The 72089-nt window shown below is 37.2% G+C and overlaps 2 pseudogenes; both read left to right on the top strand.

Moving 5' to 3' along the window:
- The first annotated feature begins 31803 nt into the window (after positions 1-31803).
- LOC117711332 (heat shock cognate 71 kDa protein pseudogene) lies at positions 31804-33701 on the top strand (annotated as a pseudogene).
- Positions 33702-41389: 7688 nt separating this feature from the next.
- Positions 41390-42362, top strand: LOC117711309 (ATP synthase F(1) complex subunit gamma, mitochondrial pseudogene; annotated as a pseudogene).
- Positions 42363-72089: the final 29727 nt, after the last annotated feature.

Here is a 72089-nt window from a genome sequence, read left to right on the forward strand (position 1 = left end):
GTGCCCTGGAGATGACACTATGCCACGGCTGTCCATACTCAAATTCCTCCAGGAGACAACTGGTCTCCCAGAAGTGCTGACACACAGGCTTACAGGCGGGACAAGCCACAGAAATAGCAAGACCAGCTAACATCATAGATAACCAGATGGCAAGAGGCAAGGGCAAGAATTTAAGCAACAGAAACCAAGGCTAGTGGCATCATCAGAACCCAGTTCTCCCACCACAGTGAGCCCTGGATACCCCAACACATTAGAAAAGCAAAACTCTCATTTAAAATTACTTTCTCATGATGATGATAGAGGACTTTAAGAAGGACTTGAATAACTCCCTTAAAGAAATACAGGAAAACATAACAAACAGGTGAAGGAATTGAACAAAACCATCCAGGATCTAAAAATGGAAATAGAAACAATAAGGAATCACAAAGGGAGAGACAACCCTGGAGGTAGAAAACCTAGGAAAGAAATAAGGAGTCATCACCAACAGAAATAAGGAGTCATCACCAACAGAATACAAGAGATAGAAGAGAGAATCTCAGGTGCAGAAGATACCATAGAAAACATTGACACAACAGTCAAAGAAAATGCAAAATGAAGGCAAGGACTGAGATGTTTATAACAGACAAATTGTCATGTGTTCTGGTGGCTTACATGTGGCCCATAAGAGTGATGAAATGATTTTTTTTTAAAGTCCCAAGTGTCTTCTATAGAAAGAACACATCAAGGGATGCATTATCCCAAGAAAATATGCCCTTAAATGTATTAATCTCTTGAATGATGTATAAACAATATACTCGACATAAGGAAAATTTGACAGAAATGGTGATTTTTCTAAATAGGACCTGGATATTCAGGGAGCAACATAAAACCTACAGCTATACCACTCTGAATGTACCTATCTTGTCTGAAAAATAACATAAAGAATCCCCCTTACCCAATGATCATTTTATAAATAAAGTTTTGTTGGCATAAAAAAAGATATGCGCTATACATATACACACACAATAGGATGTGGATAGAGATTTACATTTGTGTATAACACATATTTATCATACTAAAACTGATCACTGTTAAAAAATAAAAAGTTTTAAACTTTGTTATTAGTATATTTTCTTCTGTGAATGAGAAATTCTGGAAGCTGTATCTGCAAAGGCTGATTGTCTGATTAGAACTGTAGTGATGTGATATGGTTGGTGTGGTGGTTTGAAAATTTTTGCCCATGCAAAGGGGTAATATTAGGGGGAGTGGCCTTATAGGATGAGGTATAGCCTTGTTAGAGAAAGTGTGTTATTGTATAGGAGGGCTTTGAGGGTTTCTGTGCTCATGCTCCAAACAGTGAAGAAGAGATCACCTCTCTGATGTTTGTAACAGTGTATTTGAAAAGTATCTTGGTTCATGATTTTTTTTTGTTCAGTTACTATAAACTCTTCATGAAAATTATAGCCTAGGGGTTTAAATAAGGTTCATTTTCTTTGCCAATTGAAGAATTACAAAGGAAGAAAACACCGTGAGCTCAGCAGGAAGCAGCAGAGAAGTCTAGAGCAGCAGAATCTGTTACTGTAGGTGAAGAAATGCAAATATGCAGCAGACACAGAGAAAAAAATAACCTCTGCAAAGCAGAAGGAGAACTCAAGAAGCCAAAAAAGAATCCAGTCTTTTCTAGAGAGTTTTACGTCTCTGAAGAGTTTTCTGTCTATAACTTAGGATTGGTCAGTTTCAAGAGAGACTGTCCCACAACTGTTGTGTAAACAAACATATTCTGATCTGGCCTCAAAATTGTTGAGCCAGTCTACCAGCAGAAGACTTTCTGGTGGGAGAAAACAAACAAACAAACAAACAAACAAACAACCCTGAAAAACCTTTGTTTTAAGTTGCCAGGACAGGAGAGTGAGGAAGAAACAGCCAGCCCTCTTGGAAGTCCACCATCTTTATTGCCTTATCATTGTTCCTCTTCCTTCTGTCTGTCTACCAGGGACTCTAACTCATAGTCACTCAAAACTGTATTCATGTTGGAACATAGAATTTGAGAAGCCCAAACTTGTGTTCCTTGGCTATGGTCACTCTTGACTTCAGAATAAACAATCTGTCAACTTTGAGATAAGAATTGTGTTTTACATTATATAAGAAATATTGAATATATTTCTTTTTATCAAATACTATAAAACTTGTATTTGAGATAAGGGATTAAAATCCTCTTTATGTTCCACGTCTTTATTCTTCCCTCACAGTAAGACATTTATTTCCATGAAGTCCCCTTAGAAATTTGATGACCTTTAACAGTTGACTTCCTTACCTTCTTCCTTCATTTCCTCTGGGACACTTCTTTTCAGACTAGCCAACTGGAAAAGTTGTTAGGCTGGAATCCAGTCAATGATAAAAACACAGTCACCACCCAAGTTAGAATAAATTAAAACACTCCTGTCTCAATTTGTTTGCTCTTCTGAGCTCAAGATAAAAGTATGCCTGGGTCAGATGGTTCCGTAGGCACGGTAGTCTCCTTCTTTCCAACCTTTAATTTATTTCTAACAACTGACACCCTGAAAAACAAGTTTGTTCCTAAATATTAAGCAGATGTAAATATTATGACAAAGTACTGTACAAGTACAGAAGAACAGAGATTTCTGTTTTGAGGACATGAGAAGGATAACTGGCTTTCATGTCAGTATACTTCCAGTATGTAAGAAGTAAAGAATTCTGCTCCTCTCAAAATATGCTTCTATTTCTTAGCTGATAGAATGTGCATTCGTTCACTATATGCCTCTTCTTATAAAAGCTTTGGGCTGATTATAATTCCCTTAAGGAATTTTTGTATACTGCTATTTTCAGAAAAATATTCTTAATACTCACTTCCTAGATCCTAGAAATATTTTAAATGAAGCTGTAGAACTAGTTTCCCTTAAACTTTACACCTTGTCATGAGAAGACATGCTAGAATGAGAAAAAGACAAATGAAAAGGTGCTTTGTTGTTAGTCAGTGATTTAGCTTTTTAAGCTAAGGGTTTAGATATAGGAAATGCTTAAGGTATATAGGTATTTGGTAGGGGTTCTTTACAAGAGTTAGACTGTAAAAATGTTTTATAAACTTAAAGATAGAATAATTTTATCCCACTGACTTAGAAAAAGAATAGATTAAAAAATAAACTCTGAATTTGCCTGAGTTGTTTTATTTTTATTATTATTATTATTATTATTATTATTATTATTATTATTATTATTACTGGAAATGAAGTAATCATCTTAGGCTATTGAATATTAAAGTACTGTGAGAATAAAATTTGAAAACAGCTTAAAACAACTAACAAAAATTCATGGTCAGCAAGACCACCAACAACATGATAAATATAGCCATAATAAAAATATCAAGTCCTTCCAGGGGCAGGGTGACCAAAGATGAAAAGGCATGCAAGGATGTGCCCAGACAGGTCTAAACAAGCACAAGTGAGTAATGGGCCATCTGATGTTTTTCTTTCCTCTTCCTCCCTTTCTGGGAGGTCCGAGGTTTCATGGTCAAAAATAACTGACTAGTCATTCTGCCAGCTCAAATGATCACTTACGCAAATCACTGATATTTTATATATCCAATCATACGTAACCACGCCAAATTGTTCTGCTCTCTCCAGCCTCAATCTATAAAAACCCCAAGCTTCCTGGGCTTGTCCCTCGATTCCTCTATCTCCTGTGTGAGATACATCTCAACCAGAGGACCCTCGCTATTAAACTGCCTCTTGCTGTTACATCAAGACAGTCTCGGTCTCTCGTGTGTCCTTGGGTGCGCACTAATCCGGACTTGAGTGAGGGTCTCTCTTCGGGGGTTTTTCAGTACCCATAGTCTTAATTTTGAAGCAATTGTAAAATGTATTCATTATATTCCTAGATTTTTTTTCTAATGAGTGTTTGTCTGTATATATGTGTTTGTGTTTTAGTTAGAATTTTAGTGCTGTGATAAAACACCAAAATTAAAAACAAAAAGGTTTATTTCAAGTTACAGTTTATGATCCTTTATGCAGAAAAGCCTAGGCAGGAATTTAAAGCTGGAACCTAAAGGAAGGAACTAAAGCAGAGCCTAAGAAGAGACACCACCTACTGGCTTTCCCTCTATGGTTTGCTTAGTCTTTTCCTAACTTTTCCTGACTATCTTCCCAGGGGTGGAATCACGCGAAGTAGGCTGGACCCATCCAGATAAGTCATCAATCAAGAAAGTGCCCCCCAGACTTGCCTTCAAGTAATTTGATGGAGACATTTTCTCAATTAAGATTGTTTTTACCAGATAACTCTAGCTTGTGTCAAGTTGACAAGACAGCAACATCAACAACAACTAATCAGGATACTGTCTGAGATAAACCAAATTCATTTGGGTGAACATTTTTCACTTCCAAATGAATGCTATATGGAAGCTCATTTTCTCTGTTAATGTTTAAAAAAGTTAGCAAAAGCAACTTTTTGTTTGTTTTCTAAAAGTCTTTCAGCCTCCCACAGTGATAATACAAAAATTTAGAGAAAGAGAAATGTAATGATTTTATTGTACTGCCACTGCTTATTGGAGAGGCTGTTGTGATTGTTAGTTTTCTAAAATTTGGGCCAAAACAAATCCTGTTTCCTGTTGTCCTTCCTTGCAGCCTGGTACTTCAGTATGCAGCAAATTTAGGGAAATATTTAACCTATTTCAGTTTCCAGACAGTACATTTTAAAGAGCTCTAGATCTTTGAAATAATTGAAAATGTTATGACAATGACACTTTTGGGGTTGAAAGACAGACATTCCAAGGTGCTCCCATGCCCCCCTCTTTTTTCACTTTTCTACATTTAGCTAGGCCTACTTAGAGGCAGTAATACAGGGATATTTTTACCTTTTTCCTCTAACAACTATTGAGTCAAATTGTGTCAGGTTAACAAAACAAAAACAAGTTAGGACACTCTGAGAATCCCTTTGAAAGAGACTGTGATCTCTGCTCTGCAAGCTTTATGTCTAAGCAGGAAATGGTGGGCAGTGATTTATTTGTGAATAGGTGAGAAGAAGGAAAAGACATGATGAGAGAACTAGTAAAGGCCTGAGAAAGTAGAAAGTACTTGCTATACTACCAGTTGTTTGTATGTTTGTTTTTCCATATATAACAAAAGGCACTCTATAATGAAAATATTCATTTTTAAAAATTGGATATTTTATTTATTTACATTTCACATGTTATCTATCCCCTTTCCCAGTTTCCCCTCTGCAAACCTCCTATCCCATCACCCCTTACCCTGCTTCTATGAGGGTGGTCATCCACCCACCTACCCACTCCTGCCTCACCGCCCTAGCATTCCTCTACACTGGAGCATCAAGCCTTCACAGTACCAAGTGCCTCCCCTCTCACTGATGCCAGATAAGGCCCCTTCAGTTCCTTCAGTCCTTACCCTAACTTCTCCATTGGGGTCCTTGTGCTCAGTCTGATGGTTGGCTGTGAGTATCCACATCTGTATTGGTCAGGATCTGGCACAGCCTCTCAGGAGACAGCTGTATCAGGCTCCTGTCAGCAAGCACTTTTTAGTATCCCCAATAGTGTCTGGGTTTGGTATCTGCAGGTGTTGCAGTCTCTGGATGGCCTTTCCTTCAGTCTCTGCTCTACTCTTTGTCCCTGTATTTCCTTCAGACAGGAGCAATTCTGGGTTAAAATTTTGGAGATGGGTGGATGGCCTCATCTGCCAACTGGGGGTGGGGGCATGCCTAACCTCTGTATATGGTCTCTACAGGTTCTCCCTCCTCTTAGTCTGGTATTTCAGCTAATGTCATCCCCGTGGAGTCCTGGGAGGCTCTTGCTTTCTTGACATCTGAGACTTTCTGGTTGCTACCCCCAGTTCCCTATCCCCTATTGTTACACACCTTTGTTCAATTTCCTGACCCTCTGTACATCTCCTCCAAATCCTCCCATGCCTGATTCTTCCCCTCTTTTTCCTCTCCCCCTCTTCTCTTCCTCTAAAATCCATCCCACCCTCTACTTCCCTTGATTATTTTGTTTCCCCCTCCAAGTAGGACTGAGACATCCACCCTTTGGTCTTCCTTTCTCTTGAGCTTCATGTGGTCCATGAGTTGTATCATGGGTATTTCACACTCTTTGCCTAATTTCTACTTATCAGTGAGTACATATTATGTATGTTCTTTTGTGACTGAGTTACCTCACTCAGGATGGTATGTTCTACGTCTATCCATTTGCCTGTGAATTTCATGAAGTGATTGTTGTTAAAAGCTGAGTAGTATTCCACTGTGTAAATGCATCACATTTTCTGTATCCATTCCTCTGTTGAGGGACATCTGGGTTGTTTCCAGCTTCTGGATACTATAAATACGGCTGTTATAAACATAGTAGAGCATGTGTCTTCTGGGTATGTGCCCAGGAGTGGTATAGCTGGGTCCACTTTTCTGAGGAACAACCAGACTGATTTCCACAGTGGTTGTACCAGCTTGCAATCCCACCAGCTTTTGGCTCATCATTTCTGAGGTTTGAGGTCCAAATGTCATGGTACAGGCTCTTGTAAGAGTCCTTGGAGCTACATCACATAATAATAAAAGTAGATATTTTTTATATATCTTGTTATCTTTCTTTTAAAGCCAACAGCATTTAATTTGGGGCTAAAACCTAATGGTGATGGCTAAAACAACTCCATTCTTTACCAGGCACACCATTACCATCACCATCACCATCACCATCACCATCACCATCACCATCACCATCACCATCACCATCACCATCACCATCACCATCCTCACCCACCCATCCCCCTCCCATACCCATCCATCCTTGTCCACCTTTTTTCTGAATTCCTAAAAGTTGGGCTTCTAGCAGCCTTCATCCTTCTAAGAATGGTCTTTCTACTGTGAGATCAGAATGAATGAATCATGTGCCTGCTGGAAGGCAATTGACTACTTGCTCTGGTTTTTGTAAAGCTGATTATTGCAGTGTAACTGGTAGTGAAAGTTGAGGGGAGCAAAACTAACTTCTTTTTTTTTTGTTTGTTTTTTTTTTTTTTTTTTGTTTTGTTTTGTTTTTGTTTGTTTTTTGTTTTTCTTTTTTTCTTTTCTTTTCTTTTTTTTTTATTAGATATTTTATTTACACTTTAGATGCCATCCCCTTTCCCCATTTCCCCCCACCCCCCTTAGAAAACCCCTATCACATGCCCCCTTTTCCTTTTTGCATTTATACATTTTTTTTAAAATAATGTTAATCATAAGCGTTATAAGTTTGGAATTGTTCAATCAGAGGTGTAACCCACTGACCGACCTAGATATAACAACTATCTTTGACTGGTGGAGATACATGAATATCTGCCTCCCTGTCTCCCCCCTCTTTCTCTCTTTCATCACCTAGCTTCTCCTATCCTTCTTCTCCTCCTCTTCTTACTCCTTTTCTTCCTCTCAGTACTCCTCCTACCTTAGCTTTTCCTACACATCACCCTTCCTGTTAAAATGAAACTTTTCTCTCAAAATACAATTAGAGCATAATTATGCCAATTTGTATCAGTGAGGTACAAGATAGTCCTAATACCCAGTCCATCATTTTGTTGACTAACCAGCACCTCTGTCATCTATCCTAACTAAAACATTTAGTTCTGAACCTGGCTTTAGGATGAATGTCAGCTGACTACCATCCACTCAAATCTTTTCTCTTACGGTAAATAGCTGTAAGTTTTCAACCCCGTCAGAAATCCAGAATGACTGAGTTAACTATAATTGTGAGAAGCACAAAGCATAGCTTCTAAAACTTAGCCAATTTATAGAGACCTCTGAACACCTGAAAAGCCCCTATACTACCGAACGTTGGAGCATCAAATCTTCAGCCTTCTGGCCCAGAATCATCTGACAGACCTTGGTGATGCAGGATTATTAAGGACTGATTACTCTGTCTAGGCAGATATAATCAGTCGACTATTCTGCATGTGTGTCCTTCTCTGGACAGTAATTTGTCTGTAGATGGAGAGAGGCAACTCTTTCCTAGTGGCTGTTACCACACAACTGGAGTAACTCCAAGGATGCTCAATTTCTTCTTAGAATCCATGACAGGAAGCTGTCAGGAGCAGACAGGTCTCTAATCAATATGAACATTAATATATAAATATTTGTAGCATCAGTTCTATGGACTTCTGATGTTTTGAAAACCAACTATCCATGTAAGGTAACCTCGACTGTTTTCTGTTAACTCCTCTCAGCTATTTCTAAGTAAAATATGGAAAGCACCCTAACAATAAACTCAAAAATATGAATTCGCTATAGTCCCTTAACTCATAGGTTAACCATCCCAAATCAGTTAAAAAAGTTAAAAAAGGGCTGGGTCTAGGCATTGTATTCCTAAATGTGTTATACAGGCACAATGCCCATGAGTGTATCAATATTCATCTCATTTTTATATTAATAAGAGGCTCATACCAATGAAAACCTTAAATTTGAGATCAAAGTAAATTTTGTACCATTTAAGAATTTATAACTTCATCTTGATAATAATTATACAGATTTCTACCAGTAGGTTATGGCTATGCAATAAGTCCTAGCTAATCCCCCCTGTTCCAACAAAACCACTACTTGTCCCTAGAAAGACAGACCATTATTAACCACATTAGTCCCCAAGCTCAGGGAATAGGGGCGCTGACTCTTCTTTAACTTCTTCAAGCTGATTAAGGGCGTTGAGATTTTAGAAGAGGGGTGGGGGGGGGAGAGTAAGTTGATAAGCCTCTGATGCTGTGTCTTCACTGAATCCAGATGGAATTCCAGGACAACAGAGGTTTGGGCAGGTCTGCTCAGTATGCTTGATGAGTAGATACACCAAGGCTGTGTATTCTGCAATATACAATTCTCAGAACAAGTTTTAGTATCAAGAAAAAAAAAAATTTCCACCCCCAGGGCGCTGACATTTTTTTTTTTAAAGATGTTGGTTCTGAAGACTTCTTTTTTTTCCCCCCGCTTCTTAAAATTGGTTGTAGTATTTACGTTTCAGATTTTATCCCCTTAGCCTACTTCCTCCCACCACCCATAAACCTATCCCATCCCCCTCCTCATGCTTCTATGAGGCAGTGACCCCACCTATCCCCCTCACTATCCCCTCCCCGCCCTCACATCCCCCCCCCCACTGTGTGTTCATTCATTTTTCATTCATTTTTTTTATGGGACCAAGAAACTCCTCTCCCACCTATGTCTGACAGGGCCATCCTCCCCTACATATACCTCTGGAGTCTTGGGTCCCTCCCTATGTGTTCCCAGGCTGGTGGTTTAGACCCTGGGGGGCTCTGGTTGTTTGGTATTGTTGCTTTCCACCTGGGGTCAATAACCCTTTCTGCTCCTTCAGTCCTCTCACTAAGTTCTCCATTGGGAAACCCCTGATCATATCAGTGGTTAATTGTGAACATTGTCCTCTGAGTGTTTTAGTCTTTGGCTGACCTCTAAGGAGTCAGCTATATCATGTTCCTCACATTATGCACTTCCAGCCATCCACAATAGTGTTTAGATTAGGTGGCTGTACATGGGGTGAATACCCACGTGGAAAGATCTCCTGATGGCCCCTCCTTCAGTTTCTGTTGCATGTTTTGTTTCCCTATTTGCTCCCTTGAGCATTTTTATTTCTCGTTCTAAGTAGAACTGAGGCATCCCCTCTTGGTCTTCCTTCTTCATGAGCTTCATGTGGTCTGTGGGTTGAGTCTTCGATAATCTAAGCTTTTGGGCTAACATCTGTGGAGATATGTTTGTGTAACTCTCTTCTTTTGGGGTTTTTGGAAGATTACTTTCTTGCTTTTTCTAGGTTGTAGTTTCCCTCCTTGTGTTGGAGTTTTCCACCAATTATTCTTTGAAGTGCTGGATTTGTGTTGAGATACTGTGTAAATTTGGATTCGTCATGGAATATTTTGGTTTCTCCATCAATAATGATTGAGAGTTTTGCTGGGTATAGTAGTCTGGGCTGGCATTTGTGTTCTCTTAGGGTCTGTATGATATCGGTCCAGGATCTTCTGGCTTTTATGGTCTCTGGTGAGAAGTCTGGTGTAATTCTTATAGGTCTGCCTTTATATGTTACTTTGCCTTTTTCCCTTACTGCTTTTAGTATTTTTTCTTTGTTTTGTACATTTGATGTTTTCACTATTATATGGCGGGAAGTATTTCTTTTCTGGTCTAAACTATTTGGAGTTCTGTAAGCTTCTTGTATATTTATGGACATCTCTTTCTTTAGGTTAGGGAAGTTTTCCTCTATAATTTTGTTGAGGATATTTACTGGTCCTTTTAGTTGGGAGTCTTCCCCCTCATCTATACCTATTATCCTTAGGTTTGGCCTTCTCATTGTGTCTTGGATTTCTTGTATATTTTGGGTTAGTAGCTTTTTGTATTTTGCATTTTCTTTGACAGTTGTGTCAATGTTTTCCATGGCATCTTCTGCACATGAGATTCTCTCTTCCATCTCTTGTATTCTGTTGGTGATACTTGTGTCTATGACTCCTGATCGTTTTTTTAGGTTTTCTATCTCCAGGGTATTGTCCCTTTGTGATTTCTTTATTGTTTCTACTTCCATTTTTAGATCCTGCATGGTTCTGTTTAATTCCTTTTCCCGTTTGGTTGCATTTTCTTGCAATTCCTTAAGGGATTTTTGTGTTTCCACTTTAAGGGTTTCTATCTGTCTACCAGTGCTCTCCTTAAGTTCTTTGAGAGTGTTATTTATGTCTTTCTTAAAGCCCTCTATCATCATCATGAGAAGTGATTTTAATTCTGATTCCTGCTTTTCTGGTGTGATGGGGTGTTCAGGGCTTGCTCTGATGGGGGAGCTGGGTTCTGATGATGCCATGTAACTTTGGTTTCTGTTGCTTACATTCTTGCTCTTGCCTTTTGCCATCTGGTTAACTCTAGTGCTGCCTGTACTTGCTGTCTCTGACTGAAGCCTGTCTTTCTAGTTATCTAGCTTGTGTCTGATCTCCTAGGGGTCCAGATGTCTCTGTGATCTTTTCCAGCTGCACTGATTATAGTGGTACCTCTAGGATGCCTCAGGATATGGTGCCTCCAAGGTAGTAGTCCAGCTAGGTGTCTGCTGTTCTGGGTGCAGTGTCTCCTCTAGAATATCTCAGGAAACGTTGTCTGAAGCTCTGAGTTCATTTGTTCCTCTGTGGATCTGGATTGAGTGGACCTTCCAGTATGTCTCAGGTGGAATCCGGGGTCCACACAACAGCAGACCTGGCAGAGGTCTGATCTAGGCCTCAGATCTGAGAACTAGTTTCTAAGACACTGTCCAAATTAGAGCGCCTGGGATCCCTGCTTCCTCTGGGTTCTTGGAGGTTGGGGGCAGAGCTGCCACCCAAGATCTGCTCAGTGCTCTGGCCCAGACTGGAAGGAACCAGTGTTCCAGGCCGGGAGTGACTTCCTGGGTCCTTTTGGTTCCCTGTTACTCCCTGTTTAGGGCGGGCCCTGCTGTCTGCTTACCTAAGATACTGCCTGAGTTCGAGCACCTGGGATCCCTGCTTCCTCTGGTTTCTTGGATGTTGGGGGCAGAGCTGCCACCCAAGGTCTGCTCAGTGCTCTGGCCCAGACCGGAAGGAACCAGTCCAAAACTAACTTCTTAAGCAGCTGTCAATTCCACAGAAATGAGATAATGCTGTGTTGAACAGAGAGCCATAGTCAGACTTCTGAGCTCCTAGTTTAGTTAAGTTCTCCCGCTGGGGTGCGTTATTCTTAGGATCACCTTTCTCAGACTCTCACCAGTTAATTGACCTGTTTTAATATCTTTGGACATCAATAAAGACAATAGAGACTGGCCATCAACTTAATGGGTTTTTTTTCTCTACTTGTCATGTTTCATAATTATAATCACAAAGACAAATTATTAACCTGATATAGGTCTTATTTGGGAAGCGGTGAATGAATTCCATGAGTATATAAATGTTTACTCCCTGAGCCTGTTCTATACCCTATGACACCAAACATTAGAGGGTTTTGACTGAGTTAATGTATGCAGTTAAGAAAGTATGATTAGCAAGAGTAAGTTCACTCACAGGAAGAAAGATCTATGGCAAGAATCTAGAAGGCAGAATGAGTAGTGACAACAAATTGTAATTTATATATAATATGCATATTATATATAATATATAACATATATTACTTTATTATATATGTATTTATATTATATTGAGAGTAATTATAAATCATAAGGGAAAAAGCCATCTAAAAATTGGGTACAATCTATAATCTATTTTCTTTGCCTGTCTTTCCCCAAGACTTAATGATTCACTTTCTAATTACTTAAACTTTGTTACAAAAAATGAGAATTTTTTTTGTGATTTTTTAAAAGCTATGCTATTAATGAATTATTTTTTAATATACTAGCTGTAACCTAGAGAAATATTAGAACACAGCTCCCATACCAAATAATTTCTCCTATAAGAACACACTGAATATTTCTTGCATTATTGAAATTATAAGTTTTTAAATCAGGGATGATTGATAAAGAAGTTAATATATTGTACTATGGAATAAAGAGTGAACATGATCCTGGAACTAAATATATACTCAGAATACTGTTCTAAACTCTTGACTTATGGGTAGAAAACAAACAGAAGTAGACTGTATGCAGCAGACCAAGGTGTCAAAAAGCATTACCCCTGTGGCTGGTAGTAGGCTTCTCAATAGGCAGCTGGGAGGAATTATAGTTATTCAGTATTTTCTTAGATGATAAATTTGAGGCCAGGGAAGAAGACCCCAGATTCAGTGGCTCAGGGAAGGGCAACTATAATAAACATGTTTAGACAGAAAAGTTCTGAGGAGAATTAGAAAGAGCTAGATATGAGCCAACATTGAAAAATAAATATTATTAGACAATAAAGTAACTATAGAGTAAAGTTGAAATTATTTTTATCATCACAAATACTTATGTAGAAGCATAAAATAAAATCACAAACTGTTGAAACAGCATGAGAATATCATAGGCAGGGAAAGGTAATCAAGTTCTCTAGAATGGTGGCTTCTTATTTTCAGAAGATTCTGTGAAGAGAAACAACAGAAATGCACAGGGGTAGGTATATAACTAGGACAAGTTGGGGAAAGGGAAGAACTCAGGAGAGTATAAAATACCTAAGCCTGAATCTATTTAAAATATTTAGAGTTGAAAAAGACACCAGAAAATAGAAGGAGCTTGTAGATTGGTAAGATTAATCTTCTGAAATTGTCATCCCATAAAAAGCAATAAATTGATTTGGTGAAATTCTTATCAAAATTAGAACAGGGTTCTTCACAGAAATTGAAAAATCAGTTTCAGTTTCATATGGAAACAAAAACTTCAGGATAGCTAAAAAATATTTCTCAAATAATTTTTAAAAAATGACTAGATGTATCTACATCCCAGATACAAAGTTATATTATGGAGCTATGATATAAAAATAGCATGATATTAGCATAAAAACAGGTAACATTGATCAGTGGAATTAAATATCCAGAAATAAGATCACATACCTATAGACACCTGATTTTTGACAAAGAAACCAAAGACACAACAAATGGTGTTCATCAGATAGGATAGATGTATTCAGAGAACTGTAAATATGTTTATCCTTATCATCAAATGGAACAAAGAACCTAACATAATGCAAAGTAACTTGAATCAGATAGTAGACAAAGTGAGGAAAGACTTGAACTCATTGGCACAGGAAAAGCCTTTCTAAACAGGAGACTCAAAATTCAGGCACTGTGACCACAAATTAAATGGAACCATATGAAACAGAGAAGCTCCTGTAAAGAAAAGACATCATCATTTGAGCAAAGTAGAAGGCTACAGAGTAGAAAAAGATCTTTAGTAATTATACAGCTGTATAATTGTTATCTAAAGTATATAAAAACAAAAGAAACCTGAACATCAAAAAAACAGCTTAATTTAAAAGTAGGGATCAGAACTAAACAAAGAATTCTCAAAAGATTAAACACTAATAAATGAGAAGCACTTAAATAAATGTTCTGTAGTTATCAGAGAAATATCCATTAAAACTGCATGAGATTTCATCTTACACCAGTCAGTATGGCCAAGATCAGTAAAACAAATAACATGTCATGAATGTGAGGATGCACTTATTCATTGTTCTTGGGAGTACAAATTTGTACAGTCACTATGGAAATCAGTGTGATAGTTCCATAAGAAGCTGAGAGTTGATCTACCTTAAGATCTAGCTATACCACTCTTGGCACATACCTAAAGGATGCTTCATCCTTTCTCAGAGACACTTGTTCAACCATGTTCACTGCTGCCTCACTCAGTCAAAAACTATGAACAGTCTAGATGTTCATCAACTGATGAATGGATAATGGAAATGTGGTACATTTACAAAATGTATTATCATGTAGTTGTTTAAAAAAATGAAATCATGAAATTCATAGGTAAATGGATGTAGACCCAGGAAAACTCATCCCAAATGAAGTATCACAGGCCCCAAAGAACAAATATTGTATTTTTTCTCTAATATGTAGGTGCTAGCCTTTAAGCCTTTGACATTCATGCTACATCCAGAATTGGGTACCTAGTAGGAGAGTAGGTGGGAGGAGAGGATTTCCAAAGGAAGGAAAATAGAATATAGAGTTCTGGAGAGCCTGGAAAGACTGTAGTAGGACTAAGTGGGGTGGGTGATGGAGAAGAGGTAAAGAGAGAAACTATCAAGAGGGAAAACTAACACCAAAGGCCATTGGAGGATAATTTAGAAACCTGCTATTATAGAAGCTTCCTAAAATATACAAATATATGAACAAAACCTAAATGTAGTCACCAAATAATTGGCGAGACATTGCCATAACTAGACATCTTCAACCAACTAGTGAAACCTACAGTGCCAAAAATTAGTCACTTCTAGTTGAGTCATTGGCCAAAAAGATGCAATGGACAGCCACAAAAATCTCTGATTATTTCTAAGGCTACTGATTACTCTCCACAAACTGATGAAAAGCCCTGCTGCTGAAACCAATCCATATCTTAATGAACATGAAGAAGTCAAGTTGGTGCCTAAGCCAACTATAAGCTTTCCCTCTGGTGAGTAGTAATGATACTAGCTGGTAGTTAGCAGGCTATCAGAGGAGAAAGGCAAACATCAACACATCCATAATCATTTCAACCTACAATGATGACCTGCGTGCAAGACATGCTGGTGTAATAGAGACACAAATGTTGTGGGAGTAAACCAGCTACTTTCTGATTAGATTTAAGATACATCTCATGACGGAAAACACATACTTAAAACTTCTAGGATAACTAAGAACATGACATTGACCTATCCAATGTCCTAGGAAAACTAAATATTCATATTCTGCTCAAAGAACATAGCATTACTATAGCATAACATGAAATACCATTATTCCTAATGATATTTGGTTATATCCGGAGGTCACTGCCTCACTCAGGCATCCTCAGAAAAGTTTCCTTATATAGCATATGAGAACTAATACAGAGACCCACAACTGGACAATTTGAAGAGAATGAGAGACTTTGAAGCACCCATTCCTGGATGGGATGTCCTCATCAAACTGTCAACTCTTAGTGCTCAGTGATCTTTGCAGCAGTAGAGGCAGAAAGATTGTAGGAGCCAAAGATGAGGGATGGCTCTGTGATTTTGGATAGTGGGTATATAAAAATAGTACAATTTGAGAGACATCTAAAGAGCCTTCAGATTTCATTTCAGGTTTTATCCATGTTTTTATTAGACTTAATTTTATATTAAATTTGTCTGCAGGAAAATCACTTGTATTACATCTGTAAAACTGGGCTAAGGAAATTAAATTTTGTTAGTTTGAGTATTAAATGAGGTTGTGTGTGGAGTTTAAATAAAAATAAGATGAATAAATTGAAAACTAAATAAACAAATATAATTAGATACATGAAGAAGACAAAAGATACTATTTGATTCATGTAAATTTCATCTTAAATGCTTTGAGAAGTCTTTGGAAAAATTTATAAAAAGAGGTTTCAGTTATTTTTACACTAAATTGGTACTTAAACTAAATGGAGGTATGGACTGTGGGGAGAAGGGTAGTATATAAATGAAGTTAATTCAGAGACCATATCTGGTGAAAACCTATGCAGGCCCTTTGCATGATATGACGGTCTTTGTTATGAGATGTGCTTACTTAATGTTTACATAATGCAATATTATGTGGTTGTTTTAAAATGAAATTATGAAAGTCATATCTAAATAGATGGACCTAGAAAAACTCATCCTAAGTGAAGTATCAGAGACCTCAAAAGACAAATATTGTATGTTTTCTCTAATATGTGGGGGTTAGCCTTTGACATTCATGCTACATCCTGAATAACCACAGAGACTGAGTACCTAGAAAAGGACTAGGTACCTGATCTATTAGGCACTAATTAGCCTAAGTTAATAGGTACATCAGACCTGCTGTGTTTATAGGATTGGTTTCTTCAATGTCTTCTATTTCTTCTAGATCGTAAAATCTTTCCATCCTCTTTTCTGCAGTTTTCTGAGCCCCAAATAGAGAAATTTGATAGAGCTATCCCCATTTAGGACTGAATGTTCTATGACTTCTCCCTCTACATATTGTCTGACTGAGGATCTCTGTATCAGTTCCCCTCTACTACAGGAGCAAACTTCTCTGATAATGTTCAAGCAAGTCACTGACCTATTAATATAGCAGAATGTCATTAGGAGTCATGTATGGCTATGTTCCGGTAGCAAAACAGTTTTATTGGTTTTCATTTGGTCCTTGGGTCTTGGGCTTTTTAGCTATCTGAGCAGTGTCATGGATGGGTTCCATCTTATGGATATGTCTCAAATCCAATCAGATATTGGTTGGTTACTCCTGCAAGAACAGAGACGACTTTGTATAGGTGTAGAGAATTTCTGATAAAGTAAAAATAGTGACTACTATTTCCTGCACCACCAACCAAGTTCATTACTTTACACCCCTACTTAGAATACCTACTAAGCTCTTCTGATACTGTCCCTCCTCAAATTGCAAGGTTGATCTTTCCTTCTCACCCTCCAGACTTCCATGTCTCTGTGTTACATATGGCCTAACATACGTTCATTCTCACCACCAAGGTTCACTAAGCTCTTTTCTTAGTCATTCCACCAGTAGGCATGGTCATCCCCATCAGCCCATTCAAATTCTCTGGGACATTTTTTACTTGAATCCTTAAGGACTTCCCCTCTATTTTCCTAGGCAAGCCCTGTTCCTAGAGTGCCTGCACTCCACTTATTGCTTATCTGGAACCTCATTATTGATCTGTCAGCTAGGCTCTGATCCTTTCTATACTGGAGACTGTCTACGTCTTCTGTAACCATACTTCTCTGAGCTATTGGGTAGGTATAGCTTTGTCATGCCCTCTAGGCCTCCTTTGTCTTTTGAGCCTGTCTCCTCTAAGATCTTCCAAATTCTATCCTCAGACTAGGACTCTCCTTCCCATCTTTTAAACGGATGATTCCACCAGTACCCTGCTCAGCACTCTCAGGTGGTCTTTGCTCCACATGAACCCATGAACCTCCTGAGCATTGCAAGTTCTTGGGCCACCACTGAAAATTGATTGGAGCAAGCAGGCTCACATAGCTCTACTATATGGCACCAGAGGACAGCAAGGGGTATGTTCTCACAGTAGCAAACTCTCAAAACAAAACAAAACAAAAACAGAGCTATAAAATGAAGCTTTCAATAAAAGCTCCACAAAAGAAAAGTATTTCAGTCTTCTGACATCATAATCTCCTGAACACTGTACATGCCTATACTGAAAGAAGAAAATATTTTGAACAACAACAACAAAAAGCTGAAACAAACTATTTCCACTATGCAATCCCCAATACAGGAACAAAAGGAACATGATAAATCAAGATCATATGTTCCCTGCCCTCAATTACTCAATGACCTGAAAAATCTTCCAGATTAAGAGTTTTAAAAAATGATTATAACTTGTATAAACAACTCAGAGAGTATGAATATATTCCAAGAGAAAACAAACAAAAAGCTGAACGGAAGGCAGAAACCCATGAAAGGTGTGAAAATAAAATTAAATAAAGAGAATTAATGAAAAAGAGGTAAACTGAAATAATACTGAAAACAAAACTTCAATAAGTCAAAGAAAAGCCTTAGTGAGAAGCCATAAAAACAAAATGAAACATTTGAAAACAGAACATTGGAGAGTTTTGGGTTATCATGAAAAGACCAAACTTTATACAACTATAGAAAAATTTTCCCCAAATCTAGAGAAGGGAATTCTTAACCATATAAGAGGCCTACCAAATAACAAGACCAGAAAAGAAGCTCACCCTGATACGTTATAGTTAAGAAATTAAAAACATAGCACATAAAAGGGTCCTGAAAGCTGCAAGAATGATGACTAAATCACATATAAAGGCTTACACATCAGAACAGCACCTGACAAACAAAATTTTAAAGCCAGAAGGATTTGGAAGGGGTGTTCCAAGTTTTCAAAGATCACAACTCTTAACCCAGCCTATTAGATCAACATAAGTATTAATTAAAATTCTGTAAAATTTTCCATGATTAAATAAAATTAAATAAATTTATAACTACTAAACAAGGCTACTTCAATCTGAAGAGAAGAATAAACACACTCAAGAAGTTACAATGTGGGGAAATTCAAGGGCAGGGAGATGGGAATGGGTGGGTGGGTGGGTGGGTGGGTACAGGCATACCCTCTTAGAAGCAAGACAAGGGGAGATGGGATAGGGGGGTTCCTAGGTGGGGAGAATGGGGAAAGGAAATAATATCTGAAATGTAAATAAAATATCCAATAAAAATATTAAAAAAATTTAAAAAGAAGTTACAGTTAATAAAAAAACAATGTCAGAACAGTTATTCAAATGACAAAAGAACACCTCAAAATCCATACAATACCAGGGCTTAAGACACATCTTTCAATAATAACTCTTAATATTAATGAAAACAATTCCCCAGTAAAACTATACAAACTAGCAGATTGGATTGGAAAATTGGATCAATTAAAAAAAGCTACATGACAACCAAAAAATACTACCTTAGATTAAAAGGATGAGATGTGGTATATTAAGAAAATGGAACCAAGAAACATTTAGGCACATCTACTATTAAAAAAAATACTTATTTTATTTTACCTGTAGAGGGTTTTACCTGTATGTATATATGTATACTACATGCATTTTTGGTGCTAGGAGAAGTCAAGAGAGGGCATTACAGTCCCTGGACATGGAGTTATTAATGGTTGTGAACCATTATATGGGTGCCGGGTACTAAATCTGGGTCTTTTATAAGAGAACTCGGTGCTCATATCTGCTCAGTCATCTCTCTAGCTCTAAGCATATCTGTTCTAATATATGAAAAAGTAAATTTTAAACTCTAATTAAAAGATATAAGGAAGGTTACTTCATATTCATTAAAGGAAATGCCTATCAAGGTGATATTATAATTCTAAACTTAGATATGACAGCTTCACATAAGACATAGTAGTAAATCTAAATCCAAGGATTAAACCAAGCAGAAATAGTACGTGACTTTAATAACCCACTCTCAGCAATATACAGATGATGTAGAAAAAAATCAGAGAAACACTGGAATTAAACCACATCATAAGTCAATGGACTTAAGAGACACTTATGGAACATGTCACCCAAACAATACACTTTCTTCTTAACAACTCATGGAGCTGTACTCTTTCAAAATAGACTACATATTAATAAGACACAAAGAAACTTTCAACAACTATAGGAAAGTAAAATAACATTCTGTATTTTTGACAACAATGAAATAAAGCTGGGCATCAACTATAGAAAACATATAACCTCATGGAGACTAAACAACATAGAACTGAGTAATAATCAAGTCAATAAATATGTCAAGAAGGCAATTAAAACATTTCTAAAATTGAATGAAAATAAAAACACAATATACCAAAATCTATGGGAAAGATTGAGAGCAGTCCTAATAGGACAGCTTTTAACACTTAGTGCCTACAAACAAAATTTGAGATATCTATACTTAATGACTTCTTGATATAGCTGGTGATTTGGAACAAAACAATAAGTGAAAGAGTAGATAGGAAAGGATAATGAAAAAAGGCTAAAGTTAACAAAATACAAACAAAAGTAAAACAAAACAATTAATGAGTAAATAAAATAGTTCTTATAAAAGACTATTAATAATAAAAATATTTAACAAAATTAGCCAGAAAAAAAGAAAGAGAAGATCCTTAAATAACAAAGAAATATAATATAAAACAGAGATGAAACTAGAGATGTTGGAATAAACATAGAAAAATAAAATTGCAAGGACATACTTGAAAATGCAATATCTTATTAAACTGATAACTCTAAAAGAAACAGACACATTTCTGAGTGCATATGACTAACCAAAGCTAAACCAAAGTAAATAATTTAAACAGAACCATAATAACATTTGTAATTAAAAATATTCCAATTTACTTACAGACCCAGAAGCATTATGCTATTAGCATTTCTGAAAACCTCAATCTTTTCATAAAGCTTCAGATCAAGCAGGACACTTGGAAGACCTTTTGGGTGTAGATTTGGAAGAGACAAGAAGGATTTTATAGGAGAGTTTGAATGAAAGAAAGGGTAGTAAGAAAGGTTAATATATTAATCTCAAAGAAAAGAAAGATGAGGAGGAGAGAAGAGAAGAAGGAGGAAAAAAGAGGAGAGACGAGACGAGACGAGACGAGAAGTGAAGTGAAGAGAAGTGAAGCAAGGTGAAGAGAAGAGAAGAGACGAGACGAGACGAGACGAGACGAGACGAGAAGAGAAGAGAAGAGAAGAAGAGAAAGAAGAAAGAAGAGACAAGAATCACTGCAAATTCATTGATAGACAAATATTATGGAGGCACTGTCTTTGTTATAGTTTCTCTTGTTGTGATAAAACAATGTGTTCTAAACAATTTGGGGACAGATGTGGGTTTTTTTTTTTTTTTTTTTTTTTGTTTATTCTTTCATACCACACTTCATCATCAAAGGCAGTTAGTACAAGAACCAAAAAGGGCAGGAACCTGGAGGAAAGAACTGATGCAGAGGCCTTGTAGAAGTGTTCCTTACTGGCTTGTTCCTTATGGCTTACTCAGCTTGCTTTCTTATTGGATCCAGGATCACTATTTCATGGATTGTATTACCAACAGAGGGATAGCCTCTTCTATAGCAATAACTAATTAAGAAAATGCCCTATGAGTTTACCTACAACCCAATCTTATGGATACATTTTCTCAAATGTTTATTCCTCTCACAGGACTCTATCTTGTGTCAAATGGACATAAAACCAGCAAGCACAATTGACCAATTGTTAACATAGAAACATCATTTTTTAACTAGAACTTTTCCTTTCTCATTTGGTCTCAAGATCTTGTATTAATACATTATATATTATAATATATATTAACAGTATAAAACATCACAAACGTAGAAAGTCTCAGTCTTTACAAACTCAAAATTGCTTTAAAAGTTTAGTCTCAGCTAGTGAGGCATGCCTTTAATCTCAGCACTCAGGATAGAGAGTCAGGCAATATTTATGAGTTCAAGCCCAGCCTGCTCTATGGAGTGACTTCCAGGACAGCCTTGGTTACACAGAGAAACACTATCTCAATCAAAATAAAACAAAACACCCAAACTAACAAACAGTTCAGATTCTTTAAAAGAAATTCAATATTTCTTCTGAAATTCAAAGTCTTAGTAAAACTCCAAAATCTCTTTAAAGGTTAAAGTCTCCTCACGGTTGGCTCCTGTAAAATAAAAATAACTACTTCCTTATTCCAAGAACGAAGAACATGGACACAGTGCATTCAAAATAAAAGAAAACTGAGATCCACTTTATCATTGTCTAGATTTCAAAGGGCTTGGCCATTTAGCACTGCTTTTCCTCCCTGCCAACCACAGCACATGGAACTTCTCTCATAGGCTCAGCACTGTTCCATCCACTGGTTACTGCTGTTCTTGCTGGTGGTTCTATGGTACTCACATTTTCAAAATGATTGAGACTTCTGTTTGTGACTGGGCTCAACTTTTACCACTCACTGCTAACTTCTTAACTCCAGCTCAGTTGCATCAAGTATCCCACAAAAGCAAAGGTATTACTAAAACCACAAAAGCTGGTTTGTTGTTGTTAATCATGGTGATTCTTCATTGCCAGCTAACCAGAACCATAAATTCTTCATTCAAAATATTAGTCAGGCATGATGGAATCTTTGTTTACCTCTGAAACTTCTCAATGGCTTCCCTAGCCCAAAGTTCTTCCACACAATTCTCCTCAAAACATGACCAAGTCTGTGATAGCAATATCTAACATATGGTACTAATTTGTATTGTAATTAAGGATTCTGTTATTGTAACAAGACACCATAATCCAAAGAAATTTGGGGAGGAAAATTTCATTTGTTCTTCCATATCACAGTTTATTATCAAAGACAGAGTAACAAATAAAACAGGGCAGGATCCTGGAAGCAGGGTCAGATGGCTTGTTTTTCATGACTTGCTCAGCCTGCTTTCTTATTATGCCCAGGACCACCATCTGAAGAATGGCATCACCAAAAATGTGGTAGGACCCCTCAAATAAATCATTAATTATGGAAAATTTTATAGATATTATAATATATTATAGAGATATTTCCTCAGTTGAGGGTCATTTTTATTACATGACTCTAGCTTATGTCAAATTGAAATAAAACATAAATTCTCTCAACTAAGTGTTCCTCTTTTCTTAAAACAAGTTTCCATAAAACTAACCACTACAAGAGATATGTGTTCATCCATGTTCATTGCTTCTCTATTCTAAAAAGCCATAAAATATAAAGTGTATATGCTAACGAACTGATAATGAAAATGTGATATGTTCACACAATGGAATATTATTCAGCTATTAGGAAAGATGAAATTCACGAATCTATGAAGCTAGAAATAGTTATTCTGGTTGAGGTAACAGTAAACCCAATTCCAGAAAGGCAAACATTACATCCCTCCCACACCCCCAATATGCTGCTGGCAGCTTTGAACCTTTAGATATATATTTAAATTGGAGTACCCATAAATTTTGTACTCAGGAATCTAGAAATAGGCCATTAGATGGGGCATTTTAAACAAAGTGATAGGAAAACAAGTGTTATGGGGGTGAAGAGGAATAATGGATTGGGAAGAATTAGATGAAGTAGGCATAGAAGGTCAGTGTAGAAAAGTGAATATAAGAATGTAACTAATAATAAAGGCATTTGTAAATGCAATACTGAAACCTACTATTGCAGAAGTTTCCTAAAATTACATACATATATACATATGTATAATATACATAATAAAAGGAATTTAAGTTGAATTACACATCATGGCGAGGGGGAGAAGCTTTCTCTAGACATCAGGTATGAGTTACTTCTTTTTGTGTTATTGGTTAATAGGGCTTCCAAACACTGAAGCTTTTGTTATTTCTTCTAGTAATCATGCAGAACTTGATGATAAGACCCTATTGATGAAGACACTCCAAACTTGAGTCAAAAGACATGTAGAAATCAAGATGATATTAACCTGGAAGCTTCTTTCCTACTAGCTAGTTTCATAATTCTAGAGAGTTCTATGCATGCTACCTGTAATCAACAGTCTTCACCATCGATGAATCCTGTGAGATGCAGTCACAACTGACCTTGCCAAATATGCCCAGTGGTGGCACAAATGGAGGAGTAAGAAACCATTCAAAACTTGGAGCTGACTGTCCTAGGTCTCAGGTAATTACCTAGTACAATTATTTTCTAAAGTTGACACAGCAATAAATTGTCCTCTAGACTTTCATTTTTAGATCTATAGATTTGTGTATCTTTTGACCTTCACTAGAGAAGCATCTTTTTGCAGTAGATGATAGCACAGGGATTAACAACAACATTCAGACTGATAGACAATTAAGTGCTCTGCTCTAAAAGTCTAAATCACACTCTTCCCCAAGGCTCAGGGATCATTAGAAAGAGGAAGAGATTAGAAGAGCCAGAGGAATGAATGTCTGTAGTGAAATAGCATTTGCTAAACAACAACATAGTTGTACACATTAACTTGCAGGGCTATGAATGAATGCACAAGAACTATGCAAGATTAAGCCATCACAAATCCTAGGATGGGTCGGGGGAGGGAAGCTCATGAAATCCCAAGTACAGCTATAGACTTATTAGATATACATAGCTTCATGGCAACTAAGGTCAGTCTTATTCAGGGATAAGTCCCTAACATTTCCCATGCTCCAGTAAGTGGTTCTACACTCATGCACATACTGGAAACTCTAACTGAATCAGTGTGGTTATTGTTATTGAAGTCACTTAAAGTTGAAAGCAAAAAGCAGGGATGGGAATAGGGGAAGAATTGGAGATAAGCTATTGAGGATGGGTTATGGATGTAAACCATTTACATTAGAATACTGAATGTCATCATTTTTTTCCATGTCAAGTTTTTAAATAGATCATTAGAGTGATTTTAGCTTTTATATTTGCATAAGAGAGGTGAAAACTTTTCAAAATGAAACCATTTTCTTCATAGTTTACTTAAATCAGGTATCTGATTTGTTAGTAGATTAAAGCCATTCAACTGCAATAAAGAATCTAAATCAGAGGTTGACAAAATAGGCAAGTATGTGATTATGTTTCTGGTCTTATTCAATGGTTAATCAGAACTAATCTTGTCTTGATTACATTTAAGAAGGATAACACTTCAGTTTTGTATCAGTCAATCATGAAACAAAAACAAATCTATTAAAATACTTTATAATCTTTATATACCCCATTTGTAGTTATAGATATTATTGAATGGCAAGAAGAATATGGACAAAGAGGATTTAAATTTTAATATGTATCAAATTAAAGCTGGAGAGACAAATCTACTGATGTATCTTTAATAAGAAATTATATAATGTGCTGATGTATTCACTTTTACTTTGTAAAAAATATTCTTTAAATGTTATTAATTTGTAGAAGTAAGAAAGAGTGGCCTAATGAAACTTAGGTTCTAATGTCATGGAGCAAGTTTTGGTTTATATCTAAAAATATCACCCAGGGATCATATAGCAAGTATATTCTGTCGTTATAACTATGAAAACTCAATTAACAGAAACTTTAAAGAATATTTCTTATACTTCAATCTGACTGTTACTTTTTAGGTAAAGGGGCCAATGCTGGGACTTTATGAAGCAAAACTTTGAAAAGCCTAAGGATTCCTAATGACTATCTATGGGAAAAATTAAAGAAGAGAAAGCTCTTACAACCAGTACAAGCATTTTCTGAGTTATAAGTACTAATTTCTACTAAAAGAAAGCTACTGTATATACATCAAAACTTTGTATATTAAATAACACTATGCTTGACACATTTTATTTAGGTTTTAACAGAAGAAATTAGAAGAATTTCAGGTTTAAAAATCCTCACTCACAAACAAATTTAAAAAACCCACTCCAAAATGTATCAACGAGACAAATATATTCAGTGACTAATCATATCTATTTCATATGACACTAGTGCTCAATGGAATTAAAAAGCAAATTTTGGGGGTAGGTAGGAGGTTGGTGGGTCCTTCCAGAGTGGTACAGAAACCTGGAAGGTGGGAGACTCTCAACACTCAAAGTGAGGGATCTTAGATGAAATGACTGACAATAGGGAGAGTGAAGTTATAGAGCCCACCTCCAACATGAAGACAGGGCATTAAGTGAAGGAGGTGGGTGTCATTCCATAGTCAATAGCTCTGACCCAGATTTGTTCCTGTCTGAAAGAACTGCAGGGATGTAAATGGAGAGGATCCTGAGGAAAAGAAGGTTCAGCAACAGGCCCAAAGTGATATCTAGCTCAAGGGGAGACCCCAAGGTTTGACACTATTACTGAGGCTATGGAGCTCTCACAAAAAGGGACCTATCATGACTGCCCTCCAAAAGACTCAACAGGCAACTGAAAGACTCAGATGCAGATATTTGCACCCAACCAATGAACAGAAGCTGCTGACACCTGTGGTTGAATTAGGGAAAGGCTGGAAGAAGCTGAGGAGAGGGTGACCCTGTAGGACCAGCAGTCTCAGTTAACCTGGATACCTGAGATCTCTCAAACACTGAACCACCAACCAGGCAGTATATACCAGCTAATATAAGGCCCCAACACATATACAGCAGAGAATGGCTGGGTCTGAGTTTAGTCAGAGAAAATGCACCTAACCATCAAGAGACTGGAGGCTCCAGGGGATTTAGAGGTCTGGTAGGGTGGGGGTGTGACATCCTTGTGGAGACGGAGGTGGGAGAGTTGGGGGTTGGAGGGTAGGGAAGAGTGGGGGTAAAGGGAAAAGAAAAGGACAAGGGAGGAGGTATGGGATGTGGAACAGTCAGGGTAGAATGGAGGGAAATAAAATTTGGAGTTTAAAATAAATAAATTAATTAGTTAAAAAAATTTTTTTTAAAAAGCAATGAAAATTGGTTCACCAGCTACACTGAAACTAATAGAAGAGAAAATGGGGAAAAGCCTCTAACACATGGGCACATGGGGAAAAGTTCCTGAACAGAACACCAATGGCTTATGCTCTAAGATCAAGAATTGACAAATGGGACCTCATAAAACTGCAAAGCTTCTGTAAAGCAAAGGACACCATCAATAGAACAAAGTGGCAACCAACAGATTGGGAAAAGATCTTTATCAATCCTACATCTGATAGAAGGCTAATATCCAAGGTATACAAAGAACTGAAGAAATTAGACTCTAGACAATCAAATAACCCTATTAAAAAATGTGGTACAGAGCTGAACAAAGAATTCTCAACTGAGGAATCTTGAATGGTTGAAAAGCACCTAAAGAAGTGTTCAGCATCCCTAGTCATCAGGGAAATGCAAATGAAAACAACACTGAGATTCCACCTCACACCAGTCAGAATGGCTAAGATCGAAAACACAGGTGACAGCAGATGTTGGCAAGGATGTGGAGAAAGAGGAACACTCCTCCATTGTTGGTGGGATTGTAAGCTGGTACAACCACTATGGAAAGCAGTCTGGCAGTACCTCAGAAAATTGAACATAGTGTTACCTGAGGACCCAGCTATACCACTCTTGGGCATATACCCAAAAGATGTTTCAACATACAACAGGGACACATGCTCCACTATGTTCATAGCAGCCTTATTTATAATAGCCAGAAGTTGGAAAGAACCCAGATGCCCTTCAGCAGAGGAATGGATACAGAAAATGTGTCACATTTACACAATGGAGTACTACTCAGCTATTAAAAACAATGAATTCATGAAATTCTTAGGCAAATGGATGAAGCTGGAAAATATCATCCTGAGTGAGGGGACCCAATCACAAATGAACACACGTGGTATTTACTCACTGATGAGTGGATATTAGCCCAAAAGTTCACAATACCTAAGACACAACGCATAGACCACATAAAACTTGAAGAAGAAGAAGAAGAAGAAGAAGAAGAAGAAGAAGAAGAAGAAGAAGAAGAAGAAGAAGAAGAAGAAGAAGAAGAAGAAGAAGAAGAAGAAGAAAGACAATGTGTGGATGCTTTGGTCCTTCTTAGAAGGAGTATCAAAATACTCAACCAGAGCTCCCAGGGTCTACACCTCCATCCTGTGAACACAAGGGGAGGGACTCATGGCTCCACCTGTATAGGTAGTTGAGAGTGGCCTTGTCAGGCATCAGTGGAAGTAGAGAGCCATGCTCCCTCAAAGTTTGGATTCCCTAGTGCTGGGAATTCAAGAGCAGGGTGGCAGAATTGGGAAGATGGTGGAAGCACACTCTTATAAAGATAGGAGGAGGGGGTATGGGATAAGGGGTTTGGAGGGGAATGGGAGAGGAGATAACATTGAAGGTAAATATGTAAAATATCCAATAAAAACCAAAAACAGATAATGGTTCTGGCAAAAAAATATAGTTTACTTATTTCAAATTATTTTCAATAGTTTCTAGGAGATGCTAATTGGCTAAGATCTTATTTTAAGCTCTCCACAAAAGAATTTAAGTCTTTATAATATTGTCAAGAGAGATGCAAATCCTAATTTTCCTCAAAATTAATTGACAAAAGAGGAGTAATTTTACAAAATATAGAAGAAGCTATTATTACTCGATATATAGATTGATTAGTTGTTGGCTGTTTTATAACAGTCCTTTGATAAAAAAGATTATTGATATAAATTTATATTTCTTTGAATAGTGTCTTCACGACTTTCTGAGTGTGGAAGGAACGGCTACTGGCACTTCTGCCCTGATTTTACAAGAACACTGAAAAATTGGCTTTAAAAACAAAAAAGGAAGAGCTGTTACCTCCCACCCCCACCCCCAAGGAGTCTCCCAGAAATACTCTCCATCATGCCTTGTTCACTTTTAATTTTCTAAAACTGAAAGCTCATGGCAAATCTGCTGTTGATTGTCTCTGGCATCGCTGAGACTAATAAAAACTATGCCACAGCTATGTGGAAGGACCCTCTTACCCTTAAATGAATGGCCCAGACCCAGTTCTCATATGGGGCTGAGGATTGATATGTCTGTTTGATACAACAGAAAGCACAGCTAAATGGCTGCCAAAAAGATTAATGAAATAAATAGATACCCCCACAAAGCCAGGCCCAATTATAAATAAGATGAATAACAATTGACATGCAGGGAAGAGAAATCTCCCTGAGAATTTCCTTCTTATTCCTTTCCAGGTAAAAATGAATCACTTATGGTATCTGCTGTTAGAAGTTCTAATCTTGATGCTGGCCTCTGGACTTATACTACTCAGACCTTCGATGGGCCATTGACAAGGACATCAAACAGCTAGAGATTGACATCACTAATCTGAAGAAATCCCTTGTTTTGCTCTCTGAAGTGATCTCCAAAAATTACAAGGGACTTTCTTGGACTTGATTTACTCTTTTTACAATAGAAAAGACTGTGTATAGCTCTAGACTGTGTACAGCCCTTAAAGAAGAATGTTGCTTTTACATAAACAAGACAGGGATGGTTAAAGAGATCATGAAAAAGGTCAGAGAAAACTTGAGAAAAGACAGAAAGAGAAAGATGAAAGCTGGTACAAGAATTGGTTTTCAACCTCTCCATGGTTGCCAACCCTACTTCCTTCCATCTTGAGACCATTAATTGGGTTATTTTTTGCTTATTTCTTTTGGTCCCTGGGCCTTAAATAGGCTGACTAACTTTGTGAAACAGCAGATAGATAATTTGGTAGCAAAACCTATTAAGATATATTATCATAAGTTAGCTATGGAGGACCACAAGACTCAAGATGAGGTTGTTACTCTATCCAGGTGTTCCCAAATCCCATTCTTCACCCAACCTAAAAGAGGGGACTTCCGCCCCTAGACCAAGCAGAGAGGGGCCACCCAGAACTCCCTCTGATTGGAGATCTGAATTCTTGCTTAGGCTGAGAGGCTAAGCATTGCAAGGGAATATAAATAAAAGTTAAAAATGTCTTTCTGGGTTCCCTGAAAGACATGCCTGACTGCATAGGGGTTGATGTCAAAAGTATCTCCTCTCCAGGAAAAAGACATCAGGATGGGTATGGCCCTCATGCCTCACTGGACGACAGGAGGACTGGAGCCATTACAATGTCCCCTTTAATTACTGGAGGTCAGGTCTTTATCCATGCCTTCACAAAATTAGAATCACCATGGCCCTTCTATACTTGGAGAAGGGAGGAGATGTCAGGGGTAGCCCTGCTTATACACTGAAGGTCTAAAATCAGCCATAGGCCTAAAATCAGCAACAGGCCTGACATACATGCCTGCTAATACAAAGTCTTGGGTCTTTGTGGAAAAACACTGCAACAGATGGCTATATGCTATTGTAAACAGGCAGCTTTGGTGGAAATTTACCAGCCTGAGTAGTCATAGACCTTGTAAATAGGCAGCCTTGGCGGATAGTACCAACTTAGATAAGGACAAGTGAATCATAGGCAGAGTCATAGCAACCTGTCCCCTGAAATTTCACCCAGCTGATACCCTGTTCTGAAAAATATCTGTACTCCCCCTGAACACCTATACTCCTGTGTCATCCCCTTCCCCACATCCTGCCTTTTTGTGTTTATAACCCCAGTATGAAGAAGTAAAAATTATGATTTAATTTTAAAAAATCTCAAAAATAACATAAAACAAAACTACAAAAATAACTGGTCCACAATTTGATTTCCTTGGAAATGTGTAACCTTTTATAGAACGTATATTTGAAGCTAATGTGTTTTGAAAAGATGGTTCTGGATCAAGCAAAAGGAAACACAACTTTTTGTGTAATGGTCAAATTGATCCTCAGTAAAAAGCTTCTAGATTGTTCTAAACAATCAAACAAAAAAGCAAACCTAAATTTTCAGATGATTGCCTCAAAGGAGTAACACATGAGAGTGTTTGGGAATTGTAAAACTGTTTCTTACCATTTTGTATACAGGAAGTTGAATGCAAATATCCACCATACACACACACACACACACACACACACACAGAGAGAGAGAGAGAGAGAGAGAGAGAGAGAGAGAGAGAGAGAGAGAGAGAGAGAGAGAGAGAAAGCAATGTTACAACAAACAAGAGTGAAATTTCCAAGGTTATCAGGGAATACTTGAAAACTTATGCTCCATTAAGATACACAACTAGAATAAGTAAATTTCTAAACCTACTGAAATTAAAGCACAATGATATAAACTTAAACAGACCCATGACAAACAATGTGATTGCTGTAGTAATTCAAACTTTTTCCACAGAGTCCAGAACTTGATAGACTGCTAAATTTTGCCAGTTTTCCAAGGGAGATCTAATACTGATATTTACTCCAAAGTTCAATAAAATAGAAAATTGAACAACCCTACTAAACTCATTCTGCAATGCAGGCGTAACTCAGATAATCAAACTATACAAAGACACAAGAATAAAAACAAGCAAGCAAGCAAGCAAACAAACAAACAAACCACCATAGCACATGCCTGCCAGTAAACAAGTAAGCTGCCTGCAGACATTCTCCACCCTTCCATTCCCCCTAACCCAATCTTTTAGTCTTCCCCTAGCACTGAAACATACCAGCTACAGCCTTCCCTCTACCCTTGCCCATGTCTCCTGAGGATCCCACAAACTATCCCCTCCCTCCCCCCAATTTGTTGCTTAGTTCCAGATCCCAACTCCAGCAGGCACCTCCTGCTAACCCAAGGGCCACTAATCCCAGGGTACAAATAGCCTAAAGGCAGTACCACACCTCTCGTACTCTTCCTGAGATCCAATCCCCCAGTCTCATTCTCAGCTCTATAGTTATAAAACTGCTATGGTCTTCATTTCTTCTGTGATCTTATTCCCAAAGGACCAAAATAACATGTCTTTTAATTTTTTCTTCTGCTAACTCATCCCGGTTACCCAGCCTTCAATACTAGCAGGCATTCCTTGCAAACACACCAGCTGAATAGGCCAGGAAAACAGGCAACACACAGCCACCACACTCTCCAAAATACAGAGAAGAAGCAGAAACCAAAAAAATGAATTAGGAATTTGAACAGGAACTACAGAGAAAAGCTTTATCAACAGAGTATAAGAGTTGGAAGAAGAAACCCTCTGGCTTTGAAGATACAATAGAAGAAATGAATTGAAGAAAATATTAGATCTAAAAATCTCCTGATACAAAACATTTAAGAACTCTGGAAAGCTATGAAAAGATTAAACATAAGTATAGTAGGTACACAGGAAGGAGAAGAAACCCAATTCAATGGTCCAGAAAGTATTTTCAACAAAATTATACAAAAAATATTTCTAACCAAAGGAAGTAAATACCTATAAAGGTACAAGAAGCATGTAGACTTGTTGACTGCTGAGGCAGCTCTAGGGGATTTGTGTGGTCTCGTTGTCAGCACAGCCAGGCCTACACACATGCAACCATGTTCAAGGGACCTGCAGTTGGCATTGATCATGCCATCACCTACTCCTGTTTTCAACAATCAGGGTAACCACACTATGCCCAGCTACATTGCTTTCACAGACACAGAATGGTTAATTGTGGATGCTGTGAAGAATTAGGTTGCAATGAACCCCATCAACAGTTTTTTATGCCAAATGTCTGATGGGATGTAGATTTGATGTTGCTGTCGCTCGGTCTGATATGAAGCCCTGGCCCTTCATGGTGGTGAATGATGCAGGAAGGCCCAAGGTCCAGGTTAAGACAAAAAGTTTCTACCCCGAGAAAGTGTCCTCAATGGTTCTGACCAAGATGAAGGAATTTGCAGAACCTTACCTTGGAAAGACTTGGAAATGCTGTGGTCACAGTGCCAGCTTACTTCAATGACTCTCAGTAGTAGGCAACAAAAGATGCTGGAACTATTGTTAGTCTCAATGTACTTTGAATTATTATTGAACCAACTGTTGCTGCTATTGCTTATGGTTTAGATAAGAAGGTTGAAGCTGAAAGAAATGTGCTGATTTTTGATTCGGGAGGTGGTACTTTTGATATGTCAATCCTCACTATTGAGAATGAAATTTTTGAAGTCAAATAAACAGCTGGAGATACCCACTCAGGTGGAGAAGACTTTGACAACAAAATTGTCAACCATTTCATTCCTGAGTTTAAGCAAAAGCACAAGAAGGAAATCAATGAGAACAAGAGAGCTGTCCAGTGTCTGTGCACTACATGTGAGCAGGCCAAGTGCACCCTCTCCTCCAGTACCCAGGGCAGTATTGAGATTGATTTTCTCTATGAGGGAATTGACTTCCATTTGGTGGTGCCTTCATTATCCAGGCTCAATTTGAGGAATTGAATACTGACATGTTCTGTGGCACACTGGACTCTGTAGAGAAGGCTCTTCAAGATGCCAAGCTAGACAAGTCACAGATTCAAAATATTTATTGTACTGGTGGGTGATTCTTCCAGAATCCCCAAGATTCAGAAACTTCTGCAAGACTTCCTCAATGGAAAAGAACTGAATAGGAACATTAACCACGATGAAGGTATTGCTTATGATGCAGCTGACCAGGCAGCCATTCTATCTGGAGACAAGTCTGTGAACGTTCAGGATTTGCTGTTCTTGGATATCATTCCTTTTTCCCTTGATATTGAAACTGCTGGTGGAGTCATGACTGTCCTCATCAAATGCAATACCACCATTCCCACCAAGCAGACACAGATTTTCACCACCTATTCTGACAACTAGCCAGGTGTAGTCATTCAGATGTATGAAGGTGAAAGGGCCATGACCAAGGAAAACAACCTGCTTGGAAAGTTTGAGCTCACAGGCATACCTCCAGCACTTTGTGGGTTTCCTCAGATTGAAGTTACTTTTGACATTAATATTAATGGCATCCTTAATGTTTCTGCTGCAGATAAGAGCACAGGAAAGAACAAGATCACCATCACCAGTGACAAGGGCCACTTGAGTAAGGAGGATATTGAGTGCATGGTCCAAGAAGCTGAGAAATACAAAACTGAGGATGAGAAGCAGAAAGAAAAAGTTTCCTCAAGAACTCACTGGAGTCCTATGCCTTCGACATGAAAGCAACTGTCGAAGATGAGAAACTTCAAGGCAAGATCAATGATGAGGATAAGCAGAAGATTCTTGACAAGTGCAGTAAGATCATCAGTTGGCTAGATAAGAACCAGATTGCAGAGAAGAAAAAATTTGAACACCAGCAGACTGAACTAAACAAAGTCTGTAACACTATCATTGCCAAGCTATATGAGAGTGCTGGTGGCATGCCTGGAGGAACGTCTGATGGCTTCCCTGGTAGGGCAGCTCCTCCATCTGGTGGGGCCTCTTCAGGCCCCACCATTGAAGAGGTTGATTAAATAGAGAGTATAACATTGTTTTACAGAGACACAATTTAGAACTGCAAATAATATAGAATGTCTAATAAAACTATTTAAATTGGCAAAAGGAAGCACATAGAACAACAAATAGATTAAAACATAAAAGAACCCCCCCTCACCAAGTTATAATCAAAATAATAAACATAAAGAGCAAAGAAAGAAATACTAAAAGCTGCAAAGGAAAAAGACAAAGTAGTAAAATATGTTAGAATTACACTCGACTTCTCAGTCTTAAAGCCAGAAGGACTAGACAGATGTGCAATAGACTCTAAGAGACCACAGATGTTAGAACAGGCTACTATTCCCAGCAAAACTTTCGGTCACCATAGATAGAGAAAATAAGACATTCCATTATAAATCCAATTTTAAACAATATCTATCTACAAATCCAGAACTACAGAAGGTATTAGAAGGAAAACAACCAACCTATGGAGATTAACTAAGTAATCTCACATCTGCAAAACCAAAAGCAGGAAAGCACATGTGTAGACATTCTAATATTTAACAAAATAGACTTTAAACCAAAACTAATCAGAAGAGATGAGGAAGAACACTACATACTCATCTAAGGGGAAAAAAAGCTTCCAAAATGAAATTTGAATTTTTAACATTTATGCCACAAACACTAAGGAACCTAAGTTTGAAAAAAAAAAAAAAAAAAAAAACAAAAAAAAAAAACCCCACTACTACAGTATTGACCCATATACACTGGTACTGGGAGCCTTCAATACTGCTCTCTCACCAGGAGACAGGTCATCCAGACAAAAACTAAACAGGGAAATTCTAAGGTTAACTGAAGTTTTAAATCAAATGGACCTAATAGATACTTGCTGAACACTTCATTCAACCACTAAAGAATATCAACAACTCTTGGAACTTTCTTCAAAATTAACCACATATTCAGACACAAAGCAAGTCTCAACAGATAAAAGAAAATTGAAACAACTCCCAGCATTCTGATACCAAAAATAGCAGAAACAACAGAAAGCTTCATAGAAACATAAAAACTCTTTACTGAATAAAAAGTGAGTCAAACAGAAATAAAAAATTAAAAATTTTGTAGAATTGAATGAAGATAAACGTACAACATATTCAAACTTATGGGACACAGTGAAAGTGCTGCTAAGAGGAACATTTCTAACACTAATTGCCTACATAAAACAACAGGAAAGATCTCATACTAGCAACTTAACAGCACATCTGAAAGCTCTAGATAGAAGGTTAGTCTAGATGAATCACCCCTCCTAACATTGTGATTTTTTTCCTTTGTCTATTGGCTTAAAGGCATCAGAATCCCAAGGTGGCTAGGGGGAGTCTGAACTTCCTCTTCAATGGAGCATTTGTTGTGTCTTCTGGCAGGATCACTCTCTACCTGGGACCAAAACTTCTAGCCCAGCAAACTTAAGGTTGAAGAAGCAGGAAACAAATATTTCCCTATTTTGTCACTAGGGTGGGTACTACTGAGTGGAACCTGTTGTGGGATATCTAGAAGAGAAGACTTATCAGACATGGATTTAAGCCATAGGAAGTCTTTATTAGCCACCTGGCAAGCACATTAGGTGTTTGGGATCTCTCTGAGCCTTTCTCAGGGTGAGCTTTTAAGCACAAAAGCCATGTTCTTGGTTGAGATATTTTAGTTAACAAGAATAGTTAGTAAGAAGCATAACTACAGAAGCCAAAAGCAAGGTTAGTACATTTAGAGACTTTACCAATACTACGGATCAGGTGTTTGTTTTCATTTTGGCATGCTAAATTTTATAGCTTGAATGGTGTTTCCCTCATTGAGTCAGTTGTGCTCAGGTCTGGATATCTACTAAGGTCTGGAGCCCTGTTTTAAACATTTCTTTTTCCATCTCTTGATTTCTAAATGTGTGAATCTTTGCTATGGGGGAAACTATACTATATATTGAAATTCAAAGTATATATATTGCCTTCTAGGAAAGCCAGTGCAAGCCCTCCAAACTAATTCCACTTCACTAGTGCTGTATTTGTGTCTTTAAAAGTCAATTTCATTGGCTATCAAGCCAGCTGCTTAAGAATTGTGACATAGTAACACCAATGAATTCTATGCAAGATATGAATGTGTAGTGATAATAATTAACCTAAGACAATGAAATGTGGAGCAGAAGGAAAACCACTGAACAGGGAAAAAAAGGACAATTCTGAAACACAAGAGCTGGTGCTTTGCCTGCTTATGTGAGAAAATAATAAACAAAGATGTTACAACTTATGTCTTTGATTCATGGCCTTTTTCAAACTGCCATACATACAAGGAGACGCTTTCCTCACTTGGAGGATGTGTTATTCAGGGTTCTCTAAAGAAACAGAATTGACAAAATGAATATCATATACATGTATGCACACACATATATACATATATAAGAATCATATATACAGGTATACATAAACCATATATGATTTATTAGAATAGCTCATAGGCTGTGGTCTGCCTATATTAACAATGGCGTTTCCTCTTGCTGGAAACACCAAGAGTCTTGTAGTTGTTAAGTCTATGACTCTGATGTCTCAGTTGGTCTTCAGTCTACGTTAGAATTCAAAATATGTAGGTTCTAAGTTTAATAACAGAATGCTTCACTGCTAGGGCCAGCTCTGGTGGTTCTTCTTGAGGCAGTGGAGGGGAAAGAGGGTCAGTGGGGTTAAGACTTGATCTTAAAAGATACTTAGGTTTGCTGTATAACAATATAAAACGCTTACCTGCTTTAAGTCTAAGTCACTTTGCTTCAGTAGCTGATGTGCCTTTTGAGTTCCTCTGGGGTGAGAAACTGTTTAGCATCTCATCTGAAAGAACAGGAGATTAAGTGAAGTAGCCTTTGTTCTATTGCTTGGTTCTAACTTTCAGCCTGCTAGTTTAAGTTGCAGGAAGAAAAAAAGGACACTTTGAAAAGTGAGTTTAGCCTTTGTATCTAAGTTCTAAAAAAGTTCCCCATGAAAGCTCTCCAAGAAAGACAGGAAAAGGGCTTGTAAGAAAAGGGGTCTAAGAAAAAATGGGATAAGCAGTGTTAAGAAAGGGGGGGAAGGAGAATGTTCTTTTCTCTTTGTCCTCAGCACTTAAGTATCTTTCAGAATATATGATCATGCAGTAAAAAGTTTATCACAAGTTTACACATAAATTCAAATCATAAATTGAATAAGAAGTTTACAACAGAGAATGTTTACATGCATATCCATTAGACATAATTATCTGGATAAACATTCATCATCTATCCCAAGCTCAACAGGTTTATGGAGAGTTAAAAAACCATAATTTTTGTGACCAAGGCATTAGTGAACTTTTGAATAGATAAACCCAGTCAATATTTTATCTTCTGTCTTAGCACCTATAGTTAAATCATTAGTTCTCTTTTTATGACTTTTGGTTAATGGCTTAACTAACCTCTTGGAATGTGCTCTGAGCAGTAGAAGCCTGCCTGCTATCTCAGAAGCAATTAAGTTATAACACTAAAGACTGGTAGAAGTCTCATTGCAGTTTTAATTATCAGAGATAGCCTAATAGCAGTCTCACTATAAAAGAGCTTAATAATTACTAATATAATCTTAAGAATTCTTATAGGATCATGATTAAGAATTAAGAAATACTCTATTTGTCTATATAGTATCACTACAAGGCAGTACTTCTTTGTTGTTCTGCAGAGATCTGCCCAAAAGAGTGGACTAATACCTAGTGATTGTTAGACATATTTAATAATGACAGATAAAGCATATTAATAGCAGGAATCTTTCCTAAAATAAAATGAATGTTTTTCTAGCTCAAAATTTTTCCTGGGCCTTGCCTATCAAAAAAAATTTATCATAGATTTTAACCCAAGGTAGACCCATCTCAGGAAGACCACCGGCTAGTTTTTAGCTTCTCCTATGATGGCTCCTGACACCTCAGCAACAAGACAGAAGAACTTGCCAGGGAGAGTGAGAACAAGTAGGTAAAAAACAATCAGTCACTCCTTCCATGTTTTCTTTTTCTTTTCTTTTTTTAAATATAGGTTACCACCAGAAAATATAATCAGGATTTAGACTGAGTCTTCCCACTTCAAGTATTCCATATAAGAAAATTCTTCAAAGTCATGTGCAGCTTTTTGGGTTGTACTTGATTACAGTTGTTGCTAAAATGACAACCAAGATGTTTTTGTTTATATGTATGCAGAATATAGTGTGTGTGTGTGTGTGTGTGTGTGTGTGTGTGTGTGTGTGTGTGTTTAAATGTCATTTTATCACTGTGGGTGATAAAAACCCTCCATAAGAGTCACAAACTACCTAACAAAAGCCTCAGTATCAAGTCTGAGATATCGTCTTTTGTGTTGCTGGTCAGAGGAATCAAAGAAACTTCCAAAACAATGTAGCATGTTGGTGTTGCCCTTGGATGCCTCCTAAAAATAGAAGATAAATTCTTCTTGCTGCATATATCATGCACGTTAGACACAGGGCTCAGAGAATTTGATCTAAAACCGACCTAAAGCTTTCTCCCTGAAGACTAGCTTCTGTTATACTGGACAGTAATATGCAAGCTGCTAATGGAGGGAAGTTGTGATGTCTATGAATCACAACAATGACCATCATGGTAAGCTAAACCTAAAAGTACAATAGCAGCTTTTATATCTTAGTGGTATCTACCACCTGTCTAATTCAACTCAACAACCTCTTAGCAAGGCAGAAACCAAGCCTGTTACTACAAACTTAGCCAACTGCAAAAGACTAGTGAAGTCATGGGTCTTAGAAGAGAATCTACAACTGCTGCTTTTCTTAACCAGAATAATTTCTAACTGCATTCTAAAGGGTTATCCTCATGCCTACAGATCACTGCTGCAGCCATCATCCCTCAACAAAGAGCATCCTTTTGAAGATTCAGGAGATAGTTACAGAAATCCTCAACTAGTCAAATTGCAAAGAACAAACAATGATGGGCTGCTCAGAACCACTCCATACATCTACATCATAACCCTTAAACTTCAGGCTCAGAGAACATTGCAGAAGGGAACTCAGGAAGACTGTAAAAGAAAGAGGATCAGGAAGTCAGTTGTAAGATTGTTTCTTTTAGCTAAGATAGGGAAGCTATACTCAATCTTAACGACATGGCTACCTAAATAAGACTTACATAATTCCCCAAACAGTCGACATCCAGTGAAGATGAGGGAAATCTCACAGGCCTCAAATTCAGATGAAGAGTTACAGGCAATTAACAACTGTTGAGAGAGGGAGAATTATTCATTTTCTTAGATAAGACTTCAAATTTGTTATTGAATATAGAGTGATCAGCCCTAGAAACAATTACATGCATGTAACATTAAATGAAAATAGTATGTTTCTTTCTATGTGTATTAATATATAGCTGTATGTAAGAATGGTTAAAGAAGAGCAGCCTGGAATTTAAAAGGCAGGTGGAGGGGACATGAGAAGGATGGGGAAAAAGATGAGGAAAATGATGCTATTGTATTTTAATTAAATAATAATAATAAAGATTATAGAAGTAGAACAGAAAGGGTTTTCTATATGAACAGTGGTATCTCTAGGTAAGAGAGGCACTATGATAGGAAGGACTCAAATGCAATCCAGATTATCTGAAAAATTGATAAAAAAAATTCCTAATGATTTTACTTTTTATGTATTGGGAGGAAGAAATGAGGAACAAGAGTATGCTCCTTGCATACTTAGTTTTCCTTGTCACAAACTATATAATGAGCCTTTGCTGATTTCGTAATATTACTTAAGCTGAACATTAACTTTCTTAGGAAAGATTCATCAGAGTAGTGTGACATTTGAAACCTCTCCTGTCTCTGAGCTTCACTCTTCACATCTGACTGTAGGTTTGACTTCTCTTTGAGGTGGCATTTTCTTTCCTTTTCTAGTATGTATTATTGGACAATATGGAGTACAATAGGTGCAAAGACCCGAGATACTATACCAGCTGATTTCTAGTCAGGTTTAGCATCTACAGAGCACTGAGAGTTCAGGAAGAACATAAAGGTAGACACAGAATCTTTTTCTCTGACACAGAGAGCACCTCTCAGTGACTGATCTCCATGCATCTATGGTGGACCACTGGGATTTCATAGCATAGCCTACCTTCTACTGACTACCCACTCATCTTACCCTGCGTTTCAGTTCTCACATTATCTGGGGACCTATTGCATTTATTATTTTTTCTCTGTTTTAAACATTTACTATATGTTTTTCTAGCTCAAAATTAATAATAAATTTTAGCTTGACTTGTGGATTAAAGCCCCTGAAAATTATAAGTGAGTCTACATTAATTTTGGTTCAATCATAGTATGACTAATTCCTCCAAAGTTTCCTTAAGGAAGATGGTACATTAAATAGTTCTCTCACAGGGGAAAAAATAAAAATTTTAACTTAATTTGGAATTTTAGTTGGATTACCAGAATTTAGTACACAGAGTTAATTTTACATTTGTTGATTATGTTCCCATTAGATGGGAATCATACTAGACAAGTTTCATTTCATTGTAACAGAAATTTCAAGAAAAATTTTTACTCTCTTCATAACACTAAGCCTCTCAGATGCATCTAAGTGGTTGGTTCCTGTGTCTCTACTTACTTCATCAAATAAGTATATCCCAGGCACAGAACCCAAGGGTGCCCTTTTGATGATTCAGTTCTATTCTAATTTCTTTACTTGCTGACTTCATCAAAGAGAACCTCCTCAGTGATGTTGTGGGCAGAGTGTGTTGTATGATTTGGAAAGTTCAAATAAAGTTTTCTGAGACGAAAAGAATGATGTTTCTTACACTCTGTTAAAGTCATCTGCTGTGCTACTCAATGGCTTTAAATGTAAGGGTTGTGGCACAGATGTATGTATTGTGTGTGGACACCCATGGCTTCTGCATTTTCAATTCAGTTGTGAATTTTTATGTTGATCTCCATTTTTCTCTTGGTATAACCTAAATTCTTAATGGACACTGTTGAATCCAATGAACATATGTTCATCAGAAATGAAGTGAATAGACACTCTGTATTTCAAAGTGTGAATACTTTATTAATTTCCTATCTTTAGCGGAAGTTTTTTTTCAATCTTCAGTATAATATGAATATGAAAAAGGAAATTTCATAAACTTGAAAGTAAAAAGTCTAGGTTATAAAACTAGATAAAATGAATGAGGTTTTTGAAGGTCAATGGGCAGTACTCTTTTTCTGTGACAAATTGAGCAGATCAATATAAACATGAAAATTGATTAGGAAGATAGAGAATAACTGCAAGCACTGTTGGAAATCCCAAAGCCCTTTCCAGAAAAAATAAACTCACTGAAAAATTGCATACCATCTTTGAGTTCTCAGACAGAAGGGTGGTCTTCTGGACTACTTCTATGGAACATATCTGGTACTGTTCTTAGTGTGATTGCTCCTTGGAGCAGGAACAAAGACAAGTAAACTCAATCTACTGATTCTTTACAGAGAGAGAAGAGCAGGCTCAGTTGAAGACACTTAATTGTCTGTTTAGATCCACCACTGCTATGACAGTCATCCTTTTAAAGTGGATAGATAATACAGAATGATAGAGATTTCCTACTCTTATACAACATGAAATAGAAGTAAAAGGGTCCATCATTAAATACACAAAAAATATGTGTAAGGATATTTTACCATTAGATAATATCTCATGGCAGTGAGCCCCATCTGCCCAACCTTCAAGGTTCTACCATGTTCTCTCATGCAAGTATTGTCAGGCTGTCGGCCTGTGTCGTGAAGCTGCAATGGATCCAAGTTCAAAACATGGCAACTTTGAAAGATATTACCAGAAGACTGAAGTCCATCAAAAACATCCAGAAAATTACCAAGTCTATGAAGATGGTGGCGGCTGCGAAGTAATCCCGGGCTGAGTGGGAGCTGAAGCCAGCTCCAGTCTGTGGAACATGTTCCTTGCCTCCGTATAAGAAGGCTGATATTAAGGGACCTAAGGACAAGAAGTAGCACCTCATTATTGGTGTGTCCTCAGATCAAGGGTTATGTGGTGCTATTCATTCCTCGGCGGCTAAACAGATGAAAAAATAAAGTGGCTGCCTTCACAGCAGCTGGAAAAGAAGTTATGATTGTTAGAGTTGGTGAAAAAAATCAAGGGCATACTTTATAGGACTCACTCTGATCAGTTTTTGGTGCCATTCAAAGATGTGAGACGGAAGCCCCCTACTTTTGGAGATTTGTCAGTCATTGCCCTTGAGTTGTTAAATTCTGGATATGAATTTGATGAAGGCTCTATAATTTTTAATCAGTTCAAGTCTGTTATCTCCTACAAGACAGAAGAGAAGCCCATCATCTCTCTTAATACCATTGCGACTGCTGAGAACATGAGCATTTATGATGACACTGATGCTGATGGGCTGCAGAATTACCAGGAATACAATCTGGCCAACCTCATCTACTACTCCCTGAAGGAGTCCACCACCAGTGAGCAGAGTGCCAAGATGACTGCCATGGACAATGCCAGCAAGAATGCTTCTGATACGATTGACAAATTGATGTTGACATTCAACTGCACCCGCCAGGTGGTCATCACAAGGGAGTTGATTGAAATCATCTCTGGGGCTGCTGCTCTGGATTATTGAAAATCAAGTTGCATTTTCAGACAAGAGGTAAAGAAGAAAAACCCAGTAAGCTGATTTTAACTGATTGTTGTCTTTGTTGAAGAAACTTGGTCCATTGAGTTACAAAGACAGCAGGATATTTGTAAATTATCTTACACTAAATAACTTAAAATGAGAAAAAAAGATAGTATCTCATATTTAAATACTGGAACACATAGCAGATAACTTCTTCAAATTAGCATGAAGATTATCACTTTAATGGGGATTCAATATCAAATCCTTAATAGGCTCAAAATAAATTTTTTAAAAGGACTATAGCTAAAATAGAAGACATTATTATTAATTTCTGGTGAATTAAATTCTAAACAAGACTTTGGAAATTTAGCCTAGATGCATGGCACAATGTTTGAAGAAAATTATTTTAACAGTAAATGTTATTGTTCTTTCACAGGAAATTTTGTGTGAGTTTTACACAACAAATGAAACCAAAATCTATATTCACAATATGAGGATCAAGGACATTAATTGGGTTAACATGACAAAAGCCAGAGAGAAAATCATCCTAGGTCCTACTTTCTATCAGAGATATATTAAAGAGAGATCAAACTTTCCCTTCTAACTGAACTGTTTGCACTTCTCAGAGATTTTTGGAGCTCTTTTTACTTCATTTGGAGGAATGCTATTTCATCAGTGATGCTGGCCAGAAGGCTTGCAATGATGTTAATAATGCTGTCCAGGAACCAAGGTGTGGTGAGAAATGAGCTTGTATGACCTCTGTCAGGACCTGGTTGGTCTAAATAGGTAACCAGGACATAATCAACCTCCTTTAAAAGTTGCTTTGCTGGTTTTTGGGAAAGCCTTGTTATAACAACTTTTTGTGTTAAAATAACCTTAAATGTAAAGAAACCACAAAATCATTAGTGAGAGTAGCTTTTTAACTTTACACACACACTCAGCTGTGTTTTGTCCAGTTTTGTGTACCTCTCTCTGTTTCACCTGGCCTTCCTTCCCACTACTTTCTCAAATATTTCATAGTTACAGATATGACGTATCGTTTTCCTGGAATACCTCACAGCTTTTATCACACATCATCCTAATACTATCATCAAAATTCACTGATGAATTTTCTTTGATACAGTACGATTATCTAAAAATTTATTTTTTTGAAATTTTGTTCATTGCTCAAATTTGTTTTTTCCTTTTCTTTTCTTTTTAATGTGGTGGGGCTTTTAATTCTAACACTTTCTCAGCCCTAACTTAAGGTAATATATATAGAGATACTTCATATAAAGCACGAAGTGCCTAGTACAAAGACTTTTCCTCTGATTGAATTGATTGTTGTTTTCTGTAAACACAAACTTTGACCAATATGGGGCATCTACGAAAGTTTGTTTTTAATGAGCACCCCAACTGCCTTTTTTAGACATGTTTAATCATGGGAGCAGACCAAGACTTACAACTTGGTGAGCATAATACTCTCTGAATTTTCTTGTAGTTGCTACCACTGACAATTTCCAGTCAGAAAACCACCAGCGATTCCTGTAGCTGGCATCATTACTGCTAGGATTTTTCAGGTGATTAATTTCCTCTTCATGTATGATTTTCGTTGTCTGCATTGGTTATTGTGCATTGTTATGGTTTTCTTGAATTTTGCAAACTCACAAAATTTTAGAAAATGTCCATTAGTTAGTCATTCCCTAAGTCTCCTTCTCATGGGTACACATTTTTACACTCCTTCATTTTTGCAGCTTAATTCTTCTCTCACCCATTCTTAGAACTCCAAGCCAGATCTGATTCTTTGAAACATTTCTCCTTTCCTCCCAAGAATATCTTGTTAGAATGTGACTCCTTTCTTTCATTTTTTTAATTAATTATTTCATGCGACATGTTAGGAGCCTGTATTCTGGGAGCTCCGTGGAATAGATGCCTGACCCCTGCAGGGTCTCCAGGCTACTTCCAGCCAGCGCTTCTACCAAAGCTCTGGGAGCTCTGTGGGGTCCAGTTAGTTGATATTGTTGTTCTGCCTATAGGGTTGCAACCTCCTTCAGCTCCTTCAGTCCTTCCCATAACTCTTCCATAGAGGTCCCTGGGCTCCGAACAATTGTAGGCTGTTAGTATCTGCATTTGTTCTAGTCAGGTGCTAGCAGAACCTCTCAGATGAGAGCCATACCAAGGTCCTGTCTGCAAGCACTCCTTGGCATCAGTAATAGTGTCAGGGTTTAAGGTCTACAGATGGGATAAATCCCAAAGTGGGTTGGTCTCTGGATGGCTTTTTCTTCAGTTTCTGCTCCATTATTATTCCTACATTTCCTTTAGACAAGAACAATTTTGGGTTAAAAATTTTGAGATAGGTGGGTGCCCCATCCCTCTACTGGGAGCCATGCCTATCTACTGGAGGTGGTCTCTTCAGTTTCTATCTGCCCTCTGTTTCATATTTTGACTAATGTCATCCCCGTTGGGTCCTGGGAGCCTCTCACATCCCTGATGTCTGGGACTTTCTAGTAGTTTCCCTCACTCCCCACCCCTCACTGCTACATATTTCTATTCATTTTCCTCACTCTCTGGACATCTTTTCTGTCTCTTCCCATACCTGATCCTAACCACCCCTTTCCCCTATTTTCCTGCCCTGGTCCCTCCTTCCTTCTGCCTTCCATGATTATTTTGTTCCCTCACCTAAGTGGGATTGAAGCATCCACACTTTGGCTTTCCTTCCTGTTAAGCTTCATATTGTCTGTGAGTTGTATCATGGATATTCTGAGATGTTGAGCTAATATCCACTTATCAGTGAGTACATGCCATATATGCCCTTTTGGGTCTAAGTTACCTCACTCAGGATGATATCTTCTAGTTCCATCCATTTGCCTGCAAAATTCATAAGTATCATTTTTAATAGCTGAATAGTATTCCATTATGTAAATGTACCACATCTTTCTGTATCCATTCTTCCATTGAGGGACATCTGGGTTGTATCCTGCTTCTGGCTATTATAAATAAGGCTGCTATGAACATAGTGGAGTGTGTGTCCTTGTTATATGTTGGAACATCTTTTAGGTATTTGCCCAGTAGTGGTATAGCTGGGTATTCAGATAGAAAAATTTCCAGTTTTCAAAGAAAATGGCAGATTGATTTCCGAAGTGGTTGTACTAGTCTGCAATCTTACCAGCAATGGAGGAGTGTTCCTCTTTCTCCACATCTTCTCCAGCATTTGCTGTCTCTCGAGTTTTTGACCTTAGCCATTCTGATTGATGTAAGGTGGAATCTCAGGGTCATTTTAATTTGTATTTCCCTAATGCCTAAGGATGTTGAACATTTCTTTAGATGCTTCTCAGCCACTTGAGAATCCTCAGTTGAAAATTTTTGTTCAGCTCTGCACCCTGTTTTTAATTGAGTTGTTTAGTTTTCTGGAGTCTATCTCCTTGAGTTCTTTCTATATTTTGGATATTAGCCCTCTATTGGATATAAAGTTGGTAAAGATCTTATCCCAATCTGTAGGTTGCTGTTTTGCCCTATTGACAGTGTCCTTTGCATTGTAGAAGCTTTTCAGTTTCACAAGGTCCCATTTATCAATTGCTGATCTTATAGCCTGAGCCACTGGTGTTCTGTTCAGGAAAATTTCCCCTGTGCTGATGTGTTTGAGGCTCTTTCTCAGTTTCTTTTCTATTAGATTCAGTGTATCTGGTTTATGTGGAGGTCCTTGATCCACTTGGACTTGAGCTTTGTACAATGAGATAAAAATGGATGAATTTACATTCTTCTATATACAGACCTTCAGTTAGACCATTACATTTGTTGAAAATCCTTTCTTTTTTTCACTGTATGATTTTGACTTCTTTGTCAAAGATCAAGTGACCATAAGTATGTGGGTTTATTGTGGGGTCTTAAATTCTATTCCACTGATCTACCTGTCTGTCTCTGTACCAATATCATGTGGTTTTAATTACTATTGCTCTATAGTGCAGCTTGAGGTCAGGGATGGTGATTCTCCCAGTTTTGTTTTTTGTTTTTTCTTTCTGTTTAGAATTCTTTTCACTATTATGGGATTTTTGTTATTTCAGATGAAGTTTAGAATTGTTTTTTCTATCTCTGTGAAGAATTGAATTGGAATTTTGATGGGGATTACATTGAATCTGTCAATTGTTTTTAGTAAGATGGCCATTTTTATTATGTTAATCCTGCCAATCCAAGACCATGGGTGATCTTTCCATCTTCTGAGGTCTTCAAATGCTTTCTTCAGAGACTTGAAGTTCTTGTTATACAGATCTTTCACTTGCTTGGTTGGAGTTACATCAAGATATTTTATATTATTTGTGAGTATTGTGAAGCGTGTTGTTCCCCTAATATCTTTCTCAGCCCATTTATCCTTTTTAGAGGAAGGTTACTGATTTGTTTGAGTTAATTTTATATTCAGCCACGTTGGTGAATATTTTATCAGGTATAGGAGTTCTCTGATAGAACTTTTAGGGTTGCTCATGTATACTATTGTATCATCTGCAAGAAGTGATACTGTGACTTGCTCCTTTCCAATTTGTATCCCGTTGGCTTCCTTTTGTTGTCTAATTGCTCTAGCTAGAACTTCAAGTACTATATTGAATAAATGGGGAGAGAGTGGGCAGCCTTGTTTCTTCCCTGATTTTAGTAGGATTGTGCCAAGTTTCTCTTCATTTAATTTGATGTTGGCTGTTGGCAAAGGGATCTTTGGATCTTAGAGTCCAACATTCCAACACTAGGAGCATTTTCTAGATAATACCATATAAGGTATATAATACTTTCAGGTGCTTTTTAAAATTTATTTTTATCTTTTATTTTTGTTTTGTATCCAATTTATTAAACAGTAGCTCTCTTTGTGGCTTTTTTATACTCTCTTTGTTTTGGTAAACCTGTCCCTTTCCCATGCCTTCATCTCTATCTCTTTAACAATCATACCCAATTGTACTTTTTCTACCCTAGTATTCTCCATCTACATTTTATTTTATTTTTTAACATGATACTGTTACTCTTCTCTACGGCAATTCCTCTTTTCCTTCTTCCATGGTATTTTTTGTTTAGGAAAATTTGGGTCTCTGAAACCAAATGAAGATTTATTGATAGCTATGTGACCCTGAAAAATATAGCAAATAATCCTCCATATCTACATTTAGAAAATCAGTTAACAATAATCGCTACTCATGGGAACATGATGGAGGTTAAATGAGAAAATATATGTGTGTATAGAGCAGTATCTGTCATATCATAAACCCTATATAAGTAATAGTTGCCATTTTCACATTTTTGAGGCTACAAATGAATATAATCACAACATATTTAATTTTCAACCATATATTAGTGCTTAGTACAGTATTGGTACTATCAATTATTGGAATCAATGAGTTAACTTTATCTGCTATTACTTCACTTTAAATGACAAATTTAGTAATGAATCTTAGCTGTCAGCTTAACATAGAATCATTGGAAAAAGCCTCAGTTGGAGAATTGCCTTAGTCAAGTTGGCTGTGGGCTCGTTTGAGGTGGGGCATGTCCTTAGTTGCTAATTGATGTAGGATGGCCCAGACCGCTGCGGATGATAGTATCCCTAATCAGTCCAGCCTGGATTGTATAAGAAAAGCAGTTTAATTTGCCATAATCAACAAGCCAGGAAAAAAAATCTTTACATAGTTTATGTTTCAATTCCTGCTAGAGTTCCTGCCCTGTTATCCCTTAATGTGCTGGGACCTAAGTTATACACGTAAATAAAACTTTTTCCTCATAAGTTGTTTTTGGTCAGAGTGTTTTACCACAAGAAGCCCTACTAAAACTTTAAAGAATGCTGTAATATTCATTGGCCTCTTAAATTATGAACAAACCAGTTAAAGATTCAAAAGAGCTATTGTCTTCTGATGATTATTTGGCTATATAAGTATATTTTGGGCTTATACCTACAGAAAGCAATGGTTGTTTACTACTGACTATCTGCTCACATGATCATTTGTTTTAGTTCTAAACCTTGTGCATTTGTCATGACAGGAAGTTATTAAACCACTGCAGAATCCTCTCATAACAGACAAGTTGGCAAGTTGGCACGCTGTCACCAGCAATTGACATACATTCTGAAAAGGTCAACCCATTTGGTATTAGTCAAAATAAATATCATATCTGAAAAATCCCATTGTTGTGAAAATGTCTTAAAATCTTTATCCATTCCATTCTTTGTAGGCATTAATCTGTCAACCAAACTTTGAGGGTGAATTTTATTTTGTATTTCATGCCAACTCTATTCTCCACAAGTATAGAGAAGGCTTTAGCAGGGTTGGCTGAAGCAAAGTTTTCATTTTATTGTTTCCCAAATTAAACAAAACATTCAAACTAAAGGTAAAGCATGTGGTATTTGATATTTATAGATCCATGTTGAAAGGTTTGCTACTGTATATAGCATGTAGTTAGTTTGAAGTTTTTTTTTTTTTTTTAATAAGAAGTCAATATATTTTCATTAAAAGTAACTTAATTTTTTTTTTGGCTTACAAAGTAGATAGAAGTTAGTATATACTTTAAAATTAATGAGGAAATGTATCTGACATAAAAGATGTACACCTTCGCATCCTTTCTTTTCTTTTCCAGATAAAACTTTTCATTACTCATTTGCCCAATTTCACATTTAAATATGAATTCATTTAATTTTACTTTGCAATCAAGTAAATTAGTAAGAAGGAGACTAAACAATATTCTTTAATTGCATTTATAAATGATTCTCTCTGTCCTTCTTGAATTTTTTTCTTTTTGTATATTGAAATGTAGTGTCTAAATATAAAGTGCAATAACATCTGTTTCTAATTGCTGGTTTGAATAATACAGGCAGACCTTCAACATTTCATCCCTTTGAAAGGATGTCTTTAGTAGGAGGTTCTGAGTCAAAGGTTGTAAAAATTTTGTACCACTAAAAATAGTTGAAGTTTCAGATTTGTTAAAAATGAAAATTACCACTTTCTGAACAAATACTTCTAAATACTGATGTAATTTTGCTAGATCTGCTATATTGAAATAGTGCTGCATTTTTATGTTCCTTATACCATGAACATAGTTTGAGTTTTCACAGATTTCAAAACTTGCTTGGATTCAGAAGTAAATATTCAATTCACTAACCATTGAACCCACCCATGATTTGTCATGAAATGCTTTGTTTGGGGTTATCTTTTATATCTGTTATTGCACAGAAAGTTGAAGAGGAAGACTTAATGTCCTGTCTAGGTGACTGGGACAGAGAAGTTGCTGTACTGAAAGGTATATGTGCATGCATGCGTGTGTGTGTGTGTGTGTGTGTGTGTGTGTGTGTCAGGTTGTATGTATGAGTGTGTGTGTCTGTGTGTCTGCACACATGCACATTTATTTGAGCATTCACTCCTCAAATATTTGTAATTTCAGTAATTAATAAATTCCGATTTTGTGGCTATACTACTGAGTTTTCAAAAAATGTCAGTAATATTTTCATTTGATAAGCACATAAAAATTGTTGTCTTTATCAAATTCTGCTGCTTAAGAGAACACGTGACATTTGGAAAGTGTATAAATATAACCCAACAGACAGTGGACAACGCTGTGTGGCCTTGGTTCACCTTGGCACTCTTTGCTGATCGTCATTGGGCTTTGTTGATGCTGGTCTCCTGGCATTGCTTTGCCTTGCCTTCTTTGTGGATCATCACTTGCTGTGAATTCACAAAGAGAAACACAGCAAAGAACTTCTCTTGATATTTCAATGACCTCCGGCTGCTTCTACACAGACTCGGTGTTATTGGCAGAGCCTTGCTGTTTCTTCTGGATTGAACTGCCATTGATTCTTGAATGATGTGCATGAGTAGACTGAGTTACCCCTACTAACTCATGTGACCTGAATTGCTGATATGCTCACAACAAAGATTGAAATTGCCCCAAAGAACTATTTTTAAACTGGTCCACATCCTTCTTTGCATTATTAACTTTTCCTCTCCACTATGTCTGGAGGGTGGTAAGCTAGACAGAAGATTAAAGTAGGTTTTGAAAATCTAAACCTATAGGTTTTAGCAGAGAATTTTACTAGACTCCAAAGAAGAGTAAACACTGTTTGTCCCACAAAATAGAAACAGAATGAACATTTCCAAAATCATTTTATGGTCACAGTTACCCTGATACACAACTCACATAAAGATCCAACAAAGACCAATAATTACAGACTAATTTCCCTTACGAACATAGTTCCAAAAATATTCAATAAAATACTTACACTCTGAATCCATGAACATCAAAAAGATCATCCATCATAATCATGCAGGCTTCCCACAGACATGGGGGAAGATCAGTATACAAAATTCATCAAATACAATCTACCATATAAACAAACCGAAAGAATAAAATCCACATGATCATCTCACTAGATGCAAAAAAGGCCTCTGACAAAATTTAATATCTCTTCATGATTAAAGTCCTGAAAAGATTAGGGATACAGAAGACATATCTAAACATAATAAAGACAGTTTATAACAAGCCTATAGCCAACATCAAATTAAATGGAGAGAAACTTAAAGTAATTCCACTAAAATCAGAAAGAAGACAAGGCTGCGTACTCTCTATCTATCTATTCAATACTTGAAGTCTTATCTAGAGGCATAAGACAACTGAAGAAGATCAAGTGTATAAAACTGGAGACGAAAAAGTCAAAATATCATTATTTACAGATGTTATGATGATAACATGCATAAGTAACCCAAAAAATTCTACCAGAGGACTCATGTAGCTGATAAACATTTCCAGCAAAGTAATTGGATACAAGATTTACTAAGAATAAGCATTAGCCCTCCTATATAGAAATGAACACAAATATGTGTGTGTTTGTGTGTGTATGTTTGTAATCTTGCACAATATTCAAGTCCAAATGCATCAAAGACCTTAACATAAAATCATATATAGTGAACCTGATGAAAGAGAAAGTGGGAAATATCCCTCATGGACACAGGAACAGACTTTCTGAACATAGTACTTAACACAGGCACTAAGATCAATACTTAATAAATGCTACCTCATGAAACTGAAAAAACTTTCATAAGGCAAAGGACACTATCATTTAGACAAAGCTAAGCCTAGAATGGGAAAAGATTTTTACTAACTCCACATCAATAGAAATCTAATAGCCAAAATTCATAACGATACCAAGACACTGAATATCATCAGACAAAATAATCCAATTTTAATATGTAGGTACAGATCTCAACAGAGAATTCTCAACAACACTTTGTTCAACATATTTAGGCATCAGTGAAAGGCTAATCAAAACGACTTTGAGATTCTATTTTACATGTCAGAATGAATAAGATAAATAACACAAATGAAAGCTCATGCTGGTAGGATGTGGAGCAAGGGGGGCACTCAATCATTGTTTGTGGGAGTACAAAATTGTATAGTTACTATGGAAATTAATAAAGCTGTTCCTCAGAAAATTCAGAATTGATCTACCTCACTCAAGATCCAGCTATACCACTTGTGATGTCTACTCTTGGCTGTCAACTTGACTGTATCTTAAGTAAGCTAGAATCCAGAAATGGAGGGCATACATGTGATATGGATCTTAAGGCTGGAAGACACAAGCTTTTAATCTAGGTCTTGATGTGGGAATGATACATGCTCTTAAGCTAGATCAACACAAACCTTTATTCTAGATTTTCAGGCAGGCACATCTTTATTCTTCTGTCAGAGCCTATATAAGGACAATGGAAGAAGGGAGGGTTTGTTCCTCTGCTTACCCTCACCTGCCAGCACATCTACTTCTTCAGGATTTTAGCTTATACAGAAGACCAGCTAAGACACCCAGCTTTGTGGGATTCAGCAACTACTAGAATCTTGGACTTTCCATTTACACCTGGCCATTGTAGGGTGAGTTGGACTGTGGCCTGTAGCCTGTAGCCTATAGGTCCTTACAATAAATTCCATATATATATATGGAATATATATATATATATATATATATATATATATATATATATATAATATATAACATATACCATATTATACATACACACACATGTATCTATATACATACATATATATGTTTATATGCACACACACACACATAATGAATAGATCACTCTTCAGTATATACCCAAAGGACTCTTCATTCTACCACAAGGACACTTGCTCAACTATGCTCACTGGGGCTCTATTCATAATAGTCAGAAACTGGAAACAACCTAGATGTCCATGAAGAAAGAAATAGACATAGAAAATGTGGTACATTTACACAATAAAATATTACTAGGCTGTTAAAATTGACATCAAGAATTTTTTTGGTCATTTCTTTAGGTGCTTCTCAGCCATTTGATATTCCTCAGTTGAAAATTCTTTGGTGATCTCTACCCCATTTTAAATAGGATTATTTAATTATTTGGAGTCTAATTTCTTGAGTTCTTTGCATGTTTTGGATATTAGCCCTCTACCAGATGTAGAATTGGTAAAGAGCTTTCCCAATCGGTTGGTTGCCGTTTTGTCTTATTGACAGTGTCCTTTGCCTTACAGATGCTCTGCAATTTTATGTAGTACCATTTGTCAATTCTTAATTTTAGAGCATAAGCCATTGGTATCCTATTCAGGAACTTTCCCCCTGTGACCACATGTTCAAGGGTCTTCCTGACTTTCTCTTCTATTAGTTTCAGTGTGTCTGGTTTTATATGGAGGTCCTTGATCTACTTGGACTATGACATTGGCCAAGGACAAGGAAGTAGGTTTCAGTCAGGAATCTGACATTAGATTAAAACAAAGAAGTAATTTCTGGCAGGAATCTAAAGCTTAGGCTAGAACAAAGAAGTAATTTCAGGTAGGAATCTAAATATTAGGCTGGAAAAAAGAAATAATTTCAGGTAGGGAATCTAAATTTTAGGCTAGAACAAGGAAGTAGGCTTCAGACATGACAATGACTTTGGGCTAGGACAGGGAAGTTGGCTCAGATATTTTGGGTCATCCTGATAAGCCCTTAGAAACAGTGATCACAAGAGTGTTCACAGAATTTTGTTATTGCCTTGCTTGTTCTTTGACTACTTGTGTTTATTGTCTTGCTTGTTCCTTGACTATTTGCATCTATTGTGTTACTACTTCCTAAACCTAGAACTGACATGAATACTTGTATGTAATTCAAATGATATAAAAGCAAAAAGGAGGAGGGGAGATGGGATAGGGAGTTCTTGGGAGGAAAAATAGGGAAAGAGAATAACATCTGAGATGTAAATAAATAAAATATCCAATAAAAAAAAGGAAAAAAAAAAGAAATTTGCTGGTAACTGGATATAACAAGAAAAGAAATCATCCTGAGTAAGGTAACCCATAACCAGAAAGATAAATATGGTTTATATCCACTTATATAGACCCAGAGGGGTTAATTATAGAGGAATGGAATATGGGGGGGCATGGATCTTTCCGGGAGGGGAGAATAAAATAGATTTTATGGCTGGACTTGGGGACAAGGTTTCATCATTTTTAAAAACTAAGTTAGCAATAAAAGGGTTCTAACCTGAGAAATCTTCCTCTAGGCATCTACACACACCCTGTGTTATTACTGATGTTTTGATTCACTGTTAGCGTGGTCCACTGATTCAGGAGTCTTTCTATCTGTTTACCATGATTCTGAGCCAGGGATCCAGCTAGGTTTACCCAAGGCTCAGATACCATGCTTTATGTTCTACCTCAGAATTTTATGAACTTCAGTCCTTATCAACATATTTCCTGAACTTTTATAATATATTAGATTGCATATGAAAAGTCTTTGCTTATTTCAGTGATCTGTTTGTCTGATTCAAATATTACTTCCACGAAGAATATTCCTCAACTCTTTTTTATTTCAACCACTCAATGACTTAATAAAAATGTGTCAAGAATTTACATTAGAAAATGAAGAAAAACTAAAAAATGAGAAAATGACCAAGAAAAATGCTATATAAGATGCTCATTATTAATCAAAGAAAGGAAAAACAAAATCAAATGAATTATCTCTTCCAAAAAAAGTTAGGACTAGACTTTTTATTAAGTTAGCCTAGAGTACATATTATGAAGGTAAGTAAGTATTTGTATATCTTTTTAGGAATTATGCAACTTAAATATTTTAGTGAGATTTCTGAACTCTCTCTAAAGCCTTAAAATTATCTTTGATCTGTTGGAAACTCATTGGGTTGATCTGTTGCATGTAATAATTAAAAAATTAAGCCACGATATCTCTGGCTCCTTTCCAGCCCTGACAGTCTCCCTGCCCCTATGGCTAACGCCTGACTTCTCACTGTTTTCTTGCTGCACAGTCAACTCACATTCCCTGTCATCTAACTCTTGCTGCTGGCTGCTGCCAATCCAATCAGCAATCCCAAATTTCTGCAGCTAGCTGAGGGTGCACTCTTATCAGTCTGCACTCTGTTTGCTACCTTTCCCCTGGAGCTCAGTCCTTGCCCAATCTTCCCATTCCAAAGCCTGGCCAAATCTATCATCCTAAATTCATCAAGTATCCTATGTTAAGAATCTTCCAGTGATGGATCCTGATGGATTCTGCCACCAGTCTCTGGCCTACATCTTGTCCACTTTGCTCCTGCCGTCCAAAGGGATATGCCCTCCTCCTGCCTTCCTTCTTCTTCTCTTGGACCCAGGGAGCCTGCCTCCTCCCTGCCCAGTGATTGGCTTCTTGTCTTCTTTATTATATAATCACTTAGGGGAAATTTTTGTTACATTGATTCATAAAACTTTAATAACTTTTATTCAATGCATAATGAATAATCATTACCAAGAAATTTATCATGATATTAACTGTTAAAAATATAAACCAAAATGAAAAATAATACTATTCAAACTATTATAGAACCATAGAATATAATCAATATAGTCACTAAAATATATTTATAAGATAATATGATTTTAATGAAAAATATTCTTATTATTTTAAGTTAAAAAAGTAATACTAAAATATGTGCCCACTATCATGTTTTATTGAATACATATATGAATTTTAATTATAGTCAACATTCTCATTAAAACTTCAAATATTTGAAGTTATAGTTAGTTTAATGGCAATATTTAAATCGCACTGAATGAATAAAATGAAAATATCTAAAAATAGATGGGCAAATGATATAATTTGATTAATAGTATTATATGTTTTTTTCCATTTATTTATATTTGGCCTTATACAATAAACCAACAAAACCTTTATAATAAAGAAAATGTTTTCTAGTAAAACACATGGACGGTTAGTTTTGTAGCTGTGATAAAGAGCAAGAATAAAAGCAACTTAAGGAAGATAAGGTTTATTTACTTTTTAAAATCTCCTAATATAGTTTACCACTGAGGGAAGCCAGGGTAGAAACTTAAGACATTGGAGACAGAAACTGAAGCAGAAACCATGGAGGAATGCTGTTACAGTCTTGCTCTGCATTGCTTGTTCAACCTGCTTTCTTACAAAATTCAGGATCACCTTCCTTGAGGTAATACCTACCATGAGCTAGGTCCACTCTTATTAATTATTAATCAATAAAATACACTATGAGCTTGCCTACAGACAATATGATAGAGGCATTATCTCAGTTGATATTACTCTTTCCTAATAACTCTAGCTTTTATCAAGCCAAAAACAAAAACCAGCCAATATATACTTCCATTTTATTCTATTTCAAGATCATAGTAATATTTCTCTTACATACTACTCTTTGCCTGTGCAGTGAACAAATGCCAAATTATTCTCCCAGTTCAGTTCTCCAAATTTCACTGGTTCAATCGAAATTTTTACAGTATAGAAATGATTTACTATCTTTATCAGGCCAATTCATGAGTGGTTCATTTAACCTAAGCTATCTTGTCAAAGTCAGTTTGGTTTATTGTCATTATTAGAATTATAATCTCAATGAGCAATAATGATCATTTAAGCATAGGTTTATATGGCATGGAACTCTTTTTACAGATTCTTAATATTTTGAGTTCCCCCTCTCCCCCCCTCTCTCTCTCTTGTGTGTGTGTGTGTGTGTGTGTGTGTGTGTGTGTGTGTGACAACCTCAGGTGTCATACTCTACCTTCTACTTTGTTTGAGATAGGATCTCTTTGTTGTTACTTACATATATGCCATAAGCTTGCAGGTACTATCTTGCCTGATATATATATAGATATATATATATATATATATATATATATATATATATATATATATATATATATATCCTAAACATAGGAACACTAAAATTACAGATAAATATATGATACTGTACCAAGGTTTATATAAGAACCAAGATTTTAACTCAGGCTCTTACTCTTTTGCTACAGATGTTTTATCCACTGGGCCATCTCTCTGTCCCTAGATGCCCTAGTTTTAAAATGATTTCCCCTCTGTTTTTGTTAGTTAAGCATTACAAACGTCATCCTATGCTATGTAATATTTATGATGGATATGTCTGAGTATGTCTTACAAATCATCTGAGAATTAACAGTAAAAAATTTTGTTTCAATTTTGAAGATATCTTCTATAAACAAACAAAACAAAACAAAAATTTTTTCCTGAAAGAAGCAGCAGCTTGATCTAAAGGTAAAAACAGTAGGTACTGCTGGAAGGACAATCAATGCAACTTACATCAAATAGTATAGAAGAAACAAAAGTAATTTTAACTTGACAATTAAAAGAGTCTTAACATATGTACTAACACTTGTTTGAAATCCAGATACTGTCCCAACTTTATCTCTTGCTAACATCACATCATAGAGAACTGCAGCTAACTTCCAAATATATCTCTGAAAATGTCCAGAACCAGCCTTTCAAATCAAGACTGTTATTTCCAATATTGGATTGATTTCTAGACAAGTCCATAATTGAGTCCGAATAACTGGTCACTTTAAAAACATCCAAGAGTCATTATAACTTCTCATTTTGATTCTCTGTTCCACAAGGTCTAAAAAGTTGAGGCAAAGAAGCTTGTCCCATGTCAGGTAGAGGCAAGCAAAGGTTGGTCAGGAACATGTGTCCAATGCAACTTCCCAGTCACCATTGTCAGGTCACTCAACAAACTCACAGGTCAGCATTATTCTTTCCCAACATCAGCATGCCTCACCAATCATTCTGGCAGCTACCATGCTCCTTCAGCATCCTGAAGATAAAACACAAACATGCTCTCTTCCCCATACTAAATACCTGATTGGGATCATGCCATAATGCCAGTAAGTGGATCCTTCCCTTTCACCTAGGCATAAATATGCCTAGTTGTAAGGTGCCATAGACACTCAGCAGAAAGTTCCCTGGAATCCATATTTTTAAAAATTTAAAATAAAAAACCATGATTTAAATAAATTTGTGGTGTATAGAAATATGCCTTCCCCTTATTTTATGAAGATACTGTTTTAAAGTTCCATGGGCCTGTTCTTCAATACCTTATCCTTAAGGATTATAAGAAATCCCAGCAATATGGGTAATATTAATTGTTGACAAACAGCCTTAAATGCTCAACTGCAATAGTGGACATTCAGGACAAGTCTTTACAATTTGACATGCATATTCTTTAGAAATACCAAATTGTTGTCTCAAGCTATTATTTTGATAATTTAAAGTATTTTGATAATGTAAACAATGAGATTGTTTGGCTAACTGTTCCTGTGTAAAGCCTATAATCTGACTGGTATACAAACCTGCTGTGGCATTGCCCTAAGAGGTTCAAGCAATCCAGAATGAAATCTTAAATATCCTATAAAGTTAAGGAACAGTACATTCTCTTAAATCAAGTTGTATTTACATAATAATTTGCAAAATTTGATATTTAGTAGTATCTAAAAAAAGGAACCATTTCAAGTAATTGTAAACCATGAGTTACATATTGTTTTTCAGTATACAAATTAAAAGCTCAATTTTTCAGCTTTTCTTTTTTTATTGGATATTTTATTCATTTACATTTCCCCATTTTCCTCCCCCAAACCACCTATACCATCTGCCCTTTTCCTGCTTCTATGAGAGTGTGCACCTACCTACATACCCACTCCTGCCTCCCTGCCATCACATTCGCCCACACTAGAGCATCCAGCATTCAGGGGACCAAGGGCATCCTCACCAACTGATGTCTGACAAGGCCATTCTTGCCTACATATACAGTTGGAGCCATTGGTTTCTCCATGTGTATTTCCAGGCTGGCTGTTTAGACCTTGGGAGCTCTGATTGGTTGGTATTGTCCCTCTCCCCAACGAAGCCACAAACTCCTTCAGCTACTTCAGTCCTCTCTCTAACTCCTCCATTGGGAACTCCTTGATCAGTTCAATAGTTGGCTGTGAGCATCCTCCTCTGTATCTGTCAGACTCCAGCAGAGCCTCTCAGGAGACAGCTATATCAGGCTCCTGTCAGCATGTACTTCCTGGCATTCACAACAATGTCTGTGTTTGGTGACTGCACATGGACTGAATACTCATCTGGGGCAGTCTCTGTAAGGCTCCTCCTCCAGTTTCTGTTCCACACTGTGTCTCTGTATTTCATCCCTTGAGTATTTTTGTACTCTTTCTAAGAAGGACCGAAGCACCCCCACTTTGGTCTTCCTTCTTCATGAGCTTTATGTGGTCTGTGAGTTGTATCTTGGGTATTCTGAGCTTTTGGGCTTATATCCACTTATTAGTGTGTGCATACCATGTGTGATCTTTTTGATTAGGTTACCTCACTCAGGAAGATATTTTCTAGCTCCATCCATTTGCCTAAGAATTTTATGAATTCATTGTTTTTAGTAGCTAAGTAGTACTCCATTGTGTAAATGTGCCACATTTTCTGTATCCATTTCTATGTTGAAGGATATCTGGGTTCTTTCCAGCTTCTGGTGCATATATGTGTGTGTGTGTGTGTGTGTGTGTGTGTGTGTGTACATGTGTATGTCTGCTATGAACATAGTGGACCATGTGTCCTTGTTATATGTTGGAGCATCTTTTGGGTATATGCCCAGGAGTGGTATACCTGGATCCCTGGATCCTGTTTATGTACCCAGTCTGATAGTCTATGTCTTTATATTGGGGAATTGAGTCCATTGAAGCTAAGAACTATTAAGGAAAAGTGATTGTTGCTTCCTGTTATTTTTGTTATTAGAGTTGGAGTTATGTTTGTGTGGCTGTCTTCTTTTTGGGTTGTTGGAAGATTACTTACTTTCTTGCTTTTTCTAGGGTATAATTTCCTACCTTGTGTTGGAGTTTTCCCTCTATTTTCCTTTGTAGGGCTGGATTTGTGGAAAGATATTGTGTAAATTTAGTTTTGTCATGGAATATTTTTGTTTCTCCATCTATGGCAATTGAGAATTTTGTTGGGTATAGTAGCCTGGGCTGGCATTTGTGTTCTCTTAGAGTCTGTATGACATCTGTCCAGGCTTTTATAGTCTCTGGTGAGAAGTCTGGTGCAATTCTGATAGGTCTGCCGTTATAAGTTACTTGACCTTTTTACCTTTTTGCTTTTTGTGGCTAGTTGTGGCTGGGAATGCTGAGGGTTCCTCCAGGGTGAAGTTAGGCACAGCTGTTGTGGCTCCATGGTTTCTCACTGCGAGGCCTCAATGACACAAGAAAGTCCATGGGTTTTTACAGGCTTTAATGTCATGGTGGATGGTGGTTGGATCTGGATGATCCCCCGCCCCCAAATACAGGGCAGACCTGAATTAAATAGGGAGGGAAAGAAGGGGGAGGGCCTGGGGAAGAATGCTTAATTGGCTCTGCCCTCTGGCCTTCAGGTATCTCATTAGTATGTAAATCTCTATAGGGCCTGAGGCCTGTTCCTCATGACTGTTGGCCATAAACCTCTCTGTGGGAGGGGTTGTGGAGAGCTGAAGCTAAATGAAAAGAACCAGGGCCTGGGAGAAGAGCCAAACTCCTGCTGTCTAATAATGGTCCGGGGTTCCAATCTCAGGCTCGACCAAGCACCCAGCTGCTTCTCACAGCCCACCGCCCCACTGCTTTTAATATTCTTTCTTTGTTTTGTGCATTTGGTGTTTTGATTATTTTGTGATGGGAGGAATTTCTTTTCTGACTTAGTCTATTTGGAGTTCTATAGGCTTCTTGTATGTTCATAAGCATCTCTTTCTTTAGGATAGGGAAGTTTTCTGCTATAGTTTTGTTGAAGATATTTACTGGCCCTTTAAGTTGGAAATCTTCACTCTCTTCTATACCTATTATCCTTAGGTTTGGTATTCTCATTATGTCCTGGATTTCCTGGATGTTTTGAGTTAGGAGCTTTCTGCATTTTGCATTTTTTTTTGACCATTGTGTCCATGTCTTGTATGGTATCTTCTACACTTGAGATTCTCTCTCCTGTGTCTTGATTTTCTGTTGGTGATGCTTGCATCCATGAGCCCTTACCTCTTTCCTAGGTTTTCTATCTCCAGGGACGTCTCCCTTTGTGATTTCTTCATTGTTTCTACTTCCATTTTTATGTCCTGGGTGGTTTTATTCAATTCCTTTATCTGTTTGACTGTGTTTTCTTGCAATTCTTTAAGGGATTTTTGTGTTTCTTCTTAAAGGACTTCTACCTGTTTACCTGTGTTCTCCTGTTATTTCTTTGAGGGTGCTATTTATGTCCTTCTCAAAGTCCTCTATCATCATCATGAGAAGTGATTTTAATTCAGAATCTTGCTTTTCCAGTGTGATGTTATATCCAGGACTTGCTATGGTGGTAGAACTGGGTTCTGATGGTGCCAAGCAACCTTGGTTTCTGTTACTTACATTTTTGTGCTTGCCTTTTTCCATCTAGTTATCTCTAGTGCTACCTTCACTCACTGTCTCTGACTGGAGCCTATCTGTCCTGTTATCTTGGCTGTATCAGAACTCTTCAGAGTCCAGCTGTCTCTGTGATCCTGTGATCCTGTGATCCTGAGATCCTGGGTGTAAGAGTTCCTAGGTGTAAGAGCTCCTGAGAGTCAGGCTGCCTCTATGATTCTGTGATCCTGAGATCCTGTGTGTAAGAGCTTTTGGGAATCAGACTGCCTCTGGGATCCTGAAATCCTGGTGTGAGCAAATTCCTGAGATCCTGTGATCCTATGATCCTATGTTCCCGGTTTCATTAGAACTCCTGGGAGTCTAGCTTTCTCTGGGTGTTGTGGGACTGGGTGCAGAGCTATGATCCTAGAGGTGTTAGTGCTCCTGGGAATTTAGCTTCCTCTAGGTGTTGTGGTATTGGGTACAGAGCTGGTGCCCATGATCTGCTCTAGGCAATGATGCAGACCAGAAGGATCCTGTGCCACTGGCTGGGTAGAGGTTCCTGGGTCCCTAGGGGTCCTAATTACTCCCTGTTTGGGGTGGGTGTTATGGCATCCTCACCTACGGTCCTGGACATGTTAGAATTCCTGGGAGTCCAGGTTCCTCTGGGTGTTATAGGATTAGGTACAGAGCTGTGCCCAATGTCTCTATGGTCTTCTGACAAGAATAAATATTAGACTGTCCTGTTGTTTTTCATTGTCCACTAATTTGGTTTTATTTCTCATCAAGCATTTTTAAATATCAATTACATTTTACATCTCTTTGGTTTTTGTTTTTTGGGGTTTTTTTTGTTTGTTTGTTTTGTTTTTAAACCTCTATGGATAATATTCACATGTTTCTCAATATCACAATAACTATGGCACCCTGCTACTAATGTTGTTGTCTAGCATGTCAGGACAGCTTTTCTGAGCTTGATGAAAAATCAAGGATTCTTTTTTCTTATCAGTGTTTCCTCTTCTCTGTATGGGGAACTGATCTCCAATCTTCTACATGAGGAATGTTATATAATTCTTTGAAAATCTTCAAGTTCAACTTCCTCTCTTCCCAACTTCCATAAGAACCTGACCAGCAAGTACCTGAGATTTCTGGAATGCTTCTCAGTGCAAATCAGGCATTTACAGTATGGTAAACCCTAGCCAATGATTTAAAATCAGCCTGAAACTTCTCACTATTCAAAATCCATGTATGTCCTTTATCCACACCAAATAAAGTGTATGTGTATAAGCTGTTTCATGAAGAACTTCTAACAGAGCTGTTTCATTGAGTAATACCTAAAAGAGCTATAACACTAAAATATTCAGAGAAAGTCTTCTCCTGCTTCTACTCCAACCTCCCTGCTAGGCATTAATTTCCAGCTGGACTGAGATTCTGAAAATACCACTTGTGAATTCTGTTTCATCCTTCCAGCCTGGTGTACAGCAATGCCTGCACACCCTGATGGATGAAGCAGCACACAAAAATACAAATAACCACTGTGGTTAGACTACAAAATGAGAACTTATGTATATAAAATTGAAGGGTACTTATTTATATAAATAAAGATGTAAAGAATTTTTAAAGCTATTTAGTTTACTTGTTCAGCCAGGTTCATTGTAGTTCCTTTCTCAGTGTGAAATGGAAACAATCTAAATGTCCTACAAGTGAAGAATGGATAATGAAAATGTGACACATTTAGCTACAAAAAAATGAAATCTCAAACTTTGAATGTAAATGGGTAGAACTAGTAAACTTCATATTGAATGAAGTTACCAAGACCCAGAAAGATAAACATCATATGTCCCCTCTCATTGTACACTCTTAGCTATAAATCTTAAAACATGAATATATAGAATGTAGTAAGTACAGAAACCATGAAAATAACATGGGACCATTGTCAAGAGTTGGGGTTCTGGGGTACAAGAGAGAAGTGAATATCAGGGTGCAGGTAATCAGGGCAGGGAAATGGGAAAAGAATAAACTATTTAGGAAGAGGGAGGAAAGTAAATATAGAAAAGGGTGAGATGAGATTACAAGGATCCACATGATCTGATAGGTGAATCAGGAAAAGATAGAATATTTAGAGATGGGGATGGAGGAGAATACAGAAGGAGAGACCTGGATAAAGTAGTAAGGATGTCTGAAAAAGCCACAAGGACTCATACTTTTAACAATTTACCAGACCAAAACAACAACAAACGCTGTAACAAATATTTCTGTGAATAAATAACATAGATTTAATGCAATGTTTTCATGTGGGCTGATAGTGTACTCTCTGTTGTGTTTTATAAAATAGATAAAGAAGTCAGGGATATGTTTGCTGGAGATGAGGTATGGTGCAGGGGAAAATGGTGCTTCTGCAAACCCAGGCTGAGGCATCCCTTCCCCATGAGGTACCAGCCACAGGACAGTATAGTATAGAATAAAGTTTATTTAGGGCATGGGGAGGGGAATTTGGGGGATAGTAGAGACAAAGAAAGGCAGAGAGAGAGAGAGAGAGAGAGAGAGAGAGAGAGAGAGAGAGAGAGAGAGAAGGAATAGAGGAGGCTGGCTATGAGCACATGGAGGGGGGGAGACGGGGAGAGAAGGGACAGAGGAGGAAGAAGGTAAGAGTAATAGAAGAGAGAAGAGAATGAGTAGGGGGCAAGCAGCTCCATAGTGAATCAGGCAGACCTGGATATTGCCAGGAAACAGTGGGGCGGAACCAAGAAGGAATGCCTTATTCCCCCATTTTTGTTTAATTAAAAAGAAAATTAGAAAGAGGTGATGGTGAAGTAGGAATAGAGTCTCTGTGATGTTTAGTTACTTCCTGCTGACTTTGGGGTGATATGTCTCTGGGAAACCTGAAAAAATGAGTATAGGAATGTTGGTCCAGTCTTAGAAGAATTGCCTATTTCTTTGCTGTTCAGGGTTTGTGGAACTATCTGTGGATAGATAGGAAGGAGCAGGTCCAGTACAAGCACCTGTGTCTGTGAGAGAAGACAGGAGCATCTGTGGATTGCTTCCCTGGAGCTTTCCTGGATTTATTAAACACCTGGATTTGACAAGTTGCTGAAACACACACACACACACACACACACACACACACACACACACAAGGTTAAATATGTTTGGAAGAAAAAATTTTCTTAGGTGTATACTTGAAAGTACATTTGAAACCCTTAGGTCTTGGTGGTTGGGGTGAGGGGGGTCCCAATCCTGGGGTAGAGAAGAGGAATCCCACCATCTGTAATACATAGCAAAGGGGAACTTAGTCTATTGATCAGCAGATGTATTTATCTGGGTGTAGTCTATTTGGTCCATGAGAAGTATATCTGAGTGGGTTTACTGTAGCTTATAAGTTTATAAAAGAGAAATTTGTTAACAACATGGAAAGTCTTTAAGATGAGTTTAGGGGAGACAAAAGCTTTCATGGAACAAGAAAGGTTTTTTTTTTTTTTCCTTCTGTCTGAAAGACTGAATATACATAAATTTAGCATAACAGGAAACAATTTTAAGTTTATATTTGAGAGACAAAGGAAATTCACAATCTTGACCTTGTGAATAATATAATTGATCATATAGTTTTAGCAAGAGAAACACCTTAAGTTTATAGTTAAAAGAGAACTAAAGGAAACTTATATTTGAGCATGATAGCTTATAGTGTAGATTCAGCATGAGAAACACTTTAAGTTTATCTTAAAAGACAATCAAAGGAAGCTTAAAATTTGAACTTGTGATTATACAGTTGGATCAAATGGTGGAATGTTTTATTAGGGTTAAGCTAATTTATAAGAACTATACCGATTAATATTAGGACAGTGGCATAGCTTGAAAAGGAAATATGAAGCATTTAATCACTGGAAACTGAGTTTGGATAAAGCTTACTGTGAAAGCTTACATCTGAACTTGTATATGCTTTATCATGAAGCCTGTGAACAAGGCAAACCTGTCAATTTTTGATAAAAAATCTTGTAGTCTTAACCAATTAACAAATAGACTAAAGAGGTAATAAGGTGGTATATTATTACCTTAAGGTAAGGGCCTAGGTCTGTTTTCTTTTTCTTTCTTTTTTTTAAATTGGATATTTTATTTAATTTACATTTCAAATGTTATCCCCTTTCCCAGTTTTCCCTCTGGAACCCCCCTATACCATCCTCCCTCCCCCTGCTTCTATAAGCATGCTGACCCACCCACCCAACCACTTCCAACTCCCCACCCTGGCATTTCCCTACACTGAGACATCAAGCCTTCCCAGGACCAAGTGCTTCTCCTCCCATTGAGGAGAAGGCCATCCTCTGCTACATATTCGTACTAGAGCCATGGGTCCCTCCATGTGTACTCTTTGATTGGTGGTTTAGTTCTGAGATTTCAGTGGAGCTCTGGGGTTCTGGTTGGTTGATATTGTTCTTCCTATGGGGTTGCAAACCCCTTCTGTTACTTTAGCTGTCAATGTAGTCAGAAATCTGAGAAGAATATATTATAATCTAGGAGTGATATATTAATTAAAATGACATATATTGATCTATAGTCCACTACCTAACCAGTTCCCTGTGGTCTCCACGGCTACTTGAACAGAGTCAGTCTGACCATCAGGTCAAGAGATGCAAAGGTTTTTCCTGTGTAGTAGATATGTGTGAAATGAGAAATAACCCACCATGACTTAGGCATGTATCCTCTGTTTGTCTACAGTGTAGGGCTAGCCCTGGCAGAGGGCAAAGCAATGGAGCAGTGTTATGGTTTGTATATGCTTGGCCTAGGGAGTGGCACTATTAATAGAAGGTGTGGCATTGTTGGAGTACGTGTAGCCTTGTTGAAGTAGGTGTGTCACTGTGGTTGTGGGTTATAAGAACTTCATCCTAGCTGCTTAGAAGCCAGTATTCTGCTAGCAGCCTTCAGATGAAGATGTAGAACTCTCAGCTTCTCTTGCACCAGGCCTGACCAGATGTTGCCATGTTCCCACCTTGATGATAATAGACTGAACCTCTGAACTTGTAAGCCAGCCCCAATTAAATGTTATCCTTATAAGAGTTGCCTTGGTTATGGTATGTTTACAGAAGTAAAACTCTAACTAAGACAGAAGTTGATACCAAGTGTGGGGTATTGCTGTGATAGGCCTGACCATAGTTTTGTTTGGAAGAATGTGGATTTGGGGACTGTGGATTTGGAAAGCAGTGGAATGCTTTATGTAGAGCTTACTGGACTATACTAGTAGGAATATGGAAGACTTTGTTACTGAGATGGATTTGATTTGTGGGTATCTGGCCCAAGAGGTTTCAGTGGTGGATTTCAATATATAGCCTAGCGACTGTTTTGTAGTATTTCGGTGAAGAATGTGGCTACTTTTTGCCCTTGTCTGGAAGAGTCTGCCTGAGGCTAAGGAGAAGAAACTCAGATTAACTGCATTGACAAAGGAGGTCTCAGAAACACTCATCATACTTTGTTCCCTGGTTAAGTCTCATGAAAAGCACTTTAAACAAGCATAGCAAGCTGAGAAAGGGAAATTATAAAATATATGGTTTGAGTATTAAAGGGGCACAAGGAAGTGAAATGAAGTTGAATCCTGGGTTCAAGGAGATAACAAATTAACCACGGAAGCTAGTGGCTTTGTGGGCCCCGACCCACAGAAGAATAGCTTACCTAAGCTTAGGATTTTTCTATGGCAGTGAGAGAAAACCACTTCCAAGAGTCACCTAATAGTTAGAGGTCCTAGAATGAGGTTCAGTGAAAAGACCAGTCATAAACTCTAAATGTCTTTGTTCTCAAGGAAAGCAGAGGGACTGGCGATGAGCTCAGCAACCCTCCCTTGGGACCAGGGGATGCTTATGCTGGCCAGTGGGGGGAGGAAGCTTACCAGTACACTGAAGTTTCGGTGGATATGATTAACTAGCGATGCAGTGGCTGTCCATGTGGCACTAACAGATGTGAACCTGTGAGTTTCTAAATCCTAGTCACGAAAACAATGTGTCTTATGAAAAAAAAAAAAAAAAAAAAGATGAAGAAGCCAGGAATGTTTGGTGGAGGCACAGTATGGTGTCAGAGAAGAAGGTTCCTCTGTGGGCCCATGCTGAGGCATTCCTTTCCACTGAGGTATCACTCACACAATGGTATAGTATAGAACAGAGTTTAGGGCATGGGGAGGGGAATTTAGGGTAACTGTTGAACCTAGAAGGAATGTCGACATTCTCAAAGACACAAATACCAAGGAGAAATCTCTCAGTACTGGCATGAGTAACAGTTTTTTGAGTTGTTCTCCACCTCAAAGACCAAGAGCTTTCTAAATCAAGAGGCTCATTTGTGTTAAGCTCCAGAAGTTTAAGGTAAAATTCCGTTTCTGAAGAAACCATGTACTTCAGAGACAATGCTCAAAAATCCCTGAGCTGGAACATACCTGAATGCTTCCTCCCTCAGCAAACCAACCAACTTTGCTCCATCCCATTTTTATTTTTTCTCTCTTCTCTCCTCTCCTCTCCTCCCCTCCCCTCCTTTCCCCTCCCCTCCCTTCCCCTCCCCTTCCCTTCCCTTTTCTTTTCTCCCTCCTCTCTCTGATGCTGAGAGTCAAAACCAGAGCTTTGTGCACATGTAGGCAAATGGAGATCACTGAGCAATGCTGTCAGCTCTGAGAAAAGATTCTCAATGATATATTATGAGAAGAAAACTTGCTTACACTTATGGAGAAATATTCAGAAGAGTACGTATATGATGTAGAGGTTTTTAAGCTTTTCTGCTAAGCTGGTACGTAATAGTTAATATAATAATATGACTATTTTTGATAGATTTTGAACTTGGTTATAGTCAAGCAAGAAAACAGAAATAGGTTTGAGAAAACACAAAAAAATTAGAATCATTACTCTTTAAAGATTATACACGTAGAAAACCAAGGACACACATCTCAATGTCATAGTCTTTTCTCAATACCTTTGACAATAGGTAATCTTCCTCAGGTTTGTTGTAACTACATATAAGGTTAGTCTGATCAAGCTGTTGAATTTCAAAGATTCTCTCTTTGTTGAAGCACTAGTGCCTGTTTCTCAGCTTACTTTTATGTATAGTGATAGGACTGATTCTTGGCCTCTGCTCCTTAAATATGTTGGATATTACAGTAAGTGGGAATATTTCTAAAGAAGCATTGGCCTTGACACATTCAGTCTATCTCTGTACTGCTAAAGATGGTGTAATGACTGACCAGTACATTATATATATTCCACTACTTTTATTAAAAAACATTATACCCTTCATTTTTCTTTTTTTTAAAAAAATAAAATAAAATGTAATAGAATGCACATGAATTAGAGACCTACTCATTTACACACTCAGAAAACACATAAAAGCACTAAACTAGAAGCCATAATATATAAGCAGGATACCTGGTGGAAACCTGTACAGACCCTGTGCATGCTGTTTTAGTCTCTGAGTTTAAATGAGCTTTGCACATCTTGGTTAGGAGGGTCTCATTTTCATGGTGTCCTCTATTCCCCTGGCTCTTACATTATTTCTGCCTCTTTCATAGGGTTTACTGAGCCCTGAGGGGAGGGATTTTATAAAATATCCCATTTAGGGCTGAGAGTTTAAAGGTTTCTCACTCTCTGCTTAAAGTCTGTGTGTGCATCTCTGTATTTACTCACAAATGGTGTAGTAGAATGCTTCTGTGACAATGGCTGAGCACTGATCTAAGAGTATAGTAGAATATAATTAAGAGCCCTGTTATTGCTACTTTTCCTTCTTTGATTTTTGTTTGCTTGGGTGCTTGTTTGTCATTTTGTTTTGTTTTGCTTTACCCTGGCTTTTCTACTCTTGAGTTCTGGGTCATCCAAGAAGTAGAGTACCATGAGTAGAACCCATACCCTTATTTCAAATCAGATATATTTATTTGTTACTCCTGCATTTTTGGGGCCACCATTTCACTAATATATCCTGCAGACAAGGCCACCATTATAGATCAAAGGATTGTGGTTGTGTTGGTATTTATGTCTCTCTTTTATAGTGTGCAGAATACCTTCCTGTACCAAAGACACAGTAAATAATAGTGACAGCTCTCTATAGATACCAGCTTCATATTTCCATATTCACTGAGTTGTGTAGCTATGATCTTCAGCAATGGGGCCTTGATGCCAGTTTGTGAAGAGCAAAATACAGTTTTGGCAACAGTCTGAGTTTTGGGGCAGGTTCCCTTTGCCCAACACCTCATTTAGATATAACTCAATCCCTGTACTAGAAGTTTCATTCAGTGATAAGAAGTGGACAGTTGAAGTTCTAGTTCTTCATTATTTGGATCATCCATTAGGATCACCTTTATGTATTATAGGAAATTTACAACAAGCTCATAGCCAATCAATCAGTGTAACGGGAAAAAAAAAAGATATCTCTTTCCTTGAAGAGACAACACTTCCTGTTGAACATTTATGGCATGCCCAGAGCTTATTTGAGAGAAGTACCTCATTTCTCATATACCTATCAATCTTAAATTTTGTAGTTTCATGGTGTCCCAGATTTTCTGAATATTTTGAACCTGGATTTGATTAGATTTACATTCTCTTTGATCTTTTCCTCCTATTGTATCTTAAATGCCCGAGATTATATTTTCTATCTCTTATGTTCTGCTGCTAGAACTTGCCTCTGAGGTTCCTGTTTGGGTTCCTAAATTTTCCATTCCTGATCTCCCTCAGGATTTTCTTTATTGATTCTGATTCCACTTCAGATTTTAAACTGTTTTATTAACCTCCTTTCATTATTTGTTTATGTTTTTATAAATTTCTAAAGGATTTACTCATTTCCTTTTGAAGGACATCTTAAGTTTTGTTTTGTTGTTTCTCTGTTTGTTTGTTTTGTGCTTTGGCTATGTTGGAATACTCAGAACCTCTTGTGGTAGTGTTGTGGGAGTGGATACACATTATCCTAGCTGTTGTTGACTGTTTTTACACTGATGTTTAGGAACCTGGAATTGAGACGATTATAATTCTAGGTTCTGATATCTAGTCTTTGTTTTGGTGTGTGTTTTGTTCCTTGCTTTGTGAAGAGTGAGGTGCGTGCTTTTAGGAGAGTATGGTGGCTGTGTGTTGCATGTAATTTCTTCTGGTATTCTGATAGATATGGCTTTTCAGGATTCCAGGTAAATGTGTTTCTGGGTACTAGGAACGAGGGATGGGTTGGGAGTAGTAGTTCGGGGTAGATAGGAGAGGCAAAAGCCCTGTGTTCCCCCATGAAATGCTTAGTCATGAGAAATGGTGGCAGAGATTTGAAAGAAGTCATAACAGAAGCTCAGCTCCAGAGCTTGGGATACAAATGGGAGATTAGATTTGGAGGAATGTATCCAGGGGTGAAGATCTGTAGTTAGCTTACTTACTTCCCTGTTCAGAGTGACTTGAAGAATCCCAGTGAATGCCTGTTTCTAGAGTTAGGTTCTGAGATAAAGCAAAGAGTTAGGGGAGGAAAGTTAGGAGGTGAAGATCTGTGTGATTCTTTGGGGATATAAGCCGAGGGGAAGAGAGACCTCTGCAGATGGTCTGCTAGAGGTCTACGAATGAGATGGGTTTGGAGGGGATAGAGGAATAGGTAAGGATCTGCAATGGATCTACCTGTTTTCTAGTCAGAGATTTCATTTGTGCTCTACTAAACAGAATTTTGTGCTCAGTTTTATCTGTACCATGTGGAACTAATATGTAAGTGTATTGTAGAATAGACTTACTAAATAAAATTACTGAAAAGTAAAAAAAATAATAAATGAAAAGATATTTAAAAGGATAATATGAACTGTGACTATATAACATCATTCAGCAAATTCCTTTATGAAGTGTTTTTAACTTTAAACAATTTTCAATTTGGTTAATGAGATGGGAGATTTTCTCTATATTTGAAGAAGTATCAAAAACTATTCTTAGTTTGAATGATATGATTAATGGTTAAAATGAGATTTTAAACACAAAGTATAAAAAAAAAATGTAAAATCTCTAACTACCTGGAAAACAAACAATGATAGTATACCCCAAGGGTCAAAAGTAACATCCACCCAAGAGAAATAGTTACAAATAAATAATAATAAAATGAAAATGTATTAGAATATCTGATGTAAGTAAAACAAAACTCATGGAGGAACTCAACTTCATAGGCTTGGAATTTGATTTTCTTATCACAGTGTCAGGATGTCTGACAGAAACATCATTAAGTATGAAAAAATTATTATTGAGTATAAGATGATTTGGTTCATGGCTGTTCAGTCCTATGCAATTGGGCCAAATAGGACATCATAGTGTTGATTGTGTATGAAGAAGTAGAGAGTTAGCCTAATGAACAGGAAGTAGAGAGAAGCAGACTATTTAATAGAGATCAGGAAACATACTGAGGCAATAACAAGAAGAGACCAGAGCAAGATATTTCCCCTTAAAGACCAATCCCAAGCTACTTAGTTACTCCAACTAGTCCTCATAATTATAAAGTTGAACTACCTCTTAATTGTTTATTTAAATTTTGGATTCATTAATGGATTAAACCATACATTACATGATATTCTTAAGATTTAATTGTTTAAGGAAATTCTCTAACAGACATAGAGATAAATATTTCTAATCTCTCAACCATTTTTATTCCAAAAGAACTGACAAAGTGAACTATCACAGCTAGCAGAAATTAAAACTTAAATAAATCCAAACTATAAAATAACTTGGAGACACGTATTTTAAAATATGTGGAAATCTCTATTCTTAAAACTTTAAAACTCTTTGGAGGTAATAAATATACTGTTTCTAATTTTCCTTCAAAATATTTCTAGTTTTATAAGCAATAGTTTAAAATCAAGATGAGTAGAACTGGAGAGATGGCTCAGTGGTTAACTGTAATTGTTGTTCCTATAGAAGATCTGGGTTTCATGTCTAGAAAACTTGTGGTAGCATAAAACCTGTTGTAACTACAATTCCAGAGAATCTGATGCCATCTGAGAGCTCCAGGCAGCATATGTGTGTGTGTGTGTGTGTGTGTGTGTGTGTGTGTGTGTGTGTGTGTATTAAACAACAAAACATCAGGGTTAATGGCACCTGAAGAATGATATCCAAGAATGAAATCTAGACTCCATATTTACACATGTGTTGTACACATAGGGACACACATAGCACAAAATTTCTAAATATGATAAAACCCTGCTCACAGTTTTATTATTCATTATTGTTGAGATT

The sequence above is a fragment of the Arvicanthis niloticus genome, chromosome 6, assembly GCF_011762505.2.
Source record: "Arvicanthis niloticus isolate mArvNil1 chromosome 6, mArvNil1.pat.X, whole genome shotgun sequence".
Classification (NCBI taxonomy): Eukaryota; Metazoa; Chordata; class Mammalia; order Rodentia; family Muridae; genus Arvicanthis; species Arvicanthis niloticus.